The sequence below is a fragment of the Juglans microcarpa x Juglans regia genome, chromosome 8D, assembly GCF_004785595.1.
Source record: "Juglans microcarpa x Juglans regia isolate MS1-56 chromosome 8D, Jm3101_v1.0, whole genome shotgun sequence".
Classification (NCBI taxonomy): domain Eukaryota; kingdom Viridiplantae; phylum Streptophyta; class Magnoliopsida; order Fagales; family Juglandaceae; genus Juglans; species Juglans microcarpa x Juglans regia.
In genome coordinates this window covers 31,673,620-31,745,708 of record NC_054608.1, presented here as the reverse complement: position 1 = coordinate 31,745,708, position 72,089 = coordinate 31,673,620, and the positions used below count along the sequence as shown (strand labels likewise).

At 35.6% G+C, this 72,089-nt stretch overlaps 4 protein-coding genes and 1 long non-coding RNA gene across 6 annotated transcripts; 3 read left to right on the top strand and 2 right to left on the bottom strand.

Annotated features, from left to right (window-relative positions):
- Positions 1 to 940: 940 nt before the first annotated feature.
- LOC121242424 (tropinone reductase-like 1) lies at positions 941 to 2,214 on the bottom strand. The gene is made up of 2 exons (XM_041140285.1): positions 2,131 to 2,214; positions 941 to 1,748 (listed from the first exon to the last, which is right to left on the bottom strand). The coding sequence occupies exons 1-2, from the start codon at positions 2,163 to 2,165 to the stop codon at positions 941 to 943; spliced, it is 843 nt and encodes a 280-aa protein (XP_040996219.1). The 5' UTR covers positions 2,166 to 2,214.
- A 24,979-nt stretch (positions 2,215 to 27,193) lies between these two features.
- LOC121242780 (sucrose transport protein SUC4-like) lies at positions 27,194 to 36,119 on the top strand. Of its 2 annotated transcripts, none has more exons than XM_041140729.1 (6): positions 27,194 to 27,919; positions 28,688 to 29,433; positions 30,826 to 30,889; positions 30,978 to 31,021; positions 35,316 to 35,475; positions 35,856 to 36,119. In XM_041140729.1, exons 1-5 carry the CDS (start codon positions 27,436 to 27,438, stop codon positions 35,472 to 35,474), a joined length of 1,497 nt encoding a protein of 498 aa, XP_040996663.1. In that variant the 5' UTR covers positions 27,194 to 27,435; the 3' UTR covers position 35,475; positions 35,856 to 36,119. The 2 variants fall into 2 exon arrangements, with proteins under 2 accessions (XP_040996663.1, XP_040996662.1); XM_041140728.1 differs by having other exon boundaries at positions 35,853 to 36,119.
- A 2,763-nt stretch (positions 36,120 to 38,882) lies between these two features.
- Positions 38,883 to 40,901, top strand: LOC121241893 (protein DETOXIFICATION 48-like). Its single transcript, XM_041139754.1, has 2 exons — positions 38,883 to 39,119; positions 39,339 to 40,901. Exons 1-2 carry the CDS (start codon positions 39,006 to 39,008, stop codon positions 40,854 to 40,856), a joined length of 1,632 nt encoding a protein of 543 aa, XP_040995688.1. The 5' UTR covers positions 38,883 to 39,005; the 3' UTR covers positions 40,857 to 40,901.
- A 3,437-nt stretch (positions 40,902 to 44,338) lies between these two features.
- LOC121243431 lies at positions 44,339 to 58,807 on the bottom strand. The gene is made up of 3 exons (XR_005936136.1): positions 58,795 to 58,807; positions 53,571 to 53,575; positions 44,339 to 44,775 (listed from the first exon to the last, which is right to left on the bottom strand). It is a non-coding gene; the product is annotated as an uncharacterized LOC121243431 (long non-coding RNA).
- A 9,369-nt stretch (positions 58,808 to 68,176) lies between these two features.
- LOC121242484 (stemmadenine O-acetyltransferase-like) lies at positions 68,177 to 69,588 on the top strand. The gene has a single exon (XM_041140326.1). It carries the CDS (start codon positions 68,254 to 68,256, stop codon positions 69,583 to 69,585), a length of 1,332 nt encoding a protein of 443 aa, XP_040996260.1. The 5' UTR covers positions 68,177 to 68,253; the 3' UTR covers positions 69,586 to 69,588.
- Positions 69,589 to 72,089: the final 2,501 nt, after the last annotated feature.

The window sequence follows — 72,089 nt, the reverse complement described above, 5'->3', positions numbered from 1 at the left end:
CAGCAAGGGAATTGGCAAGGACGTGTGAAGCATATTCTCTGCAACTCGGCAACTCCACTACAACGCTATTAGTTAGGATTTTATTTCTTCCTTTCCACTGCACAGAGTCTATACATGTATTCCCCTCTCAGAGTTGTACAATGTAGCTGTAGGTTTGTTAGCCATTCTTTTATTTCATTGGTTGAGCTTTTTGGATAAGTTGTATCGCACAACTATTTACAGAATTTAAGAAATGAAATAAAATAGAATTTCTTCAAGTCATTCCTCTTTTCATCTTTTTCAACAAATATCTTTCCATCCTAATCCAAATCTGTTTATTTTTTGTTTTATCTTCTTTATTAAAATATATAGATTAATTAAGAGTAAAACTTTGAGCCCATTCAGTACGTGTCTCTATCGCTCAACAGACATGTCGACAATTTTTCACATTTTAAAGTATAGTACTCATAGTTATTTTACTGTTTCCACCGGCGTATCAAGTTTAAAAAAGAGAAGAAGAAGAAATGCTACTATGCCACCACATTATTTATACCACCCACTTTGTCTCATTGACGTGGCATCATAATGTGATGCCACGTGGCTTACCAAAAAAATAAAGAAAATAAGAAACACATGAAACATAAAAGAGTAGAATCAATTTAAGATTTTAATTTTTTCTCTTTCTGTGTTTTCGGACGCCATTTTTTTAAAATATATATTTAGTAAGCCACATAGCACCAGACTTCAAGAAAATTAAGTGAGTGGTATAAATTAAGCAACACAGTAACATTAGTCATAGAAGAAAACTATGAAGTCTTTGATCGGCCTTCCAATACATCAATTTAATTACAAAATCAAGAGAGGAGAATCCGTAGTACTTATAATTAAAGACAGATCGCAAACGACATTAAACCTAATTGAAAATGCAACATATGACATTATTTAATTTACTTAAAAGTATTTAGGACGCTGTCTTGTTGTCGTGGGGTGAGCCTAAAAGGTTCCTCATGCTAGGATTCACCACAGAATACCCTCCATCCACCAAGAGATTGAGCCCACTTATATAATTTGCATCTTCACTAACCAAGTAGAGTGCTGCCTTTGCTACATCTATTGCCTTGAGAATATGTCCTTTTAAATTACCAATTTCATGCACTGCCATTTCGGTTTTTGCTGCCTCTTCTGCACTTAGTGGTACCATTCCACTACCAATCACAACAGCATAAGGCGACACGCAATTAACCCTTATCCCATATTGGCCAAGCTCGGCTGCCAAGTTCCTAGCCAGCCCCAAAACTCCACTTTTCGAGGCAGCATAAGCATGAGATGAAAGCCCTGCAATCGATGCAGAAGCACTGCTTGTAAATAGTATGCAACCCTTGCGCTGTGGTATCATGACTCTTGCGGCATGTTTGGCTCCCAAGAAAGCGCCAACCAAGTTTACTCCAAGAACTCGTTCTATATCTGTTTTAGTGCTGTCCAGAATTCTCATATAGGGACTGTCGACGATGCCTGCGTTGCTGTACATTATATCAAGCTGTCCGTGCTTGGCTATGGTGGTGTCAATAAGATTGCAGACATCATCTTCATTGGAGACATCGCAATGGATGTAGCTAACCTTTTCTCCAAACTTTTCTGCAATGGCTTGACCTAGGTTGTCTTGTACATCTGCAATAACAACGTTGGCTCCATGTTCGTGGAACAGATGCACTGTACTTGCTCCAATCCCGCTTGCTCCACCTGTAATAATTGCCACTCTGCCTTCTAGCCTGAATATGGATAATTATTGAACATGAGCTAGCTAGCAACAGACCATGTCTTTTGGAATTAAAATTTTCATCCCAAAAGAATGGCTTTTTAGGAGAAAACCAGAGCGTCTCAAGGTCATCCCGATATCAGTATCCCAAAAAGTATTTTGAGATAAAAATAACAATTTCATCTAAAAAAATATTTTTTGGGACGAACATTTTGATGGATCATTCGATCACACATGATTTGTCGTTGTTGTTATTAATTTGTACTATGATCAATACGTACGAATAAGTAAAAAGCAACAAATATAGATTAGGTTTAATTTTCAAGAACAGCAAATTGATAATTTTCTTTTCTTCCTGCTAATAGAAACAAGAAAAATGGTGCTAATTAGGTTACCGTCTGCTGGGAGGTACTGATGAAACAGAATTCATCTTTTCCTAACTCAACAGGGAAGCCAGCTCGAGTCTTGTTCGATCTCTTGAGCTCTTCCCACGTTGCTGCTTTGCTATTTATAAAGGCCAGAAACTGTACCCAGATCATACCGTCCATGAGCTCAATGCTAATAACCCAGTAAAGACCTTAACAAACAATTAAGTTTGTTGTCGTTGCATGTTTGTCGAGATTATAATCATGCATGTCACAATCGACAAGTAGTTGGGCATATTGTTGGTGTTAATTAAACAAGAAATTGCCACGTATCCACGGCGTCTATATATATATATATATATATATATATATATTTTGGCCATATCCCACAAAATTATTATTATAATTATTATTATATTATCACAATGTCTTCTGATCATTTGTTTTCTTATTATCAAGCGGATCATGTCTCCAATTGAAATTTTTGCTGAATATTGATTTTGGAGGATAGAACCATTCAACCATTACGTGATCAGGGATCAGAAACTCTCTTAAATTTTTGAACAGTAATCCAACTAATTAATTCAGCATAATATATATACAGTTGCCGATTTCAGGAGATAAAATTAATGAGCTCTGAAAGAGAATATATATATATATATATACATATTCATACATATAAATATATGGATATACATGCGTATCGACCAAAGACTGGTTCCAATGCAAAATTGTATTAATCAGAGTGATTTGACCCAAAAGAGGCGCCGAGTTGCTGGCTGCATGTGTTTGAGAACACAACTAGTACTATTTATAAATTCTTTTATTATTATTTACAGATGATTTGAAATACTCTTAACATCCAAATGTAGCTTAATGTGCTCGAGGAAAAAGCCAAAAGCTGCGTGGGTTTGAAGTCGATCTATGTTTAAAGAATTCAATAAAACCTCTCATGCAAGTCTCGGCTTGCATAAATAACATATTAATGGCAAAAATGCTAATTGTCGCTTATAAGTATCAATATTTGAACGGGGCTATAGCAAGAGCCAAATTATTTTCCTCAGAGACAGAGCACTATATAAGAGGTGCGAGATCCACCTGTTCAACAGTAGAATCATTAGAAAGATAGTTTTGAAAATAATTTAAAGCTTCTTGATGGACCTGTTCCGACGAGTTCAAAATGACTCCATTCTTTAGCCGCATGTTCTGAATGACTTTATTTTTTCTCCGTTGGTTAACAACTGCCTGGAAGAATTTTCCATTCTAGTCACCCTCTAAAAGCCACCTCTTTTTTGCTAATTGAGAGAGTCTGGATTCTTCACGTTGTTCCCATGTATCCAGTTCAAGTTTAGTCACCAAGAAATCACATTCAACCTCATTATCATAGCCACCTTGTAACTCTCTAAGACCTCCAATCTCTCTTCTAATTCTTTAGTGGTCTGCCCCACATGGCTAAATACCTGTTTGTTCCAAGCTTGTAGCGCAAGCTTTGTTTTTTTCAACTTTTCTGCCAACCTTACAAGACCCACAGACGTAGTAGGTTTCTTCCATACTTCTTCCACACATTGCAAAAAATCTGCATGAGATACCCACATATTTTGAGAGCGAAAAGAATGCGGGCCATAGCTTACCACTGGTTTTTGGGAATGAATGAGCATAGGACAATGATTCGATGTCTTCTGTTGAAGATATTCAAAGAACGCTGAATGAAACCTATTTGCAAAATGGGTGCTAATCAGTGCTCTATCCAACCTTGCTTAGCTTCGAGTCTGTCCCTCGTTGCCATTACACCACGACAATCAGCATCCCACAACCTGAAAGTCCACTAAACCACACTGGTCAATACAATTATTAAAATCAGCCATAGAAGTTAGCGGCCTTCGATGACCACCCACTCTTTCACTATCTTCTCGAATAATATTGAAATCCCCTACCACAAGCTAAGGTGATCCATTGGCATCAACCATCTCTAAAGATTACCAAAGCACTCTACGTTCCATGCTATTACACTTCGCGTAGATAAAAGAGATGAGTATCTTCTCTTCACGAAACTAAAACCACCCAGAGAGTAATTGATTAGTCATAGACAACACCTCCCACTCACAGTCGTCACTCCAGAAAATCCATATTTTACCATCAACTTCTGCATTAGAACAAAAATTCGGTAAACCCATCATACAAGCCAAGCGATTCATTTTATCTACCTCAACAAAAGGTTTCAAAATCCAGACAATAAACACACCATACTTTCTCACTAAACTTTTTAAACGATTCCGGGAACTACCTAATCCTCTCAAATTCCACACCAAAATTTTATCAATCATAAATTGAGTTTAGAGGGTTGAGATAAAACCTGTTGTGATAGTCTCACTACAGTTTTCTTTGCCTCAGTCATGCGGCTGGGTTGGCTACTCTCAGGATCAGAATTGTACATCTTTTGTCGACCCAGTGCACCAGGAACACCATCATCCTCAGGATCTGAAAGTGATGTTGTTTGTTCCTCCTCCACAATAACAACATTGTCAAATGGCCTTTGGTTCTGCATTCCAATTCAAGTATTTTGGAGACCAAATTTGTGTGACCCCCCTTGAGAAAACCTCTGCTCGGACCCTCTCCCATACCCAAAACCTCAACAGTAGGACTTCTGACGTTAACATGCACTGCATGATTCCCTCCCTTTCTTCCATGCGTAATAACTAAAAGAGAGCTCACATGGACCAGACGGGTTTGGCTCCGATTTCTATTTAAGTTGCTGGGATTTTATCAAATAGGATGTTGTTGAGGCAGCTAAGGAGTTCTTTTCGGGTTCTTCTTTAAGATTTTACATGGCATCTTATCTGGTGTTGATTCCGAAGGTAGAGGATCCCAAGAGTTTTGAAAAATTTCATCCTATCAACCTTTGTTCAGTTGCGTATAAGATTTTTTCTAAGGTTCTTGTGCAAAGGATGAAACCTTATTTATCTCAGTTGATTTCTCATGAACAAGGAGCATTTATTCTGGGCTGCAGCATCTTTGAAAACATCACTTTGGCTCCAAAATTGGTTCACTCTCTAAATAAGAAAACAAAGGGTGGTAACATTATGGTGAAGATTGATATGGCCAAAGCCTATGATCGCGTAAATTGGCAATTTTTGTTGAATGTGTTAACCTCTTTTGGCTTTTCTCATCAGGTTTGTAATCTTGTAAGGGAGTGTGTTCAATCCCCTTGGTTCTCCATTATGATGAATGGGATTTTCAAGGGTTTCTTTCAACCGGCTCGGGGTCTAAGATAAGGTGATCCGTTTTCATCATATTTATTTATTATTATGGAGGAGGTGTTGTCAAGATTACTTTGCAAGAATTTTGAAGAGGGTCGAATTGGTTGTTTTTCACATCCTGTGGGTGCACCTCTTGTCACACATTTACTGTATGCGGCTGATCTTTTAGCTTTTGTAAATGGTGGCAAGCGATCGTTTAACAGTCTTTTAAAAACCTTGGAGGTTTATGAAAAGTGGTCTGTGCAATTAATCAATAACGAAAAATCGGCTTTCTTTTTCTCAAAGACCATTAATTCTACGCGGCGTCACAATCTCATGAGATCAACAGGTTTTGTGGAAGGAAAGTTCCCGCTCACATACTTGGGGTCCCTCTAGTTGAAGGACGTCTTACATCAAGAGACTTGGAACCACTCATTGAGAAGATTCGAAGGAAAGTAGCTGGCTGGAAATTACATTTACTTTCTCAAGGTGGTAGGCTTACCCTCATGAAACATGTTTTTATCATGTATGTGCCTATGAAGGTTTTCAAAAAACTCAACTATTTGATCTCTACGTTTTTATGGGGAGAATTGAATGGGAAGCCGAGGATGAAATGGTGCGCTTGGGATCGAATATGCAAACCTTACAAGGAAGGGGGACTTGGTATGAGAAACTTCCATGATGTGTAGAAGTCCCTTTACATGAAATTTGCATGGAGATTGTTAACAGTTGATAATCTATGGACCAAGTTTTTCCGAGCGAAATATGTGAAACACGGACACATTTATCTTGCTGAGGCTAGAAGCAATTATTCCCGATTCTGGAAGTCCATTATGAAGGTTTTTCTTGAGGTCATAGAGAATGTCATAGTGAAGGTGAGAGAGGGCAACTCTTCATTCTGGTTTGATCGTTGGTTGGGAAGTGGGCTGTTGTGTGACAGTAGGGATGCTGGGCAGACTAAGATTAAAATAAAAGAGGTATGGGTTGATGGAACTTGGGATGAGAACCGGCTTTTGGGACAAGTCGGTTTAGAAAAAACAGAGGAGATTATGCACGGTATTGTTGCTGGTAAGGTGGGCAATGATATTACCGTATGGAAATATGCAGCTTAGGGGCAATTTACATTGACCTCAGCGTGGGAGCTAATTCGTGTTAGAGGAACGGACCAGCTGGGCATGGATTGGATTTGGCATCACTTTCTTCCAAAGAAAATTTTTGTGTGCATGTGGAAAGCCAGATTCAATGGGCTAGCGTTGGACTCTCAAGTCCAATCTCTTGGAATACTGTTGGCCTCTCGGTGTAACTACTGCACTCAAGGCTACTCAGAAGATTTAAAACATGTATTTTGCACTAGGAGTATTGCTCAAACGTATGGAAGACAGCAGCCATTACACTGGGACTTAACCATGTTCCTGGTATGTCATGGTGGGCAACGGTGATGCAGTGGTTTAGTGCATCAAAGAAGTCGAGTCACAGGGGGATTCTTCTCAGCGTTATTCCATCTATTATTACTTGGCATCTCTGGATGCGTAGATGCAAGGCTCGAATGGAAAACTCATTTGAATCGGCATCAGGTGTTTAGTTGGAAGTTAAAGTTCGGATACGGAAGATTTCATCTATTATGGTGAAACAATGGCCTATTTCTGCTAGAGATGAGGGCTATCCTTCGAGCTCTTAAAGTTCCATATGTTGATCATGCAAGGCCTGTTCTGAAACTAGTCTATTGAAGGAATCTGGCTGATGGGTGGATTAAGTTGAATGTAGATGGGTGTTGCCGGGGCAACCCGAGTATTTGTGGTGGAGGAAGGGTCATTCGCGATGAGAGAGGTAATTTCAAAGGTGCGTTCTCTTCTTATTTTGGTCATGGTACTAATAATGAAACTGAATTAAGGGCATTAATAGCTGGTATATCTTTATGTAAAGATTTGGGTTTTAATCAGATAATTATTGAGAGTAACTCCAAGTTGATCGTTAATTGGTTGAGTAGTCGAAAGTGCACGGCGTGGTATCTTTGGGATTATTGGGATGATCTGTTGATTTTGTTAAGAGATGTGCATTTCAACATTAATCATCAATTTGGCGAAAGGAATAATGTGGTGGATTTCCTCGCTCGTAGGGGCGAGGAAGGTTACAATAACACTTTCTCAGATTTTATTGCTTTGCCACTTAAGTTGAAAGGCATGCTCAGGTTGGATAAAGCGGGATTGCCGCATGTTAGATTGTAACGTTTGTTTATTTGGTTTATTTGGGTTTTTGTTTAGGTTGGTTGTGTTGTTGTTTTGATTTTCCGATGTAAAAGGTTTTCCCACCATAAGTAAGGCTTTTTTTTTAATAAAGCACCAGAGGTGCCGCCCTTCTTTTGGCCAAAACAAAAGTATCAACATTTGAACATTAATGTGAGTATTGTAAGATAGGGAGATCACGACAGGCTGCGAGATCGAGGTGTCGAGGTGTGCATTCTGTGTATTTCAAATTAGTTTGCAATTTTTTTAAAAAAGCAAAAAGTAATTTTATTTTTAATAAATAATTAAAATTATTCCTACGCAAATTTATATGATGGGGATAAATATAAAAGACTAAAACAAAGATTGTAGAGAATAATATTGTATTTCTTAACAAATTGTTTACAATATGTGTGAGTAATTATATACAGAGTATGCTAGCAAAATGAATCCCATGATTTGTGAGAATATTAATTTTACAAAGTTGACTTTCCATTTATGCATGTATAGATAGGTTGTATGGAATATGCATGATTATCTAATGTGGCTGGAGTTAGGGATCTTGCTAAAGTTATGGGATATTTACGTCCTTGTGCTGCAGTCATGGGATCTATGCTACCATCCCTCCCTCAAGCTCATGAAGAGGGCACAAATCAAGATCTTGTCACGCTAAGGAAGTAACCGAGTTGAGGAGAGAGCCTTGGTGAAAATGTCAGCTAGTTGAGCATGAGTGGAGATGTGCTTGATAATAACATCTTTACGGAGCACCTTCTCACAATTGAAGTTATAATCCACTTCAATGTGGTTCGTGCGAGCATGTAACACGGGATTAGAAGCAAGAGAGAGAAAGAGCTCAGGAGTTATCACTCCAACTAGTAGAAGGCGAGTTGATGGGGATGCGAAAGTCATGAAGTAAGATCCGAATCCAATAAAGCTCAGTAGTGAGAAGAGCAATGGATCGGTATCTGGATTCTGTTTTGGAGTGAGAAACAATAGATTGATTGTTAGCACTCCATGATATTAAGTAAGGACCAAGGAACACAACGTAACATGTAGTCAAGTGATAATGATCAATACTCCCTACCTAGTCAACATTACAGAACCCAATTAAGTGTAAAGAGCCAGAACCAAGGTAGAGACCATGATGGAGGGTGCCTTGAAGCATCTAAGCAAGTGTTTGGCAGTGGACCAGTGGGTGGTTAAGGGCTTGTGCATAAACTGGAAAATATGGTTCACAGCGAAGGCTATGTCAAGTCGAGGCAAGGTATAATACTGCAGTGCACCCACAACTTGGCGATAGGAGGTGGGATCTTCAAGAGGTTCACCAATAGAGCTAGTTAGCTTGTCACTAGAGGAGAGTGGAGTTGGGCATAGTTTTGCTCCTGGCATCTTGGATCGATGAAGTAATCCAATTATATACCTTGTTTTAGATAAGAATAAACCTTAGGAGACCCGTGAGACTTGTATGCCAAGGAAATAATGAATGGGACCTAAATCCTTGAGTGCAAATTCAGCTTGTAAAGAGGTGATGACCTAATTGATAAAGGAAGCTTGAGTACATGTTACAGTAATATCATCAACATATATAAGGAGGTAGACATGAATAGTTCCATGATGATATGTCAATAAAGAGTAGTCCACTTGGGACTCCAAGAACCCGAGATGAAGAAGCCAACTGAAGAGCTTGGTAAACCAAGCTCTTGGGGCTTGTTTGAGGCCATATATGGCCTTTTAAATATGACAGACATGGTCTGGAAAGGAGGGGTGTTTGAAACCCATAGGTTGTTCATGTAAACATTTTCTTGAAGGGTGCCATGCAAGAAGGCATTGGACACATCAAGCTTAAATTTCCCAACCAAAATGCATTGCAAGACAGTGAACAACTTGAATGGTGGAAGGGTTGATTACAGGGCTAAAGGTCTCGGTATAATCAATCCCATCTTTCTATTAAAACCCTTTAGCAACCAGCCTAGCCTTAAACCTTTCCACGGTCCCATCGACTCTATGTTTGAGTTTGAATATCCATTTATTCTTGATCACATTTTTGTCCCGAGGTCTAGGACATAGTTTCCAAGTGTGATTAGTTTGCAAAGCTCAAAATTCTTCTTAAATTGCCCTCAACCATTCTTGGTGCTTTGCTGCTTGGGAGAAGGAGTGAGGTTCCAAGGGTGGAGTAGAAACATTATAGACTTGCAAGGGATGATTAGTGGAATAATAGACATGATAATCAAGGAGAAGCTTAGGTTGTCTAGACCCAGCCCTAGTTATGGTAAGCATGGGGTGAAGAATTGGAGGAGGAGCAGGTGGGGAAGGGTTAGTAGGTGGGTTTAAAGTACTGGAAGGAATAGGTGAGCAAGTAGGAGGGGAATACCATGGGAGTCTAGAAAGTGGCAAAATTGTTTGGACAAACTCTCCTCCACCATCACTTTGAAATGATTTGATCTTAGCGGACAGACAATTTTCAGCCAAGCATTTGAATTTGACAAAACAAGTGAAGGTGTCAAATTTGTGGTGCATGGGATACATCCAAGAGAATCGAGTATGGTCATAAATAAAAATTACATAATACTTGTAATCACTCAAAGAAGTAACAAGGGATGTTCATAAATCAGAATATATCAATTCAAGAGGGGCAGTAGATACACAATCTGAAGAATTGAAAGGAAGCCTTTTACTCTTGGCTGTTTGATAGGGTTCACAAACTGAACCAAATCTATTTTTCCTTTTATCGGAAGACTGAACTTATTCTTCAAAATGTTCAGTACATTGGCAGATGGATGACCTAATCGAAAGTGTCATAAAGAAGAAGAAGTAGAAATTCTTGAAGTGACGCTATAAGCTCGAGCTTTATTGGAAGATTCTGGGAACTGATTGGATAAAGAACATATTTACTTGGTCCTTGTAGAATAATCTGGCCCGAAATGTTATCCTTCAGAACAAAGGATTTGGAAGTCAACATAAATCAACAATTATTTTTAGAACAAAATCTTTGGATAGATAAGAGATTGGCAGCAACAAATGGAAAAGAAAAAGAAGTAGAACTAGTAAGAGTTCTTGACAAACTAGAACCAATTCTCACTGTTATATCGTTTCCACCTTGATAAGTTTCATGAAGCACCAAGTTTTGCATGTCTATAGTTATTTGAGTGTTGGCTCCACTGCCAACCAACCAAGTTTGATCTCCTTGTTTAAAATTGGATTAAGTGGCCATGGCAGCAAGTTGGGATGGGGGATGCCGACCTTGGTAGGAGTAGTCCATTCTATGAAAGCAATCTAAGGCTTGGTGTTCATTGTTGCCACAAGTTTGGCAAGGTGCTTGGTTGGTGTTAGATGAGTAACTACTAGAATTGGAGGAAGGACAAGAAGCAGAATTTGTGGAGGGTGCAGAAGCAGGTCTTCCCTTAGAGGACTGTTGGGAGGAGTTGCCCTTTGAAGGCCATTGAGAAAATTTCTTATTTTTAAAACCACCGGGTTTTTGCTTGTTGGTATACAAAACAAAGGAGTCATTCGCAGACTCAGAAGAGGAACGAGAATGGGAAAGGAGCAGTTCATGGTTCAGTAATTCCAATTAAAAATCACTGAAAGAAAAATGAACTTCTCTAACTGCAAAAGAATAAGAAGTGACAAAGGAATGAAAAATGGGGTTGAGTCCATTGAAGATGTAAGATATAAGATCTAGCTTCATCATCAACAAGTTTAGCAACAATAGCCAACTGATCCGAGAGGATCTTGGCAGATTGCAGGTAGTCAATGCATGTTAGAGAGCTTTGTCTAAGGGTCTGCAATTGCCTCTTGAGATGACTGATTTTGGATTCGGACTGAGAGGTGAAACGAAAATCTAGATGATCCCATACTTGTATAGCTATATCAAGTCTAACACTAAAGAAAAGACACTATCGGTTAAAGTAGAATTGAACCAACGTAATAAATATTGATCATTTTTGTGCCAGGGGCTAAACTTAGGAGTGACAAGAGTAGTTTGTTGTCCTTGTTCATTAAGTACAAATGAAGGAGTTCAAGGTTCCGAGCATGAATGATTCCCATAAGATCATGGCTACAGAGGATAGGCAAAAATTGAGAAACCCATAGGAGGTAATTTGAGGCATCAAGTTTAACAGATATCAAATGAGTGATGTTGGGAGCAATGAAGGACATGCAAATGGGATCAATAGGGTGCGAAGAAGCTGAAGAAACTGAAGGAGAAACAGAGGCCATAAGGATCGAATAGAGGTGTTTTACTAGAAGCTAACTGATACCATATAAGAGATTAAAACAAAGATTGCAGAGAATAATGTTGTATTTCTTAACAAATTGTTTACAAGATGTTTGAGTAATTATATACAGAGTATGCTAGCAAAATGAATCCCATGATTTGTGGGAATATTAATTTTACAAAGTCGACTTTCCATTTATGCATGTATAGACTGGCTGTATGGAATCTACAGGATTATCTAATATGGCTGAAGTTAGGGATCCTGCTGAAGTTCTGGGATATTTACGTCCTTGTGCTGAAGACATGGGATCTATGTTAACAGTAAACTTGGTGCTTTGAAGGTGCCGCGACTACAAATCCTAGCCAGATGTGGTAAAAACTCTTGTTTTTCTTATATAAATTTCTCTATTTACCAGGTCAAAGCAACGTGCAAAGCAAGTTTGCCTGGTTAGGTCAAACAATTGTTTTACAAAAATAATATTTTTTTTACAAAACTTGTAAAAATAGTTGATGGCATATATAGCTTAGAAGACATTGCTTCAACTTTTATACAAGTAATATAATTAATAGAATATTACAAATGAACTTTAACAAACAAATTAACTACTACTATCAGTACTTTAAGAAGATGATTGAGTTTGCATCATCAAGATGATGATATTTAATGGCGTCTTTTGGGCCAAATGGGATTTATTTCCCCTTTTGTCTATATATTTTGGCTTTGTATTATATTTTGTTGGATAACTGTATAACCTCTTTGAGGATATTTCACTGTTGTGGTTCTGTTTATAAAATTATGGTACTTATGATTACTAAGTTGTGAAATTTATTTTCTTATTTTAATGTGTTTTGTTTTTTTTATTGGACCGATTGGGCTTGTTTTAGTGTGTTTTATTCTCTTTTGGGCCCAGCTCATTCGGATTTGAAGCCAAGCCCATAGCTTGCAGTACAGTCCTGTCTTTCTCTCTAAACGGTGTCGTTTTGGCCATAGCCCTTAGGGCTTTATTTCTTTTCCTCTTGCGCGCTGTCCGTTGCTTTTTCTTCTTCCTCTTCGGTTTCATCTTTCTTCTGAAATCCTGATCCTCATCTTCTTCGACTTTGACAACATTAAAATAAGAAGCTTCTCCATGGTGGATTGTACCTACCTTCGACCCACAAAGCTTTTCCAGTATCTTTGTGCTTAAAATTTGGATATTTTGGATTTTTCTTGTTCTTCCTATTATCCCACCAATCAACTGGATTAGCAAAGAAGGCTTGCCATAATTCTTCAATAGAACCAACATTGCTTGCAGCATTATTTCCAAACTTTTTCCCTGCAATCACATAATTAGATTCACAATCATTCAAAGGGAAAGATGAGAGGCTCCTTTCAAGTTTATCCAGGAGGTGAGGGAGGACTTCTTGGTGGCGAGGCGGGTCCAGGCGAGGGCTTTGCCAGAGGGTAAGTGCTTGATCTCGACTTGGGTGCCGAAGATGCCTATGAGGTGCACCGTGTTACTGTGCTCCTTACTCCATGGGATCTCCAACGACCATGGGAACGCCACCTGGGTGCTGTAATTGTACTGCTACTGGTCATGGTAATCCATCGAGCATCCAATTGGTGGATGAATATGGGAGCAAAGAGGGTACACTGAGGTTGGCAAATTGGGTTTTCGATATTATGCAAACAAAGATCCTTGTAGCTGCCGTTCTAGTGGTCGTGGATGAATATGATAATGGTGTAACTGGGGATAGTAGCGTTTGGTTCAACTCCATTTTTTGTAATCCGAAAGTCTATATCTATATCTATCTATCTTTGTGAGAAATTTTGCTTTCTATCTCTTATCACTATGGTCTTCTCCATGAGACCGCGCACCGAGGACGTGCGTGCAAGTGTGGTGACGATGGTGGGATTTTTAAGTGAAGAACTGCTGGGTCAGAAGTTAACGGGAAAAACAACAGAGGTTAATGGAAAACAAGAAAATTTAATAGAAAAATAAGAAAATTTACTATAGCAATTAGATAGCCACTTATTATAATAGAGTAGATATTATGGAGTTTTGTATATATTCCCATCATATATGAATACACACCCAAGTTGTTTGATTAATGCCAAAACTATTAGAGTTTTATTAAAACTCAATGTCTCGCACACCTATATCTCTATGAGTTTATATTAGTTCAAATATATTTCTTAATTAATGAGTTATAGTGAGACAAAAATACCTCTAGATTTCATGATGGCTAAAAGCCTATTTAAGTATTAAGAGGCGTAAGAGTTCTCACCCACAATATAATTGTAACTCTAGCCATCGAGAGATACTCATAGATAAAATTGTTAGGGTGATCATTCTTTTATAGTCAGGTCAGATTCTCTTTCATATGACAATGGAGAGATGTGCATTTTCTAATTGTTATTATTTAACATCGTGAATCATAGAAAATTAAAGATCACAATATTATTGTTTCATGTTAAAATATTATTTAACAAAAGAGTTACTTTTATAACCGGTCCATCTGTTTTTCCCCAACCAACAGCCCTCTAATGGGTGACTTCCATATAGCCAACTCACTTTAAGTATCATGTGCCCCCACTGCAATGTATCACACACGCATTCTCTTCTTCTCTGCCCATTCTCTCCCACAGAAACCTTCAATCCAGGGTATTATAGTTCTCCGTTCTCACCCATGATGAAGGCCATCTCCGCCACGAAGACGACCCTAACATCAGAATGCAATGAAAACAAAAATGATACATAAGAGAGGATTTTCTTTTTCTGGTTCTTATGTCATCAGCACTTTCATTATGCTTTCATAGTGTATACCTTAAGATTTCTGGTTTGCTTTCTTGTAGCTTCATTAACGTCAACTAAAGAGTGGGTTTGCTTGAAAATCTGTAGTGAAATGGTGTTGAGGGTAAAATCAAGCGAGGGGATGAGGAGATCTGCAAGGGTGAGCAAAGTTAGAGAGGGAAGGAGACCCAAGTTGGTAAAGAAGTCCAACTCAAAACAAAAGAAGAAAAAAAAATAAATTTGATGATAAGCCAAAAAAATTGCCAACTTTTCTTCTACTTCTTGTATGTGCCCTGTTTTATTTACAAGTAATTGGTATGTGGTTTTAGTGCTTGAATCAGTTAGACAAGATTAGACACTAGTACGCTATGCAAAAATTTAATCAGGTTTAGGTGTGTTGTAGTTTTGATTGTGGTTTTGTGGGCGACGGAGATGGTGGGTAACGGATGGTGCGAAATTTTAATGGCAGGTTTGTGGGCAACGGAAGTTTTGGGCGATAGAGATGATGGGCAACAGATAGTGCGAAATTAATGGTGGGCGAAGGACTTGTGGCAACAGAACTGATGCACGACGGAACTGGTGTCGTGCAGTGGTGCAAAGCAATGGAGATGGTGCGAATCAACAGTCTGAAATTCTGAGGGGGGCTTTTGGCCAACAGCTTCTCATTTCATTTCTATTCTAGTTTTGAGAGTTTACCATATAGTGTGATGAGACTATTGTAATTTCTGTAGAATTGCTGACATGGTGTAATATTAGTAGAGGCTGTTAAAACCACTCCTTCAGATGGACCGCTTCAAAGCGGATCTCTTAACAAAAAGTACATGCCAATACTAGGATTCCCACATTATACTTGGATTAGCAAAGCACTTACGTTCCATCTCTTCTCTGTTTTTTCTTTCTTTCTTTCCATTGCGTTAACTCAAATATGATACATCAAAAAGGCTCTTTGTTTGGGTGGAAAATACACAAATAAAAAACAAAAAAAAAAAAAAAAAAAAAAAAAAAAGGCTCCAAAAAACCGAATACCGGAGAGTTTCAGATCATTTTGAATGGCTCGAATCATATTGAATGGCTCCACTATATCAATAGTGGTACGTAGTCCCTGGTAGGTAGGCACTGTGAGGACAAGAAAAGGACGAGAATAAGAAAAAAAATATTTTTTTAAAAAAACCAAGCGATTCTTTTTCTTCATAAATTATATATTATATATATTTGACATTTAAGCCCGTTTTGTATTCGTAAGCCATCTCAACTCACCTCACTACTATTTATTATTATTCATCAATTTTAACTCAAAAATCTCACTACTATTCACAATCCATCTCATTACTATTCACAACTCATCTCTACTCATCTCAACTCATCTTCGAATCCAAACAATACCTTATTCTTTCTCCAAAAATAATAGGGTGAATAAAGCTAGTTTACCACTTCAAATTGACCGCCTCATTTGACTGCTCAATGAAATTATTATTATTATTATTATTATTATTTTACTTAATGATAAAAAGAATTGATTTTAAGTGTATTAATTTTTTTTTTATTTTTTAAAAATATTTAAATATATTAAAAAAATATGAATAGAAAAATAAAAAATAAAAAGTTTCTTTTGCAACTATCGGTCAAGTAGAGTGGACTGACTCTAATAGAGTAGAAACTGAAATTGTGGTTCAAACCTTCTAATAATTAATTTACTAATAAATAATTTATTTATATTATTGCAAGAAAATGAGATGACATTGAGATTAGTTTGTTATTATTCATGAGTAAATTAATAGATATATGCCTCTAAATAATAACTTTCCTTTTCTTCTTGTGGCCTTAATCCCATTACTTGTAACTTATATAGATGGGCTCACCTTACCTATATGGGGTAGGGGTGGCAATATGTGACATGATCTATCATGAATCAATATGAACATGACACGAAATTAATAGATTTGAATTTGATGTTAACGGGTTCGGGTCAAAATGGATTGACATGTTAAGACACAATTTATAAACAGGTCAACCTGCTTAACACGAAATCAACTCATTTTTACCTGTTTAGAATTTATTTCAAAATTAAAATTTTATTATTGTTAAGTTGTAATATTGGTATTTCTCAGTATGCTTATGTTTTTATTATTTTTATAGTTGAGATTGTAATTTTAGATCTATGCTCATAATTGTTATTGTATGATTTGTAATATTGGTTTTGTTATATGTTAAAATTTGAAATATATTTTTTAAGATATTGTGGTTATTAATAAATATAGATTTTAACTTTTATGTAAAATTATGTTAATCGGGTCAAATGAGTTATGCGTTTTAGCTCAACCCATTTACAAGAAACAAATTGCCGGGTTTAAATGAGCCACGTCGTGTTAATATATTTCTATCTAATTAATTATTAGACAGGTCAAAACGAATGAAACGACACGATCCGTCCCGTTATCTAAATGAATTGAGTTGGGATTTGAAAGTTTGATACATTTAGCTTAACGGGTTGAGTTCGTGTTGGCCTATATACTCAAATGTTCATGACTTGACACGACTCAAAGACACGATTTGACACCTCTAAATTATGGGGATCCCCATATAATTTAAGATTTTGTTGCACCTAGGTAATTGTGAACTTTGTAAATCATTACTAAAGCATATAGAAGGAGAAAAATACTTTAACTACAAAGTGATTACACAAAAGTAATTAATACCACAAACTGATGTGGCTTGATGTAATTTGTCAGATTGTAAAGTTACTTTTATTATAAAACAGATATGACAAATTATATGAAATCACATCAGTTTGTAAGATTACTTAATTTGTATAATCCTCTTGTGACTGTAGCATTACTCTTAGAAAGTATTCTACCAGAATGCAGGTTTCAAATATATATTTGATTCTGCAAATTTTCATGTGCTCATAATTCTCTGTGCCATTTTAGTCTGTATGTTGTTTGGTCTAATTAATTGCCATAATTGAAATATTTTTATATGTTTCTTATGCATCTTATTTTGGTTTGCCTTGGTTTTATTTTATTTTATTTTTATTTATTTACAATGTTGGAGGACTTAATGTTGACCATTTTGTTTGCCTTTCCATTTATTTACATGAATAAGTCCAAAACATTAGATGAGCAGGATCAAATCATTTCAATTAAAATAGGAATACTGTCAAGATCAGGTGGAAAGTATAGAATGTCATGCACTGGGACATCACATTGCAGTGTTTTGCACTATTGTTTTTTTCATTAATTTCTTTTATTACCTAGTTCTAGATCTCTATCATTGTGTTTACTTTTGATGAATCAAAATTAAAACTGTATCATCTTTGAAAAACATGCATATTCTTTTACCCAGTCTGCATATCTTGTCTGCCCTCTCGCTTTTGGGGGTTGGTAATGAGATGATCCCATGGAGTGTGACGAACTGTCCCGTCACGCCAATACTTTTGCATTTCATAACACTATTAATGAACATGGTGTGAATAAGATAGTTTTTTATATTAAAATTATGTGACTTAACATATCAAAACGATATCCTACCTAATAAAAATAATAGGAAGAATTATATTATATACAATTATTTTTATGTATTTTTTTTATATTTATTAATGTAAATAGCTATAATAGTTATTTTATATTAAAAAAATAACGCATGCAATCAATGACATTAATAAAGTATGCAAAAAATATTTGAAAGTGACTGAATTTTTGTTTTCGAATCTCTAAGACTGAATTTAGGAAGTTGCTTGTTTTAACTTTTATCAGTTCTTTATAATATATGTATCCTGGAGCTGTTTTTTTTTTTTTTTTTTTTTTTTTTTTTTTTTTTTTTTTTTTTAATCTTACTTTGTGTATATGTAGCTAGCACAATGAACGTGACCTTTCCATGTCATCATAAGCTGGATAAAATGTACATTGAAGAACGTACACAGATGGACTTGCAATGGTGCATATATATAAATATATATATATATATATATGTATATATATCGGTATGGATTATTTCCCCTACTTGGGTAAATGTGGTTTGCGAAGTATTGATTAGTGCTGTAGATTCTCTCAAAACCATATCCATTTATAATTTTTTTTATTTAAATGGATCATGTGTGCATGAGGAAGATCTTCTGTATTAGTTGTTTGAATTTGTCATTAATTGTCAATGAGATTAATATATATGCTAATATTCTGCTCAGCCATAAGGTATCAAGACTTTGACGAGCTATCTCTAGCTACTTTATTTGTATATTCTGCTAATTTGAAAATAAATTATTACGAAGATCAACTAATGGTTGGCATTTTCATGAATAGCTAGGGATTGAAAGATTTTTTCCCCCCGAGGGGCTAAAATGAATTCTATCTCAATAGTACTCCGTGCCATTATGATTTTCACCCAAATAATGATAGATACAGTTACAGATTATATAAGTACTGTGCATTATTTGTGAAAAAGATAAGTGGAGTCCATTTTAAAAATTAATTTTTTCATGTAGTTATGTACCATACTAAATCAATTTTTTAAAAAGGAGTGTGCAATAATTACGTATTTTATGACTGTAAATATCATTTCTTTTTTCATTTAGTCAAACTACTAAAAGAAGTAATTGGATCTAAATTTATGAGCCTACGAAGTTGCTTTAATTTGTACATGTAATTGTTGCTTTTCATTTATAATGGTTGATAGTCAAACTATGTTTCATTGTTAAGTACTATTTTCATGTGCACCAGGTTCAATGATAACAAAATTAATATATAGATGAAAATTTCTATTTATTATCTCTTATATTACATATCAATATGTGATTTGTCATTTTTGTTATTCTATTTAAATATACGCATGTTGATGTATAAATATGTGTGTTTAAATAAAAGAAAAATGATAAAATATCACATGTTTATATATGGTATGAGAATGATAAGTAGTATTTCTCATATATAGATATATGTGTATGGAGGTACTTTAGCCAATCTTGAAGTTGATATAATTTATATATGCAGAATCATTTAGGACTGTTTATCAAGATTCCAGCCCGGAAAGCTAGGTATACCTGGACCGAAATCTCGGTTTCATGCTCTTTATTAAGCTTATTCTCAACAAACTATTTCGGGTTGAGGTCCCATCTTTTGGGTAATTAATTATTTTTGAGATTTGGATCAAAATATAATGTTAAAGTACAAAATTATTTGTAAAATGGAGGCCATTTTAGGCAACAAACATGGAAATTAAATTTGACGAACTCGTTATGTATGAAAGAAGTTGTGGAAATTCTCATTTTGTCCCTAAAACTTTTTTCCACGATATCTCTTGGCAGGAAATACTTTATTGTGGTGACATAAATGACCAATATGGTTTCTTTAGATGCCGATTGGATAGTAACGTGAGATAAAAATTAAATAAAATATTGTTATGATATTATTTTTTAATATTATTATTATTTTAAAATTTTAAAAAAGTAAATTATTTATTATATTTTGTGTAGAAATTTAAAAAAACTGTAATGATGAATTGAGATGAAATAAAATATTTTTACTAACCAAACAAGACCTTAACATGTAACTACGTGTAGAGAAAGATAATTATCGACGAGAAATGTTGTCGCAAAGATCTCAACGCGGAAAATAAATTTTCCCGGCAACGGTAAACATTTAGAACAATTTATTTTTGGAGGTTTTTTTCGTACGTATTTACAACGAAAGGATATGCTGGAGTAAGTAATATTTGCAACAAACTTCATGGTTGCAGGAAAAAAGACTTGTTTTGGTGAGATATTTTCTACAAGTATGCGGCATCGCTTTTTTGCCAGAAATAGGTTTGTGACAGTTTTTTATGGCTTTTGCGGCAGCATTAGTCTCCACAAAAGGACGTATCTGTTGCAGAAGATATTTTTATTATTAATTAAACAAAGAGTTATATAGAAAATAAGTGAAACTATTTCTAGACCTATAAATTCCGAATTACATAATGTATATTTATATGACCTTTCAAATTACTTTAAACTTAAATTTCAAGTTCTTTGACACTTAACATAAGAATGGATAATATTAGACTATATAACTGCTATATCTTTAGTCACACATAAGCAAAGCAACACACAAACAACAGACATGCACTCTAGAATAAAACTATAGAGTCGCTGCACTGTTATTCTCTATTGTGATCTGTAACAAACTTATATTCTTTTTTATTCTTTCCATCGTGTATATATACATACTGCACTACAATGAAATACAATGAGAAGAATTCATTATCAATTGTACTCTGTCTGACATGGTATCAGAACTGATCGACTAACAATCACTTTGATCCATGGCTGCACCTTCTTCTCCCCCTCCTCCTCCTCCTCCTCCACCCTCCTCCATTACCTCATCCTTCTCACATATTGTCACCATAAAGCTGCCTACCGAAAATTACCTTCTCTGGAAGGTGCAAACATCTGCATACTTGCGTGGTCAGGATCTCTTTTCCTTCGTCGATGGCTCATCGCCTTACCCTTCTGAATTTCTTCTTGATGGTTCTGATGCTATCCTAAAAACCTATCCAGCTTTCCTCTCTTGGCGACATACCGACCAACTTGTCTTGAGTATTCTCTTCTCCTCCCTTTCAGAATCCATCTTAGGACATGTACTCTCCTCTACTACATCTAAAGAGCTATGGACTTCACTTTTCTCTATGTTTTCCTTTCATTCCCAAGCCAAAGAGTTAAAGTTCATTTTCAACTCATGAATCTCTCACGAGAAGATCAAACAATCTCATATTACTTTGGGAAGGTATGCCTACTTGCTGATTCACTCGCTACCATTGGTAATCTTCTACCTGATAAAGAACTTGTTACTTATCTGCTGAATGGCCTAGGACCCTCATACGAGTCCTTTGTAACTTCTATCACTACATGGGTTGAACCCCTCTCCTCTCATGAACTTTACCAACTTGTCCTTATTCATGAAAATAGAATTTCTCACAACAGCATAACTATAATCTCTTCTTTTAAGCCCTTTGCAAACTTTAGTTCAGCAAGCAGAGACCAACATGGTCGCACTTTCACTCGAGGTGGACAACAAGGTCGTAGTAGAGGCCATTATCCTTAGAATGGACGTGGCAAATGCTCACCTTCTACAAACAATCCATCACAGCAAAATAATGCACTGCGCCCCACTTGTCAAGTGTGCAACAAAGTTGGGCATGTTTCCCTCCATTGCCGACATAGATTCAACCACTCCTACCAACTTGAAGCCCCAAGGAACTTTTATGCAAATTATACTACACAAAGTTCACTTCCATATTCGACTTGGTATCCCAATCCCACAACAAATCATCACATTACTAATGATTTATCTAACTTGAACTTATCCTCTGAGGCGTATACAGGTGGTGAGACAATTCGAGTGGTTGACAACACAGGGCTTCCCATCCAAACCTTCAGTGACTCTTCTCTTCCCTGCAATTCTTCCTCCTTCATTCTTCGCAACTTATTCATGTTCCCTCCATCACTAAAAATCTTGTTTCTGTTCTTAAATTTTGTGTTGATAATGCTTACTATTTTGAGTTTCATTCTGCTCACTTTTCTTTAAAGGACAAGCAGATGGGGAAACTCTATCTCATCGGTCCCACCCGTGACGACCTCTATATTTTTCCTTCCAAGATGCCTTCCTCATCGTCTCCATCAGCTCATGTTGGTGAGAGAACTTCCCTTGATCAATGGCATCGACGGCTTGGGCATCCCTAGCTATAGTCTCTCGTGTACTGCACATCAAGTGCTTGCCCCTTTCTCCCAAAGAATCTGTTTTTCAATGCCCCGAATGTCTCCTTGCAAAATGTCATCAACTTCCCTTTCATGCAAGTCAGGCTCATTACATTCGGCCTCTAGAATTATTGTGTGCTGATCTTTGGGTCCCAGCCCATTATGTCTCTCGCAATGGTTATAAATATTGTATCTCATTTGTTGACTATTATACTCGTTTGGCATGGTTCTTTCCCCTTGAATTAAAATCTGATATACCTCAAATTACTCATCTTTTTTACCGTTTATTGAATGACTATTTAATACGAAGTTAATTACTCTTCAAACGGATGGAGATGGTGAGTTTAAACCTCTCACCACTGTGTGTAAACAACTTGGTATAACTCATCGTTTTTCATACCCACACACACATCAACAAAATGGGCTCATAGAAAGAAAGCATTGTCATATAATTGAAACCAGGCTTGGCTTTTTGGCCCATTAATCTCTTCCTTTCACCTATTGGGTTGAGGCCTTTGAAACGACTGTGTATTTAATCAATCTACTCCCCTCTCCCGTAATAAAAGACAAATATCTTTACTCATTGGTATACAAATGTGATCCTGACTATAAATTCTTAAAAGTGTTCAGTTGTGAGTGTTGGCCGAACTTAAGATCATATACTTCCCATAAATTAAATTTCCTGTCCACCTCTTACTTATTTTTGGGATACAACCCAGCTCATAAAGGATATAAATGCTTGGATTTTAAAACCAACAAGTTGTAAATTTCCCGTGATGTCCTTTTTTATGAGACGTATTTTCCTTTTTCAAAGATGCGGCCCACTAACCCTTCTTTCAATTCTATTTCAGATAAGACCTCATTACATCTTCTAGACCCTTTCATTTTGGGCCTTCATCCAGGTCCATCCACTTGAGTCTCAACCCCATCTCTACTCGGATCGGGCCCAGTCCCTTTATCACAAATCTTACTGACCCCACAAATATCTTTATCTCCTTCCTCTCGATCCTTCGCTTCTTCTAATTTCGAATCTTCAAGTCCTTCGGTTCCCAATTCTTCTCCTACCATTCTTGTTCTACCACGATCCCCTACAATCACTCGGGCTCAAATGAATTCGTCTCGTCCCAACGATTTATTGATGAAACCACATCGTATCCCACTCGACATTGGCTCACCGTCTCTGCAAATGTCCCAGATGATCCTTCAAGTTTTTCAAAAGCTTCTAAGTTTTCTGAATGGAATGATGTCATGGCTTCGGAGTATGACGCACTCATCCAAAATCATACTTGACTTTCGTGCCCCCTGTTCCTCACTCCAATGTTCTCGACTGTAAATGGGTTTTTCGCACCAAAACTCATGCCAATGGATCTTTTGAAAGAAGGAAGGAACGTCTAGTTGCCAAAGGTTTTCATCAATAGCCTGGCATTGAGTTTCATGATACCTTCAGTCCGGTGGTTAAGGCCTCTACAATCCGCTTAGTCCTTTCCATTGTAGTGTCTCGAGGGTGGCCTTTGTGCCAAATTGACATACAAAATGCTTTTTTTCATGTTTTACTAACGAATGATGTTTATATGCAGTAGTCTTAGGGCTTTGTTGACTCTACTCGGCCTAATCATGTGTGTAAGCTCCACAAAGCACAAAGCCATATACGGCCTCAAGCAAGCTCCAAGGGCATGGTTCACCCAGCTAAGATCCTAGTTACTTGACTATGGTTTTCTTTCATATAAAGCTGATCCATCACTTTTCATTCTCACTCACAATGAAATTTAAATTTATCTACTAGTTTATGTGGATGACATAATCATCACTTCATCTACATAGTTTGTCATTACAGCTTTAATACATGATTTAGGAATTGCATTTCCTGTTAAAGACCTTGGCTGCTTTTCATTCTTTCTTGGCATTGAAGTAGACTATACCAGTGATGGCATTCTACTATCTCATCGAAAGTACATCAACAACTTGCTTGCTTGAAGCAATATGCTTCAAGCAAAACCTATGTACTCTCCCATGGTAGTCTCTCTAAAACTGTCCAAGCATGATTCTCCTGACTTTGAGGATGTCACTTTGTATCGCAACCTTGTGGGTGGTTTACAATACCTATTCATAACCAGACCTGACATCTCATTTACAGTAAATAAGGTTTGTCAATTCATGCACTCAACAAAACTATCTCACTGGAGTTCAGTCAAACGTATTCTACGGTATTTAAAAGCCACCATCAATCATGGCTTATTTTTTGCATCAAAGTTTAGTCTTACTCTCCAAGCTTACTCTGATGCCGATTGGGAAGGGTGTCCAGACAACCGTAGATCAACAGGTGGATTTTGCATATTTTTGGGAGAACACCTCATCTCATGGAGCTCCAAGAAACAACAAATTGTAGCTAGAACATCCACCGAAGCAGAATACAAATCCATTGCTTCATCTGTTGCTGAACTTATTTGTTTGCAAATTGTCATACGTGAACTTGGCATCTCATTATCTCAATCTCCATAAGCTCCACTCTTGTGGTGTGATAACTTTGGAGCTACCTATCTCTCGGTCAATCTAGTGTATCTTTCAAGAACAAAGCACATGAACATCGATTATTACTTTGTTCGAGATAGAGTGGCTGCCAACACTCTTAGAGTCTCCTTTATCAGTTCTAAAGATCAAATTGTTGATGTGCTTACAAAGCCTCTTGTAGCTAACAAGTTCCTTCCGTTTAGATCGAGTCTCAATGTTGTAGATATACCACTGGACTCGAGGGATGTATTAGACTGTATAACTCTGCTATACGTTTAGTCAGACATATGCAGAGCAACGCACAAACAATAGACATGCATTCTAGAATAAAATTGTAGAGGCACTACACTGTTATTCTATATTGTGATCCGTAACAAACTTATATTCTTTTTTATTCTTTCCATCGTGTATATATACAGACTGCACTACAATGAAATACAATGAAATGAATCCTTTTCAATTCAACACGGGCAAAGTTACTATTTGAAATTATATATCTTACACATAATATATATATTTTATCGATTTTTCTTTATCATGAGAATTAAAAGAACTTACCTAAAAGTTGATTGATATTTTGGAGTGGAGCCATGGATCTGGACAACTCCAATCCCTCCATAGGATAAAGTTTCTCAGAGATGGCTCAAAAGGTCAAGATCACATGCATTAATTAGCTGCGTGTCTAATTCCCTCGGATTCACTTTATAATATGCTTTGTCTAAAATTAACTAATTATTTGTGAAAAGTAAATAATTATATATATATATATAGTATATTTTATAGAAGGGTTTAATATATATTGATATATATATATATATATATATATATATATATATATTATCTTTATGTCATCTGCTACAAGCTCCACTAGACTGTCCCATTCTTCTTGTTCTTTTGACCTATTTTTAAGGTTTTCACTCACATGCAAATTGTTTCTTATATTTTACAAATTCGAGCAAGAACCGGACAACTCTTTCAATCTTCTATATATTGTGGGTCCTTTCTACATGTGTCAACCCAATCTAGTTAGAGATTTATCAACTAACTTTGGGTCAAGTGCCCGCGATTAATTAGATGTCCCGTTTGGATATAAAATTATTTTTAACTCATTTCATCTCATCTTATTATTACAATTTTATCAAATTCTCATACAAAATATAATAAACAATTCAACTTTTTAAAATCTCAAAATAATAATATTCTAATAATATTTTATTCAATTCATCTAAAACATTCACATCTCATCTCATCTCATCCCATCTTACTATCCAAACGAGCCAGTATTCCGAATCTATCTAATTCCATTCTGACTAATTCCCTGGACCGAAAAAAACATTATTAGATTAGGAGTATCCAATGTTATTATTGCCTTAACAATCAAATTCATCCAATTTGGATTTAAGCATGTGACCAAATTATGATTATAGGGAATTGAAAAGATTGATTTCCCCATGTTGTCTAAACGTGACCATTTATGTCTAATTAGAATAATCTTAAGCAAAAAAAGTGGATGCCACTTATGAGAGAAGGACAACATGAAAGTAACCCCTCTTGGCATACTTGTGAAATAAGCATAATGTTCACAACTTTTTCTCAATTTTCTTCATATTTCTATCTGAAAAAAGAAAAAGGCACTCCCAAATACCTTACTTTAATCAAGTGCTATTATATTAAGGTACATAGGTCGGCCCTTTTTGGCCTACCCATGACTCATTAGACATTTGGCAGTTAGGCTCTCATCTCCAAACATAAAGTAACACGCTAACTACTTATTTCTATTAATAATATTAGATATAATTTTAAAATATACAAGTCATACATATTATTTTTTTTAAAAAATAGAGTTTATTATTAAATAAATAATTCATTCATGTGAGTCTTAAATATCATTTCTCTATTCTCCAATCCCCCTTAGATGTTAACAAATAATCTATCTTTATTTATTTTTATATTAGATTTAATTAACACAAAAATAACTTTAGTATTTGGATTCATATGGTTTTCAATTATTCTTTAATTCAATGAGAGATAGATACCCAGAACATTAAATATGAAATATCAAATTTACAAGCCGGTGTAAAGGACGCACTATTTTCACCGTTGACTTGGCATAATATGATTTGTAAGAAAAGTTTCAAGATTAAATTTCGTGCCGCTTATAAATAGAATAACTCATTAAATATATGCTAGATTGATTTTACTTCAATCTCTTATATAAATTCTAAATAATTTGGAAAAAGAATTGAAAATGTTCGGAAAGATAAATATATAACATTAAGTAGGAAAATCATGTTTTAATAAAAACTTTATTTAAAACTTTATTGTTTTCTTTTTTTAAAAAAAAAAGAAAAAGATGAAGAAATATCTGATAATTACATGGTCTTTAATATCCAATCATATATCGGCACTTTATCCAAACCTCCCCCGGAAATTGAGGGTAAGAAAAAGGGCAGATTTGTAATTCGAAAATCATAACAGTCAAAGCTCCGAGGCGCGGTTCCGACCGGATCAACAGCTCGGTGAATCGTCCAGACTCCAAACCCGCCCTCCCTCTCTCCCGCTCTTCTTCAATAAACAGTTACGGAGATACAGAGTGAAACGAGAAAGTGAAACAAGCTGGAGTGATCAGGCAGAGAGTGAGATCGAGAAAACTGAGATCAAAATGGCGATCCCTGAAACGGAACGCCATCGGGGCAGGGCTCGACCGGCGGTTGTAGCTAGGGTTCCGTTGAGGCGCTTGCTGCGAGTGGCTTCCGTGGCGTGTGGGATTCAGTTTGGGTGGGCCTTGCAGCTATCTCTCCTCACTCCCTACGTGCAGGAGCTTGGTATCCCTCACGCCTGGGCCAGCATCATATGGCTGTGCGGCCCGCTCTCGGGCCTCCTCGTCCAGCCCCTTGTCGGCCACATGAGCGATCGATGCACCAGCCGCTTCGGCCGTCGTCGGCCATTTATATTCTCCGGGGCAGTGTTGATCGCGGTCTCCGTCCTGATCATCGGACACTCGGCAGACATCGGGTGGTTTCTAGGTGATCGAGGCAACGTCAGGCCGAGAGCCGTGGGTGCTTTCGTGTTCGGATTTTGGATTCTGGATGTGGCCAATAACATGACTCAGGGTCCTTGTAGAGCTCTGCTTGCTGATCTCACTGGTAAACCACCTTAGCTTATTATTGTTATTGTTGTTGTTATTAGTATTATACGGATAATTTTGTCGTTGGAAACATGGATAAGAAAATGACGAGTTGGCGGGCATTGTAAGTGTGCATTTGCACGCTTGTTAATTATTGACAAGAATATGTCTTGTCTCGAAACTGGTTAAGATTTCTCTATTAATGGATCCCTTGTATAGAAATAAAAGTACTACAATCTTCCCGAACCAGACTTTGCCTGGCATTAATTTTTTCGCAAGGTCAAGAAAACTTCGAGAATGTTCCACATTGCTTATTGTTGGCTGAGCTCAGTCAATATTGAAAAATAAAAGAATGTCACCTGTTGATGTGTGGATCATGCAAATAAAATTAATCAGCATTCATTCCGTCAAAGTTGTATCAGATTCTCGATGAATAATGTGATGAATGTGGATGGCTATGGTTATACTCAGGTTCACCATTGAATGGTGCAGGACATCCAGATCATATGTTTATTGTGAGACGTTATCCTTGCAATCAACCCTGCAGACTGTAGAATGCCACAATTATTTGAAAAAATGAAAAATCTCTGCACAGAATGATATTTCCAAAATACAATGAAAATTGTGCATCCATTATGGTTCATTCTTTTCAGAAACACCACTTAGCATGTACGCATTAGTGTGCATGTATGTAACATGTGAAAAAGATTAAAATGTGTCAAAAGATATAAGTTATGCAAACAACCAAAAAATTGACTTGTCTTGTGCTAAATGTCTGTCATGCTAGGAAAGGATCATCGAAGGACTCGAGTGGCAAATGCGTATTTCTCTCTATTTATGGCTGTTGGTAATGTTCTTGGCTTTGCCACTGGATCATACAATGGCTGGTTCAAGATTTTTCCATTTACTTATACATCTGCATGCAATGCTAATTGCGCAAATCTCAAGTCTGCTTTTTTTATTGACATTGTATTCATTGCAATTACCACGTATATAAGCATATCAGCTGCTCAGGAAGTGCCACTAGTTTCAAGTGACAGATCCACCCCCATTGTTGAAGATGGGCCAGGAACGTCAGGTCATGCTGAAGAAGCTTTCCTCTGGGAACTTTTTGGGACTTTTAGATATTTTTCGGGGCCTATATGGGTAATCCTGCTTGTTACTGCTTTGAACTGGATTGGATGGTTTCCATTTCTTCTTTTTGACACTGATTGGATGGGTCGAGAGATTTATGGTGGTGAGCCTAATGAAGGGCCGAATTATAGTACTGGAGTTAGAATGGGTGCACTTGGTCTGATGCTGAATTCAGTTATTCTAGGAATAACTTCGGTGCTCATGGAGAAGCTGTGTAGGAAATGGGGGGCTGGCTTTATATGGGGGATTTCAAATATCCTCATGGCTCTCTGCTTTATTGCAATGCTAGTACTTACCTTTGTGGCAAAGAGTGTTCACACTGAAGGCCATGCTCTTCCTCCAGATGGCATTGTGATTACTGCACTGCTGATTTTTGCAATTCTTGGCCTTCCTTTGGCGGTAAGTCATGCAGTTCTCTTCAGTGAAAGGAATACAAGTTCTCTACTTTATTTCCTGGTCATTCATACTTGAGAATAAAGGGAGAAAAGGTGTTAAACACCTGTTGTTTTGCATGCATTATGAATTCATGTCATTATGGCCCATGCACACTGGTGGAGACAAGGGCGGGCTAGGTTGAACCATTAACTCCCACCTCCTGCTCCTGAAAGAGGACTGGATGATCCCCTCTGGCTCTTTGGAAAATGTGAAAAAAATCATCTTGGCCCCTGTAAAAATTTTGAAAATGCCATGGTCTAAATTCTTCGAAAATCCTCGGAATCTATAAACAAGCTACAACAACGTTGGTCCAAAAAATTTTAAAAATAAATAAATAAATAGTATATTGTTTCTAAGACAATAAAAGTTTGGTCCTCGAGATTTGAAAGAAAAAGAAAAGATAGTGAAACTTTTATGTGATTCACCCACCTTTTTTTGGTATATTTAAAATGGAATGTGTGATGGTTAAGCCTAGGGAATGTTACTATCATGGAACATCCAAACATCACTTAAACACAAATACTTTTCAAATTCAAATTTTCAACTTTTTCATCAAATCATTACCTAATCATTACAACTTTCACAAACTTCTAAATAAAACATAAAAAAAAATTCAACTTTTTCAAATTCCAGAACAAAAATAATATTAAAAAATTATATTCTAACAATATTTTAAATTTATAATATTTTTATTCAACTTTTTCTCTCCTTTCCCAAAACCCCATAAAACATCTTAACAGAAACTATTTCACTACTGTTCACAAACCATTTCACTATTATTCACAAATCATTTCACTACTATTCACAGATTTTTCATCTCATCTCAACATCCAAATGAGGCCGTAATGTTTCAAATTGATTCAAGGGCGCCTTGCAAGAAAAAGCTTGATTTGGCATGACTTGTTATGATTTAGAGTTTGGGTACGTGTTTAAAATTGGGATGCCGGTTCGAGGAATTTACCCTAAATAAAACCTTGTTCTTTTAGGTTCAATTTATGAAGTCTAGCAAGTTTAAATTTTTAGTAAGAAAATGGTAAATAATTCATCAATAACCTCTTTTGGTAGCTCTGTGGTTATTTTGGGCAGAATCTGCCCCCTAAAGAGAAGATCCTTGCCCCACATTGTGTATGCATGGAGAGGGTCGTAATCACCAGGTGTTGTCATCTTGAGCTAAAACATGAACTCTCTTCTGATAGGATCTCTCCTGTATATCCTTAATGTTGGGAGCATTTAAGAACAGTGCAAGTTTTCTGGAGCAGGGCATCTAGACTCTACATATAGTTAATATAAGGATGACACTTTATGTATCATGCGGGATCTCTATTTATACACTGATTGTTAGATTGTATATTGCAGGTCACTTACAGCGTTCCGTATGCCTTGATATCCACACGCATTGAGTCTTTGGGACTTGGCCAAGGTGGGCATTTTTGTTTTTTGGCTAACTTGCCAAATTTTATGAGGATGCTGGGTGCTGAGCTGCTTATCTAAACGGTTGGTTCTTGCAGGATTATCAATGGGTGTCCTGAATCTGGCAATAGTGATCCCACAGGTATGGTTGCCCTTACTCCCCTTTGTACTATGTGCATATCTGCCACTACTAAACTAATTGGAATCAACATATGTTCTTGATAGAGTCTATTTTATGTAGTTATTTTAATAATCTACATGTATCTTCATCACTGTGGCCTGTAGCAGTAGCATGATTTAATCAATTCAATTAAATTGGTAGTTACCAAGCTAGCAAAAATTTATAGTTCCATTCCTTTGTTTGTGATACTTGATTCACAAATTGAGGATAAGGGAGCGGTAAATGGGATCCTACATTGTCTTGGAGGGAGAAGTTGCAGTTTGTAGTTGTTTCACGGGAATCAAGTTAAAAGCTAGCCTAAGTTTCATCTTTTTATTTCTGTTTATTAATGGTTGTTTTGACGGAGGAGGCAAACAGACATCGAAACCTCAAAAAGTGATATGAGTTGCACGGGTTCAAAGATTTTGAGTGTGAGTATGAGGGTATTTCGTGGGAGGCAAATATAATTTGTCTTTAACTGTACTTCTATATTTTCTTGGAAGTTTTTGGATTAAATTGGAATTTACATTTTCAAGGTGTTATATTGAAATATAACTTTTAATGTGCCAATTAGAAATGTAATTTTGATGAATTATTAAAAAAGAAAGGAATATAATTTTGGTGAATAATCTTCATTCCTTCTTCGGAACGGGCACAGTAAGTGAAGAAAGTTACTTGAATTTGGATGCTTCCACGTGTAATGATGCATCAAGTAGAACAGGAAAATATTGGGGACTAGATGTTTGTGATGTGGTGGGTTGCGGCTGAATCAGGGTACCAGGTGGTGTCTGGGTAGGTAGGGGATGGCTGATAAGTGTTTGTGAAATTGGCTGAGAAAGATGGAGGAGCCTCATATTGGTAGGAATGGTTGAAACGGTGCCGACATTGTAGTGCTACATGGCCACGGTTACCACACACTTGACAGATTTGGCGAGTGTTAGGGAATAGAGGGTAAGTATTTGAGGGTGGATTGGGGTAGGTACCACTGCGACCTCCTCTGGTGTATGAGTTGGAGCATCCTCTGGTATTCCCATTTCTGCTGGATGTGCCTCCTCTTGAGTAGCCTCGACCACGTTGGGTACGACCTCCAGTTGTTGTGACATTTACCGAAGGTTCAGTGGGGGACATGGTCCTATTTGAGTGAGCTAACCTGCTTTCATGAATTGAGAAGAAGCTGAAAAAGTTCTTGGGAGGAGACAGGGTCAGACCTTGTGGTAATGGAGGTCACGAAGGATTCATATGAGGGACCAAGCCCCGGTGAGCAAGTAGGTGACAAAATCTTGGTCAGGAAGAGGACTTCCAGTTGAGGCCAAGGTATCAGCTAGTGCTCATACTTTGGAAAAGAAATCTGTGATGGAGAGCTCACCCCGAGCAAGGTTAGCTAATTGAAAACGAACTTGGAATTGTTTGGCTTGAGATTTAGAGGTAAAAAGGGAGTCAAGAGAGCTCCAGAGTTCATGAGATGTTGTAGATGAGAGAACATGGCGCAGAACAGACTCTGATATGGAAGAAAACAAAATGCTCAGCACAAGCTGGTTTGTCTTCTTCCAGGCAGAGTACTTAGGGTTAACATTGGGTTGGTCAGTAATAAATTGAGGAGGAGAGAGAGTGCCATCGATGTATTGGTATAAGTCTTGGCCCTGGAGATAGGCACTGACCTGAACTTTCCAGAGTGGAATGTTATCGGTAGTGAGCTTGCTAGTTACGACATGGGAGAAGGAGGGTGCAGAGGTTGAGATATTCGCAGCAGAGGCGTTGGCCATTTTGAGACAGAGGTCTGGAATGCTCTGATACCATATCAGAGACCCATTTTAGCTGAAATGTTCCTTGTATTTTCATTGATATTTCTCCTGTATTTATACAAGTAAAAATGGAATCACAGTTGTTACATAACTGGAGAGAATAACAGAAAAGGATCCCTACGGTTACAGTGCTGTATTATGGTGCTTTACAAGCATTATTTCCATCTATGCTAATAGCTGGATTGTGCTCTCTTAATTTGTATGACTAGTTATTCAAATCTTAGGTCTATGTATTATTAAGTAATAGGTGTATCAAACTCTCTATGTCCTTTCCTCCATCTGCCTCTCTTTCGAAACTTCTATATTAATTGCACGTCCAAAGATACAAGGTTCTAGCATAAATTGCAGTTCACCTGCTTATAATACTTCACAAAAACTTTTAACCACCCTGAATTATAGAACCAGATAACTGAGTTTGAGATATTAGATTTTTTCGTCTGTTACTTTGCTGTTTTTTAAAGTGGCACGGTAGTTACATTGGACAAGCATGTGTTGTTTTCTGTGCTTTTGCTAACCTAGGCGTGTTGGTGTATGGTGCTTCAGATAGATTGTTAGACCATTCTCTGATAGCCATTTTCTGTTAAAGTGGCTGATGTTTTATTAAATACAATAGCTACAAGTGACAAGCATGTGTGTTATTTACGGTCTTCTTTTTTTTTTTTTTTTTTTTTTTGACATGGGCATGCTAGTTGAAGGGTGGTGGATTTACACTGTGAACCCCTTTTTTTGATAGCTTAAGCTTTTGGTACTTATGGTTTGTAGCATGGATTGATGGGTCTTTCTCTCTCCCTCCGAAAGATTCGTGGTTTGACCCTCATTCTATTAGTTTCTTTTGCTTTTGCATGTATGAGACCCATTGTTAGTTCCAAGTTATGTGGTGGCTGTGATGGATTATGGCAAAAGATGTGGGGGGATAAGGTGTGGAAGTTTGGACAGCTTGGAAGAAGGATTGGATAGTGGTAGAAGTGGGGTAGTCTTGAGCTTATGGTGGCAAGCCACCAACTCTCTCTCTCTCTCTCTATCTCTCTCTCTGCTTTTTTATTTTTATTTTACAAATGTTTAGTTGGGTGGATGTGTCACCTCAACTTATCCCTTTAATGCATCACCTCAATAAATCAATGTGCTAGTCTGTCCAGTTTTGTAGGGTTCAGCTGGTTATATGTTCTTGTCTGAGATTTTTTAAGGAGGTGAACTGTAATTTTACCCTTTTGTATAGTACAAAAAATAGTAAAGAGAGGGAATTTGAAGTTTGATTTCTAGCAACCTGTACTTTTTGCTTTTGTACACGCGCCCACACATCCACATTTATAATTTTTTGAACATTCATTTTCCTAACATATTGAATTGTTTTTATTTTTTGGCTTTTTATAAATATATATATTTTAAAAACTCAATACATTTTTTAACATTCAATTTCCTAACAGATTGTATGTCTTTCATCATTAAATAAGTGAACTTGGGACGATACAATACATGCTAATAGAGCTATGATATTCTTCTTCTGAAATTCTAGTGAAAACATGTCAGTTGTCAAATATATTTTGTCTACCGAAAATGACTTTCATTCACAATGTACTTGATATGAATACCACAGTAGTTAGCCTGTATCATGTAATAGAACATTTGCTGCATGTATGATAGGATGATAGGAACACTCAACCTTCTAGTAAGGGCCACTTACAAAATTATATGGGGGTTTTTCTCTCCACTAAGGGCCACTTTTGAAATCAGAGGTTAATGTATATTTCGACACTCAACCTTCTAGTAAACTTCTAGATAATTTGGAAAAATAAGAACATTGTAAACCCAGATTTATCTTACATCCAGAAGAAGAGAGGGGGGCCAGGGGAGTCTGTTGGAATTTGGCCTTTTTTTCTGATTTTCAGTAAAGAAAGTATTGGCATTTGGCGTTGATCTAAAACCATGCCTATAACATAGAAGACCATCTTTTATGGTGAATATATGCCTGAAATATCCACACGCCTAAATTGTTGTCTAGGAGCAACTTGCTTTGGTTCACCGATGCCAGTAGACAGCAGAACTCTTAAGCCTGGAATCGTCTGGATAAAAAAAGTCTGGCTGTCCTAGGCATTGTGAAGATGCAGGCTTTCTTCGCAGCTCATCAAAGCACGACCTCACCTTAGCATCACGCTGAGGGAAGAAGTATAAGTTTATATGTTACTCTTAATCTTTGAAAAAAGAACACATGCAGTGAATGTTGGAAAAATAAAAAAAATCACCAATTATGAAATAGTGACATTTATAATTAGGAGAACAGTCATGTTGCTAATTACCCTATCTGATATCATTCAAGCGGTTAGGTATCTTATTTAACTGTCGTTTTCCCTGCTGCTTATTCTTAATCTATATCCTGGAATGAGTGATATTCTGTAATTCTGGTAGCATGTCATTAGGTTTCTTCATTATAATTCTTTAGTCATTTAATTTATGAATCTTTTGTGTTCTGAGAGCAGGTGGTGGTGTCCCTGGGAAGTGGACCATGGGATCAGCTATTTGGTGGTGGAAATTCTCCAGCCTTTGCTGTGGCAGCACTTGCAGCCTTTGCTAGTGGACTTACAGCCATCTTAGCTATTCCGCGATCTGGTCCTCAGAAGCCCAGAGGCCTCACATGAGGTATCATGTTGTATCTGCTTTCTTCACTACTTTATCAAGTTAGCTGGTACCCAAAATTTGTAAATAGCCATTGTTATTTCGACCTATTATATACAAATAATTTGCTGGTCATTTCATCCCAAAAGTATCCCTACCTTTCTTTCTTTGTTTTTTCTGCCCCCTCAATATTTGGTTTTATCTTTTAAGATATTCAAGTAGTGAGGGTCCTAAAGTTTCATCTCATTGGCTGTTGACATAGGAATTGAGAGCCGATTACAAGACCAATTTTCCATTATTGTTTTCCTTCTCTTTCATTTGAAATATTGGTGGTTTTATGAACTTTGTCTCATTCATAGCCTAATGAAACCTGTTACTGAACCATGAATTCTGTTTTAAAGTAGTGAGAAAGTCTGGACTGAAGGCGTGGATCTCCATTTACAATGGGCAATGGTGGACGTTCTACATAAATAATTAACGATGGAAAATAGTCATTTTTGAAGCACTAGGTTTTCAGACATGCTTGAAAGCTGTCACCAAATGCTGTGTGAGACAGGTTATCTACAATTAGTGGAGAATTTCTTCTACAAAAATGGATTCCAACATGGGAAAATGTTGCTTTATGGCTAATTGCCTTGGAAAAGTAGGTGAAGCCTCAGCTCTGGATTCCAAAAACAACACTCGAGACTAATTCCTTACCAACCAAGATAAGTTGCCCTTAATTGGGAATTATTCCTCAGGAAAAAAAAAAAAAAATGAATTTTGTTTTAGGGAAAAGCTGATTGTGCTTCGGCGGTTCAATGAAGTTGTATTGGAATCTCATGCATGCTGTGCATGAATTTGTTGTGTGAATATGGTTAAGTGTGCTTGTGGCAAACAATGAATATATGAATTATGCTGATTGAAACCTTGATGGAATTGGAGACACGTCTTTTACGGTCTGATTTTTTTTTTTTAGGAAAGCTGGAGTGATTTTTCTTTGGCAGGTTTCCTTTCTTATTGTGCTTTTCTTTTTCCTTTTTTATTTTTTGGTTTGTTTTGCTTGCGTCTGAACGTTGGAATAAATTCTTGCGTTTATTGCACTTACCAGTATCAATGAAAGTGTCTGTTTTTGCTTTGAATGTTCCCATCAATGCTACGAAGGCTTGTGACGTATTTGAAAATACGATCATCTTTGCTCAGATTGCAGCCAATTTGGGCAGAGGTGCAGGGGAAGGGCTCCTCTGGGCAGGTGACCCGGGGCACCTGCCCAAGGAGGTGGGGTTATCCTACATCCTGCCCGAGTTCCTTGCAACAAATCATAGAACATTGACATGCTTGAAACCTCGATGCATGCAAATGTGTATCAAGGACTCACTATCTGTCATGCTTGCCGTACAAAGATGAAGCATACATTTAGCACATTAGGCGGCGGCTTGTAGTAATTCAACAAGCATCTTAAGGCTGTGTTTTGAGAGAGAAAAGAATCTTTTATTTTTTTTATTTTTTGCTTTGGAATTGGTGAAAGGGATGGAATATATGAATTTGTTGGAGTTTGAAGGGGGAGTATAATCTTTTAATTAACAGGAAATTCTTTTCTAACAGGTCTTGTCACTTTCCCAAATCCTTTTCCCCAAACTTGCTTTGGAATTGCATTTTTTAGTCAGTTTCGATGCCAAAATAATTTCTGAGCTCCACTAACAACTTGGTGTAATGTGTGCATCTTTTCTGATTGACGTTTGTACAAGTGAATGCCATCACCCCGTGATCAAACTTGTCAATTTCTTTTGCTACTCTGTTAGGATCTGAGATGCTAAGTTCCAAAATAAAATATGATTTTATTTTTTATTTTTTTATCCCCAAGTTAATTTTCTCATTTATTTGGGATGCTGGAAATAAGGGTTTTTTTTTTTTTTTTTTTTATGAATTATTTTGGGGGCTCGACATATAGCTTTCATTTACAGGGACTTATTGGTCTAAAGACACATGGAGTCTGACATTGTGGTGAGTATGGGTTTCAGGGGAAGTAATATCTTATACAAGGAAACAAAAAATTCTGATTCTTTGAAGTTGCTGAAGACTGAGAAGGAAAGGAAAGAAAAATTAAACTCAACTCTGCTGTTTTCTTGGTTTGGAATTTTGGGGTGGTGATGATGGATGGATGAATTGATGGTAGGGCAGCCTTTTCTCTGTTGTATGGCAGCTGCAGACACAGCCAAAGCTCTCTCTCCCACAGAGCGACAGAGTCTGATCTGCTCTGTTGTGAGAAAGGGAATACATAATAAATGGTTGTAATTGGCGCACGTAAGTTGTCTCTCAGTAGTGTTCCCTTTCTCCCATCTGCCTCTTCTTCATACTACTCTCCATTGGCAATCCTTCCCGCTAGTGGTCCGATTCATGAACACCACCCACCTATCTCGAAGATAAACTTTTTTAATAAAAACAAATTTTTAAAAAAATTAAAAAAAAAAAAATTGCAAATTGCAATGAAAAGATCTACCAGATCATCTTCATCTTGCACTTTAGGGTTCAAAACCCCACCTGAGCCCAAACTCACCCAAAAACCAAATTTTCAACCAGATTTTTCCACTTCTTTAATAAAGGACACTTAAGATGCTCTAGTTGGTACACTTGTTTTCAGTGTTTTAACTACTACTCTTTTGTGTCCAAACGAGTAAAACAAAGAGCGAAAACAGATGGGGGCCGGGGAACAGAATTTACACCAAGCTTGTCACCTAAAACTAGAGCAAGTGGTTTGAAGGATGTTTTGGGGGGGGTGTTGTAATGGGATCTGGACAGCAAGAGTCATGCTCGGAATGGGTTTTCTCACATGGGTTGTGCAACAAAGGGATCATGCACGATGCATGCATGCCTTAGAACATGCAAACATTCAAAGCATGCTGCAGCCAGCCAGCCATTGTCAAACAACATATATGCCTTTTGACCCTTGTCATTTCACTTCACAAGTAGGCGAATTTGCTAGCTCTTCGATGATCCCTTCCCCACTTCACAAGTAGTCCCAAAGATAAACTTCTTTATCCTTGTTCGTACTGAGATCAGAAACCAAACTTGGGTTTAAAAGATTATCCACGTACGTTTAAAAGGACAACCAGTATCATTCAAACAAAGCAAATGACCTGATTGGGCGGTAAAAAAAATACTAATATTTCTCTAATCTTCTTTCTTTACCCTATAATTTTAGTATCGAGGATAAGATCAGGGCTCCCACATGTTATGAACTCCACCCAAACGCTTCCAATATCAAGGAAGGAAATGAATATATAGTAATTGCTAGCCTAATAGTTTTAGAGAGAGAGAGAGAGAGAGAGAGAGAGAGAGAGGGCCCCCCAAAAAACTACACACAAATTCTCTTTGCTAAGTTGACACGTGCCTGCAGAACCAACAGTAGGGCCTAATCCCTTCATCTATATATAAACCCTACCCCCCATCCACCCGTTCCCATACTGCAAAACAAAAGAACTGCGCACACAAGCACACAAGCCTATTTTGTACATCCTGATCATCCCTCTCATTAACCCCTCCTTTTAAACTTTATTCTCTCAGAAAAGGCTATCATGTGTAACCCAAATCCATCTGCTCCCAAGAAAACCCATTCCGTAAATCTCAATCAATCCACGGATCTTCAGCTTGATGACGAAGAACTTCAAAGGTGGCCAACTCCTCCTGAGGTAAAAATGAGATCCATGCACACCCCCCATTTTCGTGATGACATATATAAAACAAATATATACCAATACATACATACATACATATATATATATATATGTATACATGTATACATACATATTGCTAAGACGACACTTGAGAACAGTAATGATCGATAAAGATAGCTATCAAAATACACTCATTTTTGCAGGAACTAATTTACTTTTGTTTCCAATATTCAGGCCTTGGAAGAAATCAAAGCCATCGGGAAGATCTCAGGCCCAACAGCCATCACAGGTCTACTTCTATATTCAAGGGCCATGATCTCCATGCTTTTTCTTGGCTATCTTGGAGAACTTGAGCTCGCTGGAGGATCTCTCTCTATTGGCTTCGCCAACATCACCGGCTACTCTGTTATCTCCGGTTTGGCCATGGGAATGGAACCCATCTGTGGACAAGCTTACGGTGCCAAACAATGGAAGCTTCTTGGCTTAACTTCTCAGAGGACAGTCCTTCTACTCCTCTCCACCTCCATTCCCATCTCTTTCATGTGGCTAAACATGAAGAGAATCCTCTTGTGGTGCGGCCAAGACGAAGAAATATCTTCCGTGGCCCATTCTTTCATTCTCTTCTCCATTCCAGACCTCTTCTTCCTTTCTCTACTTCATCCTCTTAGAATCTATCTAAGGACTCAAAGCATCACATTACCATTAACTTACTGTTCAGCCCTCTCTGTTCTCCTTCACGTCCCCATAAATTTCCTTCTAGTCTTCCATTTCAAGATGGGTATTGCAGGGGTTGCCATAGCAATGGTCTGGACCAATCTCAATCTCTTCCTCCTACTTTCTTCCTTCGTATATTTCTCCGGTGTGTATAAAGACTCGTGGGTGTGTCCGAGCATGGATTGCCTTCGAGGTTGGTCGTCTTTGCTCGCCCTGGCGATCCCAACTTGCATCTCCGTTTGCCTTGAATGGTGGTGGTACGAGTTCATGATAATGCTGTGCGGTCTTCTAGTCAACCCGAAAGCAACCATTGCATCCATGGGAATCCTCATACAAACGACCTCTCTAGTCTACGTCTTTCCCTCTGCTCTTAGTCTTGGAGTTTCCACAAGAGTTGGGAACGAACTCGGCGCAAATCGCCCAGCTAAAGCCAGAATTTCCATGATTGTTTCACTAGTTTGTGCAATCGTTTTGGGCCTCAGTGCCATGCTGTTCACAACCTTGATGAGGCATCAGTGGGGTCGATTCTTCACAAGCGACTCTGAAATTCTCGAACTTACTGCAATTGCATTGCCAGTCGCCGGGCTATGCGAGCTTGGAAATTGCCCACAAACCACCGGCTGTGGAGTTTTGAGAGGGAGCGCAAGGCCAACTACTGGGGCAAACATCAATTTGGGGTCATTTTATTTGGTGGGTATGCCTGTGGCCATCTTCTTGGGGTTTGTGGCGAAAATGGGGTTCGCCGGGCTGTGGCTGGGCTTGCTTGCGGCACAGGCATCCTGTGCCCTGCTCATGATGTATGTCCTCTGCAGAACAGATTGGACGGTTCAAGTAGAGAGAGCAAGAGAACTCACACAAACATGTACCAAATCTTCTCCAGCTTTGCCAATATCATCATCAACACCAGAGTCAAACACCAAGAAATCCATCAGCAGTAAGGCTAATCTTGAAGAGATACTCTGCGTTGGTGATGAGTTTGTGAAGTCAACCTCACCTGAAACAGACCCTCTGATCTGTACTAGACAAACCGTGCATTGAGGAAATTTTCACCTCCCCATTTTTGACACTCCCCCCCCCCCCCCCCCCCCCCCCCCCCCCCCCCCCCCCCCCAAAAAAAAAAAAAAAAAAAAACTGAGCTGAGGTGAAAGTTAAACATTAATTGTAATTAGATTAGAACTCTTTCTTATGTTTGACCTTCTTTTTCAAAGTTGTTGTATTAATAAAAACAGAAATCTGTAGAATAGAATCAAAATACATGCATCTGTTCTCCATACTCGGCATTGTGACTCCGTCTGTCGGTAAGTGTGCGTGTCTGTAAGAGAGAGAGAGAGAGAGAGAGGGTTAAGCTGTCGGATGTTTTTGAGGCCTGGGAAAAAGAATCGACCTTTCGATCCTGTTGTTTCTTTCCATATTAGGCAACATCTTGACTACCTAAAAGGGAAAAATTAGCATAATCCACTGTAAACTAGGGCTAAAAACAATCCTATACCTTAAAAACTGTTGCTATACGTCATCATGTAGGATGTAGCCGTAGTGCCGTACTATACAATAGAAACCTAGCCATCACCTACGTACGTACGTAACTATAACCAGTACGTACATGATCATGATAACATGAAGATTAATACAAAGAAGAATGCAGAAATTTATTACTAAAAGAAAGGACGTGATCATCACGAGGTTTTTCATCCGATCCATATATATATATATATACGTCTTAGTATATATCCCAGAATTGTGCTACAAAAAAATGGAGAAATTATTAGAATATTCGATCATGATCTGATCAACGATTGAGTTCACTGCAGCATTTTCCCCCTAAGAAAATGCATGTAAAAATGAAACGCACTTTTAAGTACATGCGCGTGTGCGCATACGTGCATACCACGTGGGGTTATTTCTGCAGAAGAAAGAGATCAATGCAGTAGAGAAAGGATAATAATTATTGGTAGTCGGAAAAGACATTATTGTAGAGTCGGGGTGGAGTCCAGGGGCACCTGCTTCGAACTGAAGAAACAAAATCAAGCTATTATTGCCTATGTCTACTTCTAACATGACAAAACAACAGAAACAGTGCTCTCTGTATTACCATTTCGCCATCCCCACACCCCCACCAGGCCACCACCCACCATTTGTTTTTTTCTGCAGAACCAACATAATATATAATATTCCACCGGAAAAGAAAAAACAATTCTAGTTAAATTAATAAAGTTTGTGGTGAGGAATATAACTTTTAAGGTAGGGTTGAATATTGAGTTGAGCTGAGTTGAGTTAAAATGAAATTAGATGAGATGGTTAGAGTTGAAAGATGAATAAAATATTATTAAAATATAATTTATTATTATTATTTTTATTTTAAAATTTGAAAAAGTTGACTTATTTAATTATTATATTTTGTTAAAGTTTAGAAAAATTATAATAATTAGATGTAATAATTAGATCAACTCATTATTCAAACAAGGCCTAGTTTTATGGCTTTTAATTGTAGAGATTAATCACCAATAAGTTATAGTACTATTAAAAAGCTATTTATTATCTAATTTGTAACTAACTGTCTAAAGTGTTTTTTAGCCATCTTTGAGGTTGAAATGTTTTTTGAGGTGGAAATGACTTAAAAGGTCTTTTAGATTTTATAAATTTTGGTCATAGCCTTCATAGAAATCAAATATTGTAATCAAATAATAAAAATAATAGTCTAATAAGATTTTCAGTAAGTATAATGAAAAAAAAAAATCCCTTCAAGATGCATAAGATCTCAAATGAAAAATCTGTAATTATCTAAAAGTTGTATGAGTATTTTTTTTTCTATTGACAATTTTATTTAAAATCGAAACTACGTACTGCATTATTCAAAAAAGGGTGTTTGAAAAAAAGTGTCGAAATGAATATTTTTTTCCTGAAACATACTTTTTAGTTTTTTTGAAATTGAAATTTACTTTAATATATAACAACCAAACAACCTAATATTATCATTAAAGAGCTTTTGACTAGGCTATTTAAGCACTTTTCACGACCAGTAACACAACCCCAAACTAACAAGCCGGCCCTTAATGCATGAATATTATTCATGATCTACAACATTATAAACGTTCTCAATCTTTGGACAAAGCCTACATGCAGTTTGTATGTGGTTATAAGGAAAACCGTCGATTTCCAATATTACTGTGGTTTTAAGGATTAGGGTTTGTATCTGATCATGATCATCTTGTCTGCAGAACATGATTTTGTAAAGAAAGAGCCTGCGTGCTTCCGGTTGGAAGAAACGTCTACATGAGTTTTTTTGTAAGGCTTGGATAGAAATTATGCTTCAATATATATATATATATATATGTATATATATATACACACACACACACAACACACACACACACACGATCTGTAACCAAAAATAAAACTTTACCATTATTACCAAACTCATGCAAGACCTCGTTAATTTCGTTGTCATACTTTTCAGGCTATATGGAAATGCTCCATTGCAATATTGATAAAGGATTATCTGGCCGACAAACATTCCATTGCAATATACAAGCATGAAAATAAATGGACAATGATAAAGAAACAATTATTGTTATTATAAATTGTTAATATTCGAGCGAATATTAACTTCTAATTATTAATTTGTTACAAGAGTATGATTATTTTATTAAAAAATGGCTTCCATTTAAAATAAAGTTGTAAAATGAGATAAATAAATACAAGCAAATTAACGAGATGTGAGTACAATAATAAGTAATTGGTCCCGACCATTTCCCAGGATGAGAGCCCCACTGCTTGAATGTTTTAAAGAGAAAATCTTAAAATCGGATGAAGTGAAAATTTGAGTTTTACACCCTCCAATCAGAGAGGGACACATTAGCGTTCTCATAACATTACCGTAGAACCATATGCAAATAGAGTAATACTAGGGATCAGCCTATTGTAACTCATCATCTGTTGCACACCTTATGTGGCTTTAATTATTTTTTTTAAGCAAAACGCACGTTTTGCATCGTGGGTTTTACATTTCAGTCTGCATTCGAATTTTGATTCATATCCGTGCCCACCCTCCTCCCTTCCAAGACCCGCATCAGCTTCCTCTTCCTAGTGCCGCTCCGCGACGGCGTCTCTCTGTTCAGCGCCACCTCGCGACGCTCCTCCATCTACCACTTCCCGCGAGCTAATTGAATAGACCAAACCAGTGACATTGCTCCGGTGGAACTCTGTTTCACTGCCGAACCTCTTTATATATCTACACGAACCTCTTTTACAAAGGGAAGAGAGTATCAGAGTGTGGGAGAGAGAGGGAAGTAGAGACTTTGACAGCCTTTAATCAAGATGTTTCCAGAATCAAATTGAATAAAAGAGGTCAATAAATTAGCATACCTTGGGAAAATTTGAAATCTGCGTAGTGAAGATTGGCCAAGTTGAAGTTAGGGTTTCAAAATTTGAAAACAATTACAGAGACATTCAAAATGTACAACCAATTCGTCTTTGTCACAAAGACATTTAAAATGTAAAACCAATAAATCAATGGGAAGAAATCACAGAGAAGAGGACGGGACTTCATATAAAACCAAGAAATCACATAGAAGAAATCACAGAGACGACGTGCTTAGGGTCAGGGGTTTGGACTGGAAGCTTCTTTGCTTGGGAACTTTGTCCTCCGTTGGGCTGAGGTCGAATGTTGGGGTCGGGGTGAGGTTGAAGACGAAGCCTTGAGGTGGGGAATTGAGGGTCGAGCCTTGAGGTGAGGTGGGGTTTGAAGACGAAGGCGCCTGGGTTTTGCACGGGAAAGGAAAAAATTCAAGCCTTGAGGTGAGATGGGGTTTGAAGAGGAAGGCACCTGGGTTTTGCATGGGAAAGGAAAAAAATTTAGAAGGAATTTTGAATGAGAGAGGAACCGTGTGATGGGGGAGAGCGCGAATGGGCGCCACGTAGGGTGTGCAACGGCTGATGACAACAGTGGGCTGATGAGAAGCTGATGAGAAGCTTTTTCAATGCGAACAATATGTACTAACATCTTGTTCAGCAAACTCTCTCTCTCTCTCTTTCTCTCTCTCTCTCTCTCTCTCTCTCTCTCTCTCCCCCTCCCTCAACCCCTGTGTTACACATTGTGTTTGTACTTCTTACCTAGTACTTCACCCATCAGCCCGAAACTTCTTAGCAGAGAACGCGGAAGGATTTTCATGCCACACAAGTAAATTAATTCAAGAAGAACGTGAATTTAGGGGTTGGGGATCAGATCATGTATAGGATGAAATGAAAAAGAAGTTGCTGGACTTTCGACTAAAAGAAATGAAATTGCAGCATATATCACAACTCACATGCAAGAATTGAGCGATGGGGCCGGAGAGAGAATGAACGATGCGCTTATAACTTGAAACTTGGAATTATAATTATTGAGGACCCCTAATATTATATATATGATATAATATAATATAATATAATACAATATGATATAATATATATTACGGCCTTCTGCATCGTGAAAGGGTATAATCATATATAATAGAGTTCCCACATACATATACATATATATATATATATGCACCTAATTATTCTAAATATCATGATCACGGCCTCTGCATGTTTTTGCGAAAATTATTAAATATTAACATTTTCCCAACTATAAAATCACTCTTTAATTTTGTAAGCTGGTTTTCCAGTACGTTACATATATATCTCATTAATTAATCATTTAACACTTTCTTGGATATCATATTATAATTAATTTGCTGTAACACTTGAATTTGTTTCTGTACGTACATTTGAACTTCCTATACATGGTACTACGATATCCATAAAATTTGATCTTCCATGCATGCTGATCATCGAGTAGTACTTAGTTTCGAATTAGTTCTGTAAAATGAGTAGTACTGTCTAATCTATATACATATATCTATATATATATATCTATACATATATCTATATATATATCTATACATATATCTATATATATATAGGATCGATTGACCATGCAATATGATATGCAATTAATATTGACTTCAGTACCCATAACAACATCATCTTCTACTATCAATCAAATTACAAAAAAAAATCACTGCATGCAATATTTATTTTAATGTTTTGATCATCTTCGATTAATAATATATATAATGTTGAGAAGGTAAGGTACGTATAATGTATATCATGTTGATTGATCTTACATTCATTACAAGAAAAATAGATATTTGTGACTATTTTTTTGCAACGAAATGGATTATTTGCAATAAAAACAGACTTATTTTAACTGGTAAGAGTCATTTAGCTGGAAATAACTGATCACAAATAAAAATTTTATTATAGTAATTTTTAGGATGAAGAAGAAAGAATGGATGATCAATCAGATATTACACACTAAAATTTAAGGAAACTTGTGTTTTAAAACCTAATTAACTACAGAGAGATTATAACTGAGAGCTGGTAATCATAAGCATTTTGTGTTTTACAACCTAACTTTCTCGGAATCCGGGTGCACATGACTTTACATATAATATGGTTTGGAGTCCAATATTTTTTTCTCATGTTGAATATACATACATACATACATATATATATATATACATACATAAGTTTGTGGGTGACTAATGGCTGATTTGACTACACTCACAGAAAAGAAAAAAGGAAAAAAAGATCAGGCTACAACAACATCTACAACCTGTATATATATATATATATATATATATATATATATATATATACTCTAGCTGTATGCATGCATGCACTTCTCTAATTATAATATATATTTATTAATTATTAATAAAAAACTGAAACCCACAATTCTTTAATTCAATAAATATATATTTCAAGTACTTTCCCTTCATAGCATTCATGTATTCCTTATGAAGTATTGCACAATAAACAAACAGTACTTTTACTTTCTGATAAATCTGAAAAGAATTAAAAAGAAAATATAAATGGAAAAGGGGGGAATCTACTCGCAATTGGCTCTTATCATGGGACATACTGCATATATATCGCAGTCGAAACCATCAATGTCCAGCATGCACCTCATTTAAACCTCATTTAAAAGAAAAAAAAAATCTTGGAATCGAATAAATTCAGCCCATATATCCACTTAATGACAAATATTTCTAATCTCTTATTCACCAAGTGTCCGATGAGAAGGTGACACGTGTCACGCATTTCAAGCCCACTTTTCTCAATTTAGTAGTTCACAGATGGCATCGTTTCCATGGAACAGAAAAAATATATAGAACAGATCACAACATTAACAATGTAAACCGCCCCATTGGTGGAGTCAGTGGGAGAAAGGTACTGTTTCTTTTTTTTACTTTTTATACACCAAAAGAATTCAACAAAAAGGGACACTTTATACATTAATTAACGAAAGGATTATGCTAAAAGTTTGAAAAGAATTCCTTAGCATGTTTTAATATGATTTCTTTAATGAAATTGCTTGAAATTTCAGGCAGAAGCAGAGTACCTAGCTAGGTCTAAATCTGGCAAATGCATATGCTCTGCTTTCTTCACAAGTGTCACTTCAAAAACCACATGACACTCTTCCCATTTCCGTGAAAGAGAGCAATGGCAGTGGGTTGCCTGTGGCCCTTATCTCCTTATTGTTGTGAGTGAGTGAGTGAGTGATGGAGGGGCTAGCTGTGGGCAGTGGCCACTACAGCTTTTTACTATAACAAGTGTCGAGGACCTTCTTCTCTAGGCAAAGCAAAAGCCTCTGTGCATGTCAACAACTCCCCCAGCCCCAGCATATATATTTTTTAAGTATTTTGTTAGTTATCATGCATGTTATTCTACCACTTGCCGAAAGTCATTATTTATATGTATTTTTTAAAACTATTTTTTAAGGCTGAATTGCTGAAAATAGCGAGGTATTGTTTTCAGGGGCCCCCGTCCTTTTCTTCCACTAAAAAGTGAGTACCCCATGCCTTGATCACCTGGCAAAAAATATCTAGGTTTTCGGTCCAGAATTCTGGTCAATCTTTTCCACTGGAGAGAGTATAGATCATAGCCCGCAGCCATTTCCAAGCTGGATCGAGATACATGCACATATCCTCATTCTCATGAATATCGATTGCACTCCTACTTACATAACATAGATATATATACATTTAATACCAGCTCGATCAATCATTTGTTAGGAAAATATGTGTAAATTTAATGACAGAAAGGTTCAGTAATTTCGATCACAATCAGACAGAGAGCCGACCATCATTCTGCGCTTCTAGAGTCCTAGTTGTAAAGCAGAAACAACGAAAAAGTTGCTATGGGTACTGTGTGACAAAGGCTAGCTATCTAAGCTACCTCTGCCGTGCTGACCGAAAGGACTGTCATTCAAATGTGGATGATCATGATGTAGTACAAATTCAAAGATGCCAATCTTGTGGGCATTGAGCATGGTCACGCACACAACGTACGTACGACAGCAGTGCCGTAATGGCTTTCTTTAGGGGTCCCCGGCCCCTTCCCTAGCTAGCTAGTAGTTCATCTGCTTGCATCTGCATGCATGGATATGTAAATATAAATGTAATAATGTAGGACCATTTCTTCTTTCTTTTCATCAGTGCTGCTGCCACATCCAGTACTAATATTGCACCAGTATTATGTAATTCGAGGGTGCCCTTATTATAAGCTAGAGTTGTCCTTAGAATTGTGGGGGCATTGCATTGGTACCATGCACTTAGAGGGAAACAAAATTGTTATTTGTAGGGCACGGAGTTTTGTTCTTTGAGGTCACCATGGAGGTCGATGGAGGCCAGAAGATATATTGTTTTTGTTTCAGTTTCTTTAGATCATTAGAAATCTCTCTCCATCAATATTTAATGTCTCAACAACTCACAAAAACTCATGTTGCTGGCCCACTACTACTTTGTATTTGACCTCTTTCTCTTTCACTCACTTACTAACCCCATGATTAATATATAAATATATATATATATATATAGAAATTATATTTACAGTCCTGAATAGGAGATTACAGATGTAGTCTCATTGATGAATGAGAAAAAAAAATTATTTTAAAAATAATATTATTATAATTTTAAAATTATTTTAAATATAATTATATAGACTTACATAAATACTTAAATATTATAAATAGAGTAACTGATATACAGAGAGAGGTTAATACGAGTGACAAGTCAATGAAGGAGGATGAGCCACGTACTCTTGCCACTACATTAGCAAAAAGCTGAGATGAAGATGTAATTTTTTACATTTAAAGGATGAGAGACGACAACACCAAGCAAATTATGTGTGCAGAACACGTGGAGGATATGACTAAAAAAAAGTGTCGGAGAACATATATATATATATATATATATAGTTTTAATCATGCTAAATGCAAGCATCTTTGTTTTGAAGTGAATTAAAAGGTGTAAATTAATAAAAGATGTCGACAGGCCCTAGCTAGCCAGCCAGCTCCAAACTTGAGTGGCTGGATTTGACAATTTTTGTATAATATATATATATATATATAGATAATATATAAGTGTTTGACTGCCATTTCCATATTGCTTTTGCTGTTTTGACTTTCTGGGCTTAGTTGGGTGATCTTCTTTTCAAGTGTTTTTGCAATACTTAATTGAACAACCAACTTATACTAATGAGCGTGCGAGAGAGAAAGTTGGGAAAAGAAGTCCAAAAAGCCATGAAAACCAAGGACTTGGATGGCTAAGATAGTTATATATACATAAATGTTGCTTCCATTTCATAGCTTTTTATGGTGGGGGTTTTGGAAAGGTCAAAATCCAATATATAATATAGAGCATTAATGAGGATATTATTGCATATATATATATATCGGCCATTCAGCATGCAGCTTGATAATGATTAGAATAGGAACCCTAAACCAATGGCCAGCTGATCAGTCAAACAATATATAGTGAGATGTTAAAAAACGCTGCTACCAATTATAAGCACAAAGACACTGATTTGGGTGCCTCAAAAAGCATCATTTGATCAGTCAATGAGTCCTGGTCATTTGTAATACGGAAAGCCTGCCTATTGGCAGATTATTCTTTTATATATATATATATATATATATAGAAGCTGCCAAAACAGCACATACCTGAACTGTGGTTACGTTTCAAAAACAAAATGAACGACCTGATCTCTTTTTTTGGTTTATTTCGAGTGGTGTTTGTACAAAGATTTGGGCCAAATTATGCTGATTGTTTAAGGCCAATATTAGAGATCTTGGCCATGAATGCTAGAGGGTTATATATTGTTATAAAATCACCATTTTTTCTACAAGTTTAAGAGGATCGCCTACACTCATTTTCAATGAATGGACTTGATATGTAAAATATTTAATTAAATTGAGTAGAGTCATCGTGTAGAGAAATTATTCAAATTTAATAATATCTCTACTTTGATATTATGTAAAATCATTACTTATCTCAAAAGTTCAAACTTTTAAGATAAAGGTGATTTGCAATTGCACCAGTACTACCAAGTACGTAACCATGCAGTCAAAAGTTTCGTTAATTAAGAATATGAACATCTAGAATTGTGTACAAGGAGGGAACTCAGATCAGGGCAAAACGCACCTTATTTCTCAAGGTAAAATAAATTAAGTTTCGTTAATTAATTGAAATAAAAAGTACGAGATGAAGTAGGGTACAATTAAGTGAATTACCTAGATGCATGAGTGATCAATATTCATGTTTAACAAAAACTTGAAAAATAAAAAGTAAATGGGCCAATATATAAGTTCTTCTAGTCTACGACCCAAGAATCCTATATATACATTTTGATCCTAAGAAAGAAATGGATTGAGTCAGAAATTTCTTCGATTTTCCCAAAATTGTAAACTAATCAAATTAAAAGATTATATATATTTGCTCATTTAATTAATATTTCAACATTCTTTCTAACAAGTGGGATAGACTCTCCATTAACAAGTAGTTAGCTCAATACATGTAATATTTAAGCGAAATAGGCCGTGTCATAAGTTTAAACTCTAAGGTTGCGTTTAAATGTTGAGCTGAGTTGTTTATGAATAGTAGTGAATTGAGTAAGTGAAGTGAGTTATATATGATACATCTAAAATGAGTTTAGATATATTTAGATGTTAAGATGAGTTTATTACTATTTATGTAAAATTGAAAAAAGTTATGAATCGCACGTACAATTGAAAAAAGCAAAAGCTTAGGAAAAAAAAGTTGGATAGATGGTATTCGAACTCAAAATTTCTTGTGCTATATGATCACAAAAATATACCCAACTCATGCATGCATGTAGCTAGAGACGTTCTTTAATATCATCCATTAAAGTGTCTGCCAAATTATATATATGATCAATAATATATTCTATAATCAATTGCTAAATCTAAAATCTTTCCAAGTCTTGTGAATTTGCAATATAATTTCTCATTAATCTGAAATCAAGTGAAGAACTCCTCATATTTCGAAAAATAATATATAATAAAACAAGTTTTTTGAAGATAATTCATTATATATATGATCCTGTGGAGACTTGGGTGGGCCGAACCTCATGAGCTCTGTCCAATATTGTGTTTGTCTTTGATCAGTGGTTTCAGAAATAGGTTGGGTTAGGCTTATATATATATATATATCCCTCAACGCCAACCTCGGCTTAATACAGGACTTACCAGGTACCTTACCTACTTGTCGAAAGATGATCCTGAACCAACCAAAGTAGAAATTCCGGGTGGGGGTTGTCAGAAAACAAAATAAGTTTAACAGGGGAGAAGCAATTCACAACAATTAGATGTTAAACCCGAGGGCCGAGAGTGGTAAGTTCGCAGACCCCTGAGATGCGACGGTCGGTGTTGTCCTAGGACAAAATGAGTTGGATAGGTAGATCCAATTCAACAATTAGTTCCAGGTCGGCTATGCCGCCTGACATTGTGAATGAGGAAGACTGTGCTTTTGAAGCAGTTGAGTCTTCTACCTTGGGATCATGGAAGATTCCAAATCTAGATGTTAATAAGCTCTATCGGACCAACTGGTTTGAAAGAACTTTGCACACACGAAACTGCGTGCGTACTGTTGAACAAACTTATGCTATATCTAAATCCCAAGAAAAATGTTACCTATTCCCAAAAAAACAGATGGCAAAGTTTTTCCAGGAAGGATTTAGATATATACATATTGGATCTGTCCAAATTGCTGCCAAACCTTTAACAAGGAGAGGCATCGATGCATCCGTTCTTTTCTGTCTAAGGGATGCCAGATTCAATCATTTTGAAACAAGTATTCTCGGAATGATCCAATCGTCTTTAACGAACGGACCAGTCCATTTTAATTGTTATCCTGATTTAACTCTTGCTATTGATGATAATCATATTTCAAAATGTTTAACTTTAAATATTTTGACCTCTGGTTATGATATGCTTGAAGGGAGTAAACCTCTCACATTGATTTACAGGATTTATTATCGTCTTTTAAAAACGAATTTAAATCCGAGAGCAATTGCAAAACCCATCCAGGGAAAAACTCTACTGATCCAGAGTTCCACCCCAGATGCGGAAGTTTCAACTCCAAGAATGATTTTTTGGAAAGATATAACTCTTCCTAAAGAATGGATCTTGGAAGAAGATGTTCCTCCAATCGCTATCCCTTGAAACCCTGTTGATAGTTATCCAAGTAACATTCAACAGTATTTAGATGGAACCATTAAAATTAGTTTTGACCAGAATAGATCTCCAGGGCTAAGAAGAAATTCTTATGCTGGATCTAGTTCTTCTTTTCAAGGGTCAGAAATTCCAGTAAGAAGAGACCAAAATCTCAAACAATTTCTGGAAGATTCTGTTAAAACTACCCAACCTGTTAATCCTGCTTTAAAACTGAAAGGACTCTCTACGTCCTCTCAAGTTACTTCTGCTTTTTACTCAGCACAGGGTGCTGGTTCCTCTAAAGACCAGCCTATTCATAATGAAGTTGATAAAGAAGAGGAATCTTCTGAATCACCCACAGCTTCAGAAATGGTAGCTCCTGTTGCTCCTCAGATTCATCACAGTCTAACTGTGTTGAATAAACCATTTGCGTTTGATCTTGTTTATCTTTTTGAAGAATACAAACTTTCAAAAAACAGTGCTAGGCGAAAAGCCTATCATGCAAAGTATTCTGAAAAAGAAAAGCAACGTGTTAAACGGAAATGGAAAGAAGAAATGAATAAGCAGCAACAGCATATTCTTTTCTTTGATTTTGTTGAAAATATTTATGTTTCAAACAACACTTTAAACGTTGTTAAAACTGATTTTGTCCAGGAAGAAGGAAAGATGGTAGTTCAGTCAAGCCATCCACCTTTGGAGACTGTTCTCATCACCCACAAGGGAGTTGAGATATCTGCTTCACCTTTCAAAATCTCGGAAACTGTTTCCAGAGATCCTGAGAAGGACAAGATTCTCAAAGAAACAAAAAATGTTATTTCTCAAAATAACTTTGTGAATCTTGCTCTTCATACGATCGGACAACAGTTAGATCGGATTGAAGAAAAGGTTGAAAAACCTGATCCTATTCCTTTGATTTTAAATACAGATCAACCAAAGAAAATAATTGAAAAACCGTTGATTATCTTACCTGAAAGTCGAGCCAAAATTGATTTTAAAAATCCTCAGGCACAGACTTTAGATAAGATTGATCAAATGCTTAATTATCTGAAAAAAGAACATCCTTCTACTAGTGCTTTGTCTAACAAAGAAATAGAAGAAGAAGTTCTCGTTGAAACTACAGACGAGTCTTCTAACGATCACTCCTCTGAAGAAAAGGATCTTGATTTACTTGAAAACAATTTTTAAGATATTGTTTTAAAACCTGAAATTGCCACATTTTCTTCAAAAAGACCCAAACCAATGAGTCTGACGAAGAATTGGTATTCCAGGCCCACTCCTCCTGATTTACAGTTTGAAGAAAAAGTTTTTCAAAGCCAATCTTCTTACTCTGTTGACAAGGTTTACGAATGGAATATTGATGTTTTTTCTGAACAAGAGATCATGAATACCATGAGTAAAATGTCCCTTGTAGCAAATGCTTATGTGAATAATAATATCAGACAGCCTGATATTGTTAAGATTTTAACACAAGGTTTTTCCGGTGTTTTAAGAAACTGGTAGGATAAACACCTAACCAGAGATGCCAAAGAAACCATTCAGAACGATGTCAAGCGTAATGATGAAGGGTTCCCTATTTTTGATGAATCCATTGGATCTGCTCATTCTGATGGAGTTAATACTTTGATTTATACAATTTTAAAGCATTTTATTGGCACACCATCTGACATAACCAGTCGTATCAGCGACCAGTTAAATAATCTTAGATGTCATCAGATGTCTGATTATAGATGGTACCAAGATGTTTTCATTTCCAAAGTAATGCTTCGTGATGATAGCCAGAAGCCTTACTGGAAGGAGAAATTTATTGATGGTTTACCTCGCTTGTTTGCCTATAAAGTGAAGGATGAACTTACTGTTGCTGGGTCTCTTAATTAAGATACATACACCTATGGTGATATATGTGCAGTAATAAAGAAACTTGGTATTAGTATGTGTAATGATCAAAGGATGCTCCGAGAGCAGATGAGAAATAGCAAGAAAGCCAAATATGAAATGAGAACATTCTGTGAACAATTTGGACTTCCTGCTATAGCTCCCTCTAAAAGGAGACACAAATTTACTAAACCTCATGGTGGTATTAGGAGAAAACCCCATGATGAATTTTATAAGAAAACTTATAAAAAACCATTTTCTAAGCCATTTTCTAAGAAAAAGAAACCTAAAGATTCTTCTCAAGGAAAATGTTATATCTATGGCAATCCAGGGCATTTCGCTAATAAATGTCCCCAGAAAGCCAAAAAAGATAAAAAGTTTAAAAAGAAGCTTAATCAGTTGAATATTGATAACAATGATAAAGAAGAACTATTTCGACTCCTAGAAATAGCTTCGTTTTCATCATCTGATATCCTCGAATTCAGTTCAAGTGATTCAGAATATCACTCAGAAATTGAATTTCCAGATTCTACTGGTCCGAAGCTAGGTTGCAATTGTAATGATACTTGTTGTCAAACTAAAGGGAAGACAGTCCATACTCTGACTAAGTCTGAAGAACAGGAGAATTTATTGCTAACCTTGATTTCTCAAATTACAAATCCTGAGCTCAAAGAAGAATATCTTCTTAAGCTAAAGAAGCTTCTGGGTCGTCAAGAACCAGAACCCTCAAAACACAGGATTAGTTTTCAAGAAACTTTGGAAAGATTTCAAAAGAAAAAACCCAAGGAAATTTCTACTAATGATTTGCAACACGAAATAAATCTTGTTAAAAAAGAAATCGTTGAACTCAGATCTGAGGTTAACAACCTTAAGTCTGAAAATGAGATTTTAAAACAAGAATTTTTAGTGTTCAAAATTGATAAACAACTTGATCAGGACATCCCTTCTGATAATGAGCAAACGAATGACTCTGGTTCTAGCCAACATGAGTTAGCTGCTGATAACCAGATTTGTTTAATCCATCATACCATTCCTCCGAAATGGTTTTCTAGGGTTACCATTGTGGTTGCCCATGATTTTCAATTTTCTGTTGTTGCTATGATTGATTCCGGATCAGATCTGAATTGTATTCAGGAAGGACTCATTCCTAGCAAGTATTTTGAAAAATCCTCTGAGAGATTGTTTTCTGCAAATGGATCTCAGATGAAAATTACTTTTGAGCTTAATAACGCTCATGTTTGCCAAAATAATGTTTGCTTTAAAATCCCTTCTGTTTTAGTCAAAAACATGTCTGACAAAGTGATTTTAGGCATTCCATTTATTTCTGCTTTATATCCCTTTTTGACTGAAAAAGACGGTATTACTACCGACCCTTTTGGTCAAAAGATCAAATTCAAATTTGCATCTCGTCAAGAGATTGATCAAGATAAAGGTTTGAAATCTTTACTTTTTGCAAAACAAAAACATCTGAATTTCCTTAAACAGGAAATAAGATACAAGAAGATTTCTGAACATTTATCTTCACCTATTTTGATTTCAAAAATTGATGATTTTAACAAGCGTCTTGTTTTTTATGTTTGTTCTGATTTACCAAATGCTTTTTGGCATAGGAAGAAACACATCGTTTCTCTTCCCTATATCAAAAATTTTGATGAACGCACAATCTCCACTAAAGCCAGACCAATTCAGATGAATAGTCAGACTTTAGAATTCTGCAAAAAAGAGATTATTGATTTAATGAAAAAAGACATAATTAGAGAGAGTAAGTCCCCCTGGTCTTGCCCAGCTTTTTATGTCCGAAAAAAGGCCGAACTAGAGAGAGGTACCCCTCGTCTAGTCATTAATTACAAACCTTTGAACAAAGTCTTACAGTGGATTAGGTACCCTATTCCCAACAAAAATGACTTAATTCATAGGTTGAGTGATGCTGTAGTCTTTTTCAAATTTGACCTCAAATCCGGGTTTTGGCAAATCCAGATAGCCAAGTCAGATAGGTATAAGACAGCCTTTGTTACTCCCTTTGGTCATTACGAATGGAATGTCATGCCATTCGGTCTAAAAAATACCCCTAGTGAGTTCCAACATATCATGAACGACATTTTCAATTCGTTCACTGCTTTTACCATCGTCTACATAGATGATGTTCTTGTTTTTTCAAAATCTATTGATGAACACTGGAAACATTTAAATTCGTTTCTAGACATCATTAGACTCAATGGTCTTGTCGTTTCTGCGAAAAAGATCAAATTGTTCCAAACCAAGATCAGATTCCTTGGTTATGATATTTCTGAAGGAAAAATCAGGCCCATCCAAAGAGCCATTGATTTTGCCGACAAATTCTCTGATGTCATTCTTGACAAAAACCAGTTACAGAGATTTCTAGGATCTCTTAACTATGTTGCTGATTTCTACAAGGATATGAGGAAACAATGTCGTCCTTTGTTCAAAAGACTTCTTTCCAATCCTCCTCCTTGGACAGAAATTCATACTAAAATAGTGAGGAAAATCAAAGCACATGTCAAAACTCTGCCGTGCCTTGATATCCCCACCTCTGATTCATTCAAAATAGTTGAGACAGATGCCTCAAACATTGGTTATGGTGGCATTCTGAAACAATCTGTTTCACCAGGTTCATCTGAACAAATCGTTCGATTCCATTCTGGAACCTGGAATCCTGCACAAGAAAAATATAGTACTATTAAACAAGAAATATTATCTATAGTACTGTGTATTTCTAAATTTCAATCTGATTTGTTAAACAAGAAGTTTTTACTTCGCATTGATGGCATGAGTGCTAAATTTGTTTTAGAATAAGATGTTCAAAACATTGCATCAAAACATATTTTTGCACGATGGCAAGGCATATTAAGTGTTTTTTATTTTGACATTGAATACATCAAAGGCACTGATAATTCTATCCCTGATTTTCTTACCAGAGAATTCTTGCAGACATCCAACCATGAGCGTCAGTAAAAAGAAAGGAAAAGAGAAACAGAGAGCGAATCCCCCACCTCCAATACCCAGTATAAAACTCATCAAGAATGAGTCTGGATCCTCCATTGTGCCCAGTGCTCCCTCAACAGTACTGGATATTGCCAATAGGTTCACACCTCTTGGTAAAATTGCGCAACCGTCGACCTTCGCGTCTACGGTTTCTACCCCTTTTGATCCATATGTGAAAGCAATCGCATCAAAAGGACCTACTTTGATTACTCCTCAGTTTTTCCTCCCAAAAGGAAAATCTATGTATATGAAGAAGCCATTTGTTACCCATCTGTTCCATATAGAACCCAGCCGTTCTAATTCTACAGATCCGTATAAAATAGCATCTTCCTATTTCCCCCCTAATTTCCACTGGATACCTGAAGATTCCTCCAAAAATCTCCAGTATTATTCCAGTATCCTAATTCTCACCAACTCTCTTATCATAAAACCCATTTATGATAAGAATGACTCCACCAAACTAATCTATCACAGTGCTTATATTCTTCGAGTTACCACAGAGGAGGAATGGGGTACCAACCCATCAACTCTTAAAAGACTCCCAGACTCTGCACTGAGTTATAATTATTTTGATTACATAACTGCCTGGAGACGTTTCATGTTCTTTCAGGTACCTGATATGAGCCATTCATGGTTCATCAATTTTGATACAAGATTCAAAGGAACTTTCCCTTACTGGTTTCTCCAATGGTGGGACCAATTTGGTTTAATTTCCCAGAATCTCCCTGAGCAGCTCGCCAGAGCTTTTACATTTTATCAACAAGTTGCTGGTACAAAATTGAACCGACATTCACAAATGTTTCCTTATGAGCTCCATTTCTGTAAGACCTACAAACTACCGTGGATCTTCAAATGGACTTATGAGAAAAATGCTAATATAATGGACCGAGCTTATTTCACAAAATGGTGGGATAGGTACGGATATACTGAAAAAGTGATCAGCCAGATGATTAAGGATTTCCCTCAAGTCGCCCCTGATTTAGAAGACAAGAAGGAATTCCCTGCAATTAAATCTGGTTCAGCAATACCTGAATACCCTTAGGTAATTCAGGCCCCTGATTCTCCAACAGTTTCATCTAGAGGAAAAGCCACCAGCTCATCCTCGAAGAAATCTTCCAAGTCTGCCAAAGATAACATCCTCCGCAAACTTGGTAAAAAAGATCTAATAAAATTGTTGGAACAACAACTGTCTAAGTCTACAAGTGATAATTCTGAAGAAAATTCGGAAGCATCCTCTGAGGCTTCATACAGCAATATTTTCGGTCATGATTCAGAAGGCATTCCAAAGCTGGAAGATGATTGACTACTACTTGAGTTCAAAGAAGACCGACTATAGTCCTCTTTGAGATAATTGACACTCTGAGTCTAAAGCAGCAGCCCACAGAGACAGCTGGAAGACACAGAGTCGACCGAATCCTAATTTGTCGTCTTGCACCAAAGTAGCCGTCCAAAGACAGCTAGAAGACACAATGATGACACCCTGAGCCCCGTGCTTAAACAGTTCCTCTACTGTTCACTCACGGATTAATTTACTGTTTAACTTTAATGATTGTAAACAGGAACTCCTTATTCTATAAAAGGAGAACCTCGTTCTAAGCTAAGGCAGAGCTCATTCCAGAACTCACTTGAGAGAAAACCTCTAACCCTCTCTACCTTGTTCTTGACTCTCCTTATTTTCCCTGATTTCTGTAAGTGCAAATCTGCACTACCAACTGCTTGTAATTACTTTAAGCTTGTTAATTTTAATAAAGCTTATATGTTTATTACAATTATCTTTATTACAATTATCTTTGCATATGCATACATGCATATGATCGGTTTAACCGCCTGTTTATTTGTGCTTGCATAATTTAATTATTGTGCACTTACTCTGTTTCTTCCATTCCCTTTTTTCTCTTCTTCTTCAGTCAGGCTCCGCCCTTTCCTTCTTCTCGCTGTTTTGGTATATATATATATATATATATATATATATATATATATATATATATATATATATATATATATATATATGCTCCTCCCTCTTCGTTTTCATGAAAACCTATCATATATGTACATGAGGCCTACAATCAATTATCAACAGTTAAAACTTGAGAAAGAAATTCACAAATTTATCAATTTATCTTTTAAAATTATATATTTTTAACTTCAATTCAAAAGGAATTTTCTACTCGGATCTTTGCCTATGTTTCGGTCTAAAAAATTGTAAAATCAAATTAACTTTAACAAAACTCTAAAAAAGAATAATAACTCTTACCAAAATTTTATCCCATCAATTTTTAAAAATAAAATATTTTAGTTACAAAATAATTAAATAAGAATTAACGTACAAATTAGTAACGTAAATTTATTTTATTTGTACAAATTAGTACAAATAGTTTGATGTTATGCATTTCATTATAAATTTATTTTATTATAAAATAGATCTAACAGATCAGATTACATAAAATCACATTAATTTGTATATTCCATCAATTTTTAAAATAAACCAACCCAAACCCGGCCATTTTGACAAGCCTTCGTGTGTCTACGGTTATATTGAATTTAATTGCACGCTTTGGAAAGCAACAATGTGTAAAGAGGGCTTGAAAAAAAAAAACAAATTATGATTAATTATTAAAACAATATAAGTTATATAAAACTCGACTTAACTAATATAAATTTAAATAATTTTGTATTTATTATTTTACTAAGAGTATATTAAATATTAAAAATAATCAGAAGAAATCATTTTCTTAATACTATGCATGTAACTTAAATACTCATGAAAATAACCATTGATATATGTATATAAAGCTATAAAAAATAATAAATATATTTGCAAAAACCCATAAAACTATACAATATAAAAAAAATAACTATTTTGTTAAAATTAAGTAACTTGTAAACATTATAAAATAATAAAATCTACTTTTCGTGAACATAAAATATAACTCGATCGTTAATCAGTTCGATTTCCAATAAAAGTTGAACAAATTAACAAGATTTGTCCACCCAATATTAGCACTCTGCATTTAAAGTCAAGTCGCTAATTAATTACACTCGATCGGATACCTCTTATAATTGCTAGGTGTAAAGTTCATTTTTCATCCATATATCTTCACTTCTAATTAGGGCCAGCTAGCGATGGATGGGACGTTGGCAATGAAAAACTGTTGTAATTAATAATTAATTATCCTAATGAATTATGTAATTTAACATTAAGTTTATCTTTTCTGTCTTATCCTTTTACTTACACACTCGTGATTTTCCATTTGGTTTTTTGTCAATGTGTGCGAAAGCCAACCAACCAGTTACCAACATCTAAAAAGTAAAAAGTCCACCTATATGTATGTTTTATATTTATATAAATATATATATATATATCTTTATATTTAAAAGAGGCTATAACGACGTGAACAATAATGAACAGTAATCATGAACAGTGGTGAACACAACAAACCCACAAAACCAAGGCAAAACCTCTGTATCTCCACGTCCATCTCTGCATCCTCAAAATAAATTCACAGTAAAATCACCACAAAATCACAGCAAAATTATTACAAAAATACCACAAAATAAAAAAAATACCACAAAATCACTATAAAAATACCACAAAATAAAAAAATACCACACAAATCACGGTAGTGGAGGAGAAACTGGTCGTGTGTGAAAGGGAGAGATGTCGTGAGAGAGTGAGGGGGCATAGGTGGCAGATCGGGACCATGGGTGGTTGGGATGGGTCGGTGGTGGCCTGAGGATGCCGGAGAAAGTGGTCACATGCCGTGGGTGGCGGTGTACAGTGGTGGAGGTGGCCTAAGGGGAAGTGGGTGTCCATGAGGGAAGGTGAGCATGCATGGTGGCTCGACTGGACGTGGGGATGGCTACGAGAGGTGGTCAGTGGCCAAATGAGGTCCCGGTGGTGGTGCGGTGGCCAGAGGAGATGGAGTTTCGCCGTGGGTGTGGAGAACTCATGGGGGTGGTCTTGAAGCCGTGCAAAACCCATAAATAGATTTCGTGCGTGCGTGCGACAGAGGGGCGAGGGAGCTTCCCATAGCTTGGGTTCCATGGGAGGGGTTCACCGATGAGAGGGAAGGCTGTTGGTGGCGCCAGAGGACGGCGCACGGCGGCGCAGTAGCATCAAGCCCGTTTGGGCTATGCGCTGTCGAGGGAGAGAGAAAGAGAGAGCGTGCGAGAGAAAGACTGGTGTGGGGAGGCTCGCTGGAGTGAGGCGGAGCTGGTGGTGCCGGCGGTGAGGTCTGGCGACTCACGGCGGCGCCGGCTGAGTAGTGGAGCAGTTTGGCTACGGTAGGGGCTGCGTACGAAGTACACTGGATAGAGGGAAGAGAGAGAGAGAGGGCTGGGGAAAAGTGAGGGAAAAAAAGAGGGGTTTGGATATTTAATCCAGTCCCTTCGTCTTGGGATTCTCAAAACGATCTAATGGTAGGAGATTAAAACACTTATTTGAAACTACGTAAACATTAACTTAATTAAAAACACTTAGAAGAATTAAGGTAGAATATTATTTAAACTAACTTTAGTTTATAAAATAATATTATTCATCATCAATAAATGATGAAGTCTTATTTAATATATTTAAAAGAATAAAATTATTTAATTAATTAAAACTTTCAACATAATTTAAATCTCATAATATTTTAAATAACTGAAATGATTTTCAACAATTATAATATTTTTGAAGCTCTTCAAGAATATTATAATTGTCGTATTTAAATTCAAACTTAATTCAATAACACTGGAAATACTCCTTATAAATATTTTCAGTACATTTAAAACACTGGACGTGTCTTAAAAGTCACATAATATCTTTTGAAACAAGCCATCGTGGTTCGGCACACATGACGAGGCTCGCAGTCGCTAAATGGAAGGGCACACAATTCACATAATCTCTACCCTCGGGATTTACTTACGTCATAAAGAAAGAACGTACGTCAAAAAAGAGAAGCGTATGTAAGACGGAAGGAGCAATGTATTACATTCTTCCCACCTTAAATAAATTTCGTCCTCGAAATTTGTTTAAGGTTCTAGGGATTTGCTTAGTACTCGAGAAAAAACACTTTAAAAAACATTTCTTTAATCACTAAGTAAAAAAAAAAAAAAATTGAGAGAGTGAGTGGAAGGAGAGAGGAGAGAGAGGGAGAAAGAGAAAGCGAGACGAAAATGAAACTTTTTAAGATTTAAATCTAACCCTTCATCATAACTCTCCAAATTGGATCCAATGGTAAAAATTTAAATATTGATTTAAATTAATTTAAAATAGATAATTAAACATATAAATATCATATCATAAATAAATTATCAAATTTAATTTATAAAATACTAATCTTTCATCATTAAATAAAAGATGAAATTTTGTTAAATATTTTTAAAAAGTATAACTATATAAATAATTAGAGTTTTAACATAATTTAAATATGATAATATTCTTAATTAACTAAAGAGAACTACTACAACTAACGAAAAATTAGCCCGAAAATATGTCCTGAATGTGTATTTCACTTTTTTATTTTTCCTTTCTTTTTTTCATGTATTTTTTAATTATCATAAACATTTTTTTAAAAAATAAAAAATTCACAATATCATTAAAAAACACTTCCTTAATCACTAGGTAAAAAAAAAAAAAAATGGCAAACGTCCCTTGGACGTTACCTACCTAGTATATATATGTATGTATATGTGTATATATATAATTTATATAGTTTTAGATCAGTGTGCAAGTTTTATGCATTTTATTAAAAAAAAATAGTGAATAAGTTTGGGATCATCATAATAATAATAATAACAATCATTTTTTTTATGAGGGCTTTTAATACGTTTTTTCAAAATGTGTAAGCGATTCTTGCAAATCCCAAGACTATATAGCCTTCATTGATCTCTAGAGAGGGATACATCTAGGAGTAAGTCTTGGCTTTTTCCAAATCTCTAAATAAAAATATCTTAACTATAAAATAATTATATGAAATCAATCTCACAAATTGATATAGTCTATTATAGTTCGTCAATTGTAAAATTATTTTTATTATAAAATAAATCTAGCAGATCAGATCATGAAACTACGTTAATTTGTGAGATTATTTTAATTATATAATTTCTTTTTGGATGTAACAGTACTCTTTTCCAAATAGAACCATCAGCAATCATAAAATATAAAAGTAATTTTACATACAACTGTGAAGTACGTAAACACTGCATAATTTTTTTGAAAAAGAGTGAGGTTTACTATTAAAAAATTAATTTTTTTCATATTGGTCTTATGTTTTATTCATTTTTTTCAAAACGATTACGCGGTAGTTACATAATTCACGGTTGCAAATGTCTTTTCTCAAAATATAATACCGCTACACCACATACTACATATTTCACTTGATATAATGTAATTTGTAAGATTCAAAATTTAAGCCTTATCTAATCAAATTATGCCACAATATTGATAGCACGGTGTAAAAGCCTTAGAATAGAGACATTCTAAAATATATTCGTAAAGTTGTAGGTGCTTGCTTGTAATCTAATTATAATCTCCCATAAAATAAATTACTGTGCAATGAAGTTTAATATTAAATACTCAATAAATATTATATAAATTTATATCTTAAAAATTTGAACAGAAACTTTAAAAAATCTAAATTTAACGAGATGCATGCCTGCTCATGTATTTGTTTTTCTAAATTATATACTGTGTCCTAAAGTTTGAAGCAAGGTATATATATCGTGTTAAGTTCTACTTGCCTATTATTAATTTGGGTTAATTATATTTTATCTCATCGAACTTTTATTCAATTTATAATGTACTTTTGAAACTAATAATTACATTAAAGTGGACCTCGAACTTTCAAAATTTCTTAATCCTCCCTTCCGTCTACCAGCAGCGTCAAATCTAACGAAAATTTATTGTAAAGATGTAATTTTTATCTAATTTATTATCATTGACTATTAAAATATAAAATATAAACGTGTCGGTATTACAATACTGATACGTTTTGTTCATCCTAAGAAAATTAGCATAGGCTAGGCCGATCGTAGCCTCAAAGCCTGAATATTTTTATTATACCTTTTAAGAACATTAGGTACTTCTTAAATTAAGTTCTACCAATGCATGTAATTATCAAGATTTAATCATGTGGTATTGTAAATTTACCACTTGTTCTCAAAAAATGAAGCTGGCGGATGAAAATTAGATGTAGATTTAATCACATTTATATTTGTCTCATTAATTAGCAGAATATTTAATGAATAGAATAAAATATAAAGTTAGGATTTGAATTCATAAGTACCTCAGCTTTAATTTAAACTTTTAAAACAAGAAGTAATATCATATTATATATCATTATACCCTTTGTTTATATGCTTTGTCATGTCTAGGGAAAGAGTACTGCTAGATGATGAGTCATTAATTATTAATAATAGAAGAAGTGCCATACATACATACATGCATATATTTATATATATATATATGCACTTATATTTATATATATTAGCTCAATAATATGGTTAATTAGACAGCATTTAAGAATTTATTGATCTAAAAAAACTTGAGTATTAATTATATATTTGTGGAAAAAACCAGAATGGAGCCCAAATGATGATCATTGATACATCAATTTGTCCATGACCATATGTATGCAGAGTCTTTTTGGATACGTGATGAAGTCATTTACGCAACAATAAAAAGTCCTACACTGGAATTTACCAGTTAACATTATAGAGCTAATTAGACATGATTGCAATTTGTAGGCATCAAGAACACTAGGCCGGCATCATTAAGGATGAATTTAAAGGCGTTATTGTTGTATGATAAATCAGTGTAGATAACAGTTAAGTGCTTAATTACCTGATATAATTTGATCAATTCTGTTACATATAAGTAATTATGCGTACTCTTTACGTACTCTATTGATGATGAGGCGGAACTCAATAATTATTTTATATTAAAAAAATGACACATCCAATCACGTAGACAGTTTGTGTGCAAAAAAGTAAGCAAAAGATTAAGTCTAATTTGACTTAGAAAAAAATTTTAAAATTTAAATCTAGCTTACAAATTAAATCTTGCCATTTAAATAAATAAGTCTACTTTCCACTGTCAATTACCTGTATCCATCAAATAGAACTTAAATCAACATTTATTAATATTATTCGTAGATACCAAGTTAATAATTAATTAACTGTCCTATCAAGTACGGAGATTTGGCAAGTGATCTTAAGAAATTAAGGAGTTCTTAGTCCCTACGTATATGAAGTTCTTTTCTTTCAAGTAATAAATTCGTTTACCAATAAGCACCTACAAATTATAACGTACGTAGAGATCAAAAGAGAGTGCAAAACGTTGAAATCCTTTTTTTCGAATAGCAAGAAGTTTACATTCAGAGCAATATTGTCTCCTAATTAAAAGATAATAAAATAATATAAAAACAGGCAGTACTACTTATGTACATTCTCCTAAAAACATAAAAGATAATTAAGCTCATGAAATAAGTACTTTAGATCAGTATAATTTGATCTGTAAGATTTAAATTTTAAAATTTATCTTTTAAATTAAATTATATCACGTAAATAGTTATGTGTGGTATAAAAACTTTTAAATAGAATTATTCAATAAATTTTATAATATTTAATATAATGCAAATGATCAATTTGTCTGACAGTATTAAATATTCAATAAATATTATGGATGTTATTTTTTTTTTCTTTTACATTACGTCCGAAAGTTTGGTTTGGCGTTGGGATATATTAAGATCAGCTTACATATATTATTATGATCTCGATTCGATAAGAGAAGAGAGTTAACTATAATTAACCTCCAATTAATAATTAGCTTAATTTATTAATGGAAATTAAAATAACCAAGTACGTATAAGACGTTCTAGATCATGAATAGTGAGCTGACAGCTGGTTTATTTAATTAAAATTAATCCAACGGTTGTAAGGACAGTACGATTAGTTCATCATCCTACTAGTTGAATTTTACGTAGTTCAGACGAATTAGGTTGCATTTTACGTACTACGTAGTTCAGACAACAGTTCTAAGGAATTTAAGTTCAAACATTATAACTTATGTTTTCTTTTTCTTCCATATGTTTGGTCATGAAGGGATATATATATATATATATATATATATAGTAAGTTCTATAACTTGCATTGCAAATTGTTATTTGAAGTCAATATGATATTGAATCTGATAACCTAAGACTTCTAGATCAGGGGAGGAATTGTGTTGTAGATTGGGGGGCTACCCAAAAAAAAAAAAAAAAAAAGTATTAAAAATTAGTCTTATTTATTGTATAATTACAAATTTAAGTGTAAATATTCTTAAAATATTTAAAATTGCCCCCCAATACTCAAACATACAGTATATCACTCAAATATCTTTAAATCCATTAATATAATAGTCTTGATTTGACATATCTATCTCTCTTTATTTACCTTTGGAGTGCATTGTGCAGTTTGTTTAATTTCATATAAATGATATCATATACGTTTTTCTTGTCTTTCTGAGCTTACATAGTTACATGATTTTTTATTTTATTTTTCTCAACTAGGTCATTCTCAGCTTCATTGAGTTTCTTGCCTATCATCTATACATAATCTTCCTTTACAACATTTGAGATATTTTTAACCATATATTAATCAGTTAACTAGCTAGAAGTTTTAAGAGAGTTTATCTAATAGTTAAAACAAATATGGACGATTCTTGCATATGGGAGACAGCGGATTTATCTAGCTAGATGATTAATGAGACGTTTCTAGAGAGATAGAGAGAGTATGTGAAGAATTTGTTTTCTTTTGTGAAAAATTTATTAGTTATTCACATACTTTTTTTTCACTTATTAATAGTAATACAATTATACAATAAAAATCTAACGACTTTTATATTATTAAATATTTTTTCAGGTTTATTCTAGATCTATAAATTTTTCTTAAAACTTAGAAAAATATAAATAAGCCAATAAAAATTGTATAATTTTATGATATATGATTATTATTTTTTATATATATAGTCACATGCAAAAACTAGTATATATTACTTATGCTAATACATACCGCACACTTTATCAATCGCCCCAAATCACCAAATCCTAATTCCACCTTGTTCTAGATATTAATTATTAGCTAGGTTTCCAATGTGATCGCAAGAAAACAAGCTGTCCTAAAATATTAGTGAGTTGACTTTGTTTAGAAGTGATCCAACAACGGACGTTGCTGCTAGGGACACGTACGTTTGATTATTGCTTAATTCATCTTAATTAAGAAAACGATCATACTAGGTAGGCCGGTCTGTCGGTAGCCTCAAAAGTTATATATGCTCAAATTGCACAATAATTAGATTATGCAAGCACAAAATAAGTAGGCGGTTAGACCGTCCATATGCATGTATGTATATATATATATATATATATATAACTCAATTAATTATATGCTTGATGTCACAAATTAATTCATTTTAAGAATATATTGGTTTAATAAAAAGAAAAAATAAAAAAGATTGATTATTAATTATTATTAATGCAACTAAAATGAAGATTCATCCACTATAAATGAGGTCTATTAATAAAATTAGGTTATTGTCTTCTTCTCTTAAAAAAAAGGATGATTCAACATGTTTATATTAAGAATAAAAACTATAGGTAGGACATCTTTTTCCATGAATGTACGTCATATGTACAATAAAGATTTTTTCCACCCCACACCCATAAAATCACTTGGACTCAATTAATTTCGATTATCGGTCAAAACCACTATTAATTAACATTAACATTAAATAATAAAAAATTAAAGATTAAATTACTCATCAATATATCATCAAAAGTCTTAGTTTTAAGGTATGAAACGTCCCAATAGTCCTCATGATCAGAAAGAAATTGAGAATTAAGAATATTATTCAGTGGGTACCATGCATCCATATATGGGTACCATGCATCCTCGATGCCTTATATAAGTCATCAAACTAGAAAGAGGTTTGCATGCATTTAGAAAAGAAATTGAGAAGTGTAGTCATTCAGTGGGTGAGATTTTTACAGTTGAAGAGAAATGGCGACCATGACTGTCAAAATAAGCTCCAAGGAAACAATTAAACCATCATCTCCAACACCCCAACACCTTAGAAATCACAACCTTTCCTTTATGGACCAACTTGCACCAAACATGTATATTCCCATCATTCTTTTCTATCAAGCCAAGAATGACCGGGACATTGATCACGTCCAAAGATCCTCTCAGCTTAAAAAGTCCCTTCAACAAACCCTCAACCTCTTTTACCCTTTGGCTGGCACCATCAAAGAAGACTACTCCATCGACTGCAATGATAGTGGAGTCGAGTTTTGTGAGGCTCGGATTGGGTGCCAGTTATCAGAAGTTCTCCAACAATTTGATACAGAAATCTTGAACCAGTTTTTGCCATTTGGAGCCCACACTAATGGCGCAAAAACTGAAAGTAGGGAAGTTCTCTTAGCTATCCAATATAATATCTTTCAATGTGGCGGAGTAGCCATTGGTGTATTTGTTTCCCACAGGATCGCAGATGGAACTTCAGCAACAACATTTCTTAATGCATGGAGCGCTACGTCCCGTGGAGACGCTGTAGCTATATGTCCAAAGTTTGATGTGGCCAATTTCTTCCCAAAGAAAGATATGAATTGGTACAAACGAGACAACTTCTTGTCAAAGGAAAAGGTCGTGACAAGAAGATTGGTGTTCAACAAATCAAGCATAGCTGCTTTGAGAGAAAAGGCTTCTCCAGCTGCAGATTCCCATGTAAAGGCGCAGCACTACTTTCCAACCCGTGTGGAGGCAGTTTCAGCATTGATATGGGGACGTCTCATGGCGATATCTAAATCAAAACCAGCACCAGCAAAATTCATTCGAGCAAGTCATGCAGTCAACTTACGCGTAAGGATGGTTCCACCCATGCCCATGTATTCCTTTGGGAATCTTTGGTACAACGCTTCTGCAATTGTATCACCAAACGAGAATGTTGACAGTGACAACAATCTAGTTATTCTCGGGAGCAAACTGAATACTGCAATAAAAAAAATCAATGATGATTGTGTGAAGCAACTACAGAGCGATGCAATATTGGATTCGCTCAAAAAGGCGGTCGAGCGGTACCATTCAATTGGTGACATGGAGTCCTATAACTTCACTAGCTGGTGCATGTTTCGTTTCTATGACGTCGATTTTGGATGGGGGAAGCCAACCTGGGTGTGTTGTCCTAGTATGCCTTTTAAGAATCTCATCGTCATGATGAGTACCAAAGACGAGCAAGGAATTGAGGCATATGTTAACATATCAGAGGAAGACTCGATCATATTTGATGGTGACCTTGAACTCCTTCCATTTGTTTCTAGGACAATTGGAGACTAAATATTGCCCATGCAACCTTTCGTTTGGGCTAATTTACTTACTATATAATAATCTTCCAGATTTGTGTTTGTTGCAATATTTAGTATTTCGTTCTTACCCAATAACTTTGTAACCCTTCAGTACTAGGGTTTGCCTTTAATGAATAGTGGAATTGAAGAATAATATTTTTACAAACAAAAATTTTATGTACAGTCACTTTTACATACTCTTTTGTGCACTTTATTAATGTGAATTGACTGTGTCACTTTTTTTAATATAAAATAACTATTTTAGTCAATCATATCAGTGGAGTGTATAAAGAATATGTAAAAATGACTGTATGTAACATAACTCTTTGACAAAAGAAATATAATAATGAAAATTATTGCATAGTCCCGGAGTACCGAGTTCATCATAGATATTTCATGAATGGTAATAATACACCTACAACGTCTCTGTTATAACTCTTTTTACAACTCATTGTAAATAAAGCATTGATGCAAGTATGCTTGTTCATTAAAAATGAGTTCATTAAAAATGAGTTTCACTTTTACAAATATACCCTTTATTTAATATAGAATTGCAAAAGAGATGCAAATTAATCATCTTTCTTCCATAAATGCATTACTTAATGGTCATGTTTTCAAAACATGTCATATGAGATGACTGATTATTTTAAGTTTATTTGAGTTAGTTGTTTATTTTTCCCTTTAATTGGTCCCTCTCTAAGATAATTTTATTGGGTTGAAAATAAGCATTTTGGGCCAAGTAATAATCAAATCCCGAAAGTAAATTATGGAATTGGGTTGGTTAAAATATCGGAGCCCATTAAGTAAATATTTGATTGATTTAATCATAAAGAAAACATATGTTCTCGTAACATAGATAAAATTTATTTACCGAAAATTATTCCTAAAATGTCAAAAAAAATCTTTAACACTTGTAGCATCCTCACTACGATACGTATAATGCCCATTTGCCACAAGTTCTTTTTTCAAGACTAAAGTTTCTTTATTGCCACAAAACACTTGCGCCGAAAAAAGTGGGTAAACGTGTTTTTCGAGACTAGAAAACGCAGCAGCCTCTATTTTAAGTAAGAAGGACAGAGCATTATCTCCAAACCGAGGGCCATGTCTTGCTGTAGTTGGGCCACGACGCCACCGCAAGCAGCAACAGAACACGCCGTGAGGTGGAAAACAAGCCTCCACCGCCTAGGACACTGCTTTTTCTCTACATTCATGCTTTTTCTCTACGTTGTGAGGCCATGTCATGCTTTTTCTCTACATTCTCTCTCTCTCTCTCTCTTTCTCATCCCAATATTTCTCCCTGCTTCCACAGTACACTGCCACCTCCTAGGCACCTTGCTGCTGCTTCGTAGCTGCTCTCAAGGAGAGTCTCCGTCGCACAGCCCCTATTTGGTTCTGCTCTCATGACTTTGCAGAAATTCATGTTACAAAGACACGATAACTCCTCTCATGTTTCATCTCATGTCCATGCTCTTCATCAAGCTTTGCTTCTTCATGTTTATGCTTGTTTGTTGATGTAGCTTGTTGAACTAGGTTTATGTGGGACTGCATGCATTGGAGGATCAAAAATCTTGATCTCAAGTTTAGTTTTTTTTTTTTTTCCCACGTTGCAGTTGCGGCCAAATTAATTGACAAGCATGTAATCTGATCTTCCTTTAAAATGTAGAACTGACTGCTCTGTTTCAAGCTATGTAGTACTGCTTCAATATTGCTTATTTCTTCTTAAATATTTTATATAACTTGCCAGTACCCCTTAATTATTTTTTTATTTTTTTGTGTTCTGGGCATATGTCTTACATTATTTTTGACAAAAAGAACTGGGTTGGTTGAGTTAAATTAACATATTGAATTAATTAGAGCAAATATATATATATATATATATATATATATATGTTTGGAAAAGGGAAATAAAAAGATCGATCATTGCTCTTATTTTGTTTAACTTTTCTCCACTTTCCATATATTATGATCTTTCAATTTCTGATTTCTCTTGTTCATGCATTGGATGTTATGGTACTAGAAGCACTTCTCTGCATTGTTTGTGAAATGAAGAGATGAAGTAGACTGTTACGAGAGGCAGCTGAGAAATGAACTGTGGAAAGCTGTACAAATTCTGTTTGGCTAATCTATCTGTAATAGAGTTTCAAGATGTTTTGTGAGTTGAAATGTTCTGGAATTTTTCACATGTAATGATTTTATATATAGTTATTAAATCACTTGGATGTGATTTGATTTGTAATTTTTTTTATTATATGAATAATGATCCATTATATCATATTTATTATTAATTTATATATTATATTTTATTTTATTGTGGTATATCATATTATTGGTGCATCCTAAACGATGTTAATTAATGCAATGTTTGGACAACAAATTAGTGGAGGTGTTTACATTATGCCATTAATTTATGGATTGCGGTGGCAACATACTCATGGCGGCATTTATATAAACGTCGTTAATTTATTCAATGTGTCGCTAACGTACTATTAGTGGCAT

Bases quoted from the DNA above. Each gene is read 5' to 3' on its own strand.
- LOC121242424 (XM_041140285.1), bottom strand. From the start codon at position 2,165: ATGAATTCTGTTTCATCAGTACCTCCCAGCAGACG. The intron at 1,749-2,130 runs GTAACCTAATTA...ATCCATATTCAG, and splicing joins TCAGTACCTCCCAGCAGACG to GCTAGAAGGCAGAGTGGCAA.
- LOC121242780 (XM_041140729.1), top strand. From the start codon at position 27,436: ATGGCGATCCCTGAAACGGAACGCCATCGGGGCAGGGCTCGACCGGCG. The intron at 29,434-30,825 runs GTAAGTCATGCA...TGTATATTGCAG, and splicing joins TTCTTGGCCTTCCTTTGGCG to GTCACTTACAGCGTTCCGTA. The intron at 31,022-35,315 runs GTATGGTTGCCC...TTCTGAGAGCAG, and splicing joins TGGCAATAGTGATCCCACAG to GTGGTGGTGTCCCTGGGAAG.
- LOC121241893 (XM_041139754.1), top strand. From the start codon at position 39,006: ATGTGTAACCCAAATCCATCTGCTCCCAAGAAAACCCATTCCGTAAAT. The intron at 39,120-39,338 runs GTAAAAATGAGA...TCCAATATTCAG, and splicing joins GGTGGCCAACTCCTCCTGAG to GCCTTGGAAGAAATCAAAGC.
- LOC121242484 (XM_041140326.1), top strand. From the start codon at position 68,254: ATGGCGACCATGACTGTCAAAATAAGCTCCAAGGAAACAATTAAACCA.